Source organism: Colius striatus, chromosome 13 (genome assembly GCF_028858725.1).
Source record: "Colius striatus isolate bColStr4 chromosome 13, bColStr4.1.hap1, whole genome shotgun sequence".
In the NCBI taxonomy this organism is placed as follows: domain Eukaryota; kingdom Metazoa; phylum Chordata; class Aves; order Coliiformes; family Coliidae; genus Colius; species Colius striatus.
This window is the reverse complement of record NC_084771.1, coordinates 10,119,579-10,189,497: the sequence shown is the minus strand read 5'-3', so window position 1 is coordinate 10,189,497 and position 69,919 is coordinate 10,119,579. Positions and strand designations below refer to the sequence as shown.

Here is a 69,919-nt window from a genome sequence, read left to right as displayed (position 1 = left end):
AAATTAATGCTTTTGTGGTGGTTGTTGCCCTTGTTTGCAGAGTCAAAGGAACAGAGTTGGGCTTGCTTGCTTGCAAGGACTACATAGTAGTTCCACAGCTTAGTTCTGGAGGTTTTTTCCTTCAATATGATGGTAAGTTAGGAAGCTTTGGGTTTTTTTTTTTTTTTTAGTTGTGCCTGACTGACCAGGTCTATTGAAGTTGGATCTGATTATTCTGCTTTGTATGTGCAAATGCTGAAGTGTGTTAGAGTTAAGTGCTATCTTGGAGTCAAGACCATGAATCCACATTTCACTTGTCAGATAGGAGTTATTTAGATTTTACAGAGAGATGAGGGATTTGGGGTATTGAAATAGGTAAGTGCTCTCGCTGTTTTGGTAAGAAACATGCTGCTGTCAGAGAAGGGAGCTTATTTCTGATAGAAATGTGGTTTTTCCACTGTGGCTCTGCAGCAGCAATATATAGAAAATATTATTTTGAGTGAGCTCTGCTGAATATTCCATATTGTAAGTTTGTTCCTTTTCAACAGCTAAGCTTTATTCATAACTCTGTACAAAATGTATTTGTTTGCTTTGAGTATAACCTAGAATGTATCTCTCCAGGCTTCTCTGTTTTAAGAAGCAGCGACAAGTGAAGCTGTGGCCTCACGTTGATATGGACCACTTGAAATTATTTTGGATGAAATTATGCTTTTTCCTGTGTGACACACAAGTGCTTTTAACGTGAAGCTGCCCCACATTCTCTTGGAAACCAGCTAGCTGTCATTCTTCCTTCTTCTTGGTCAGGGTAGCCAGGGCATATGTTGCACAGCTGTGTTCTATTTCTAGTTTTGTCTGGGGCCACTATATTAACAGGACAATTGATTTATTAATGATGCACTAAATGAGGATGAGGCTATTCATCTAGATGTTGTTTAGCTTTTTAGTGCAAGTTTTTGCAAAGCAAGCAGCATAAATGAATTTGTTACAGGAAAATGACTTTTCATGCTCACTGGGTGACTGATGGAGATGGTGCCATATTGTTGAATGGTTTTGTTTCATTTACATTTTAGCCTCTAGGGCCAAATATTGAGAAAATACACCTGTAATGACTTTCCACTGAAGTTTAGCACTTGCATTGCAGGTTGCCCCAGAAGAATTCAAGACCAGCATCAGTCGTGTGAACGCCTGTTTAAGAAAGAATCTCCCTGTCAATGTCAAATGGCTGCTATGTGGCTGTCTGTGCTGCTGCTGCACGCTAGGCTGTAGCCTGTGGCCTGTAGTCTGTCTTAACAAAAGAGTAAGTACATGTTTCATTTTCCTTATTCTATTCATTTTGCAATTATTGACAGCAGTAGAGAATGTTTAGTGGTATCATCCCCATTTCAAACCCCCTTTTTTGTCTCACTTGCATTCAAAACATTATTCTGTTTTCCTTTCCTTAGAAAATAGGAAAATTATGTTTGTTAACAAAGTAAATGATACCAAATTAACAATTCCATTAATAGTCTTGGGAATAACTAATTCCATCTCAGTTGGAAGAACAGGATGGAGTATGTGATAACTTAAATTTCCAGCATTTGTAGGTTTAAGAATTGAATTAAATGAGTATAGAACTGGACATTGACCTTCAAAGACTGCCTGAACTGGAGTGAAAATTACTTATCCTCTTCACATGCTCCTTCTCATACCCCAGAGTATATCTTTTTATAAATGAAAAATCACTTTTTTGTATGCAGTAGATACCATAACATTTCAGACCTCTGGTTTAGTCAACATATTTTATTGTGCTGTTTCTATGAAGAACAAACACAAATTTGTTTTCTATTCAGTAAGTTTAAAGACTTCAGCTTGGCAGTTGACAACTCTTGTAATCACAGAATCGTAGAATGGTAGGGTTGGAAGGGACCTTTAGAGATCATCCAGTCTAACCCCTCCACTTAAGCAAATCCCACCTAGATCAGGTCACTCAGGAATGTGCCCAGTTGGGTTTTGAAAACCTCCAGAGCAGGAGCCTCCACACCCTCCCTGGGCAGCCGGGGCCAGAGCTCCCTCACCTCACACTCAAAATTTTTTCTTATGTTTAAGAGAAACTTTTTGTGTCTCAGCATTTTTCCATCAGCCCTTGTCCTGTCACTGGATACAACAGAAAAAAGTGCTGCCCCAACCTCCTGACACCCACCATTGAGATATCTGTAAATATTAATGAGTTCCCCCTGCAGTCTCCAAGCAAAAACAAGGAATAGAATTGCTTTTCAGAGAAAATAAACCAGAAGTGTTTTGCCAAACTTTCCAGCTTGCTTAAGAAGATAACAGTTGCACTGACTGGCATTTAATTAAAGTGAAAATAACTAAGGCATAACATGTTAACTTGTTGAACTGCTAATTGCTGAAGCAAATTTCACTAAAAAGTTACAGGACTTATTTGAGCTCATTCTTATTGCAGGGGAATATGCTTGAGATACACAAATGGAATATTTGCAGTTTTAAAACCATATTTAATATTCTTGTTCTAGTGGAAATTAAACAAATGCCCATGTGATGTTGTGGTGTTAATGTAATCCTGAAGGGTACAAATAATATGTACCAAGTAAGAGTAGGGAAGATCATGTTACTTCTGTGGGAGTGTGTGTGTATTAGAGCTATTTGATCACTCTAATAACCACAAGTATAAGATGGTTCTCAATTATCTCTTGTGGTGGGTTGAACCCAGCCAGTAACTAAGCACCCACCAGCCACTTCTTTACTGATACACACATCACACCCCCAACCCCCCAAGCAGGATGGGGAAGAGAATCAGAAGAGCAAAACACTGGAATATGAAACTAAGAGAGTTGAAAAAGGAAACAACATGTACTTTTTAATTCTAAGGGTAGCTTTGTCACTGGAGGAACTTAAAAGAAGTGGTGGGTTCTCTACCATGAAGTCTTTGACTCAGGATCAAATAACTTTGGATAGCTTTGTATCTTTTTTTTTTAACGAGATGGTGTAGCTCACCTACCATTATTAGCTTCAGTAAAGAAATCACTGGATGGAATTCAGTAGCATATCATGCAGGTAGTAGAGCAGATCATTACAGTGGTCTTTTTGTGACCTTAAAAATCACTGGACCTCCAAAAATGTCACAGAACAGGAAGGTCACATGCACTTTGGTACTGAAGAGTTGAAATTGCAGGCACTGTTTGTTGTGAGCTGGAGTTCTGTGGTGCTGAGATGATTTTCAGGATTCAGATAACATCAGCAGAATCTGGAAATCACATGTATGTAAATTATGTATTGTCAGCAGACCACCTCGAGTGTGTGCAGTATTTGGCCAAGAGAATGGGGGAAGATACTGTTTTGTTGGTTTGGCTATAGTAGATAAAAATATTAAATCCAAAAGGATCTCTTACTAGGTAAATGGGTTCTGGAACAGTTGATGTCCTCAATTATCAATAAAACCCATGAGTGGTTTCTTTTTTTTTTTTCTCAAGAGGCCTGATGTTGAGGAATGGGAAGTTCAAGGGGTAGGACTTCTATTTATCTCTCTTTTGCTTGGTTCTACTTCTACAGAACTAACTTATTTAAAATTAATTTTAAGCCAGAAATGCAATAGTAATATTCTTCTGGATGAGGCTGGCTACTGAACCATTTATAATACAGTCTTGGCTTACTTTTTAGACTAGAAGATCAATTCAGAAGTTATTAGAATGGGAAAATAACAGACTATATCATAAGGTAAGAAAAGCTAGAGTGCTTGGTTTTTTCAGCTTTAAGAATAGTTGTTTTTGCATAATTGGCATGTAGGAATTTACAGTCTTGTTGTAATTCCACACTTGTACTGATCTTAAACCTGTGTCTGAAGTAGTCCAGATTCTAATAATTTGATCTTGCTGGTATGCTTGTTACATTGCTCACCAAAACAAAGCTGTGCTATGCATTAACCCTTTGGTAATTATTTTCTTAGCTTGGTTTGCACTGGAAGCTCAGTAAAAGGAAATGTGAAACTAGCAATATGATGGAATATGTAAGTACTATTTCTATTCAACATAACTATGATTCTTTAGAGCAAATCCTTAGCTTACTAGACCATCACCCATCTGAAAAGCTCTCAGAAAAACATGCAGTTGCATTTGACACACATGTGACAGCCACTGCTAAGAAGAGCAGCCATGGCATATATTGAAGCTTAGAAATTGTCACCACTAAACATGTTTTCTCATCAGAACAGTTCTGCAGATACACTTGTGTTGGTCTGTCGTTTGTGATGGGGGAGACCCACTGGGACTTTGGGCAGTGCTATAATTCCCACACCAGCCCATAGCTCTTTAACACTTACCCACCTTTTCCATTGGTGCTCATCAATTCTTTGTGCAGAAATACTGCATTTTTATAGTAGTGTGGGGGTTTGGCTGGATCTTTTCTATGACAGCTCTGAATTTCATCAACTTTTAACCAAGACAGTCCATTTAGGAAAGCAGAATTTGAAATATTTCTGTGGCCCTTCTACTCCCCCATCCACTTGCATGGATATGCGTGAAGATTGTGTAGGCTTGAAGAAAAGAGGTAGTCACTCCACAAAAATCAAGCACCTAGAAGCCCTGTGCTCCAAAATGACTAAAATCTCTACTTTGTTACTCTGGGAAACATTCCCTCCTTACAGAATATCTCAGATAGGTTTAGTCTTATGTACTAGATGTTTTGCATGAAAATTGTGCTGAAAGTTTGAACTTTTTGGTTACTGTGTTCTGTTCTTCTCTTTTTCCCTTCTTCAACAGGTAATATTAATAGAATTCTTACCAAAATATCCCATATTTCGACCTGACTGAGGAACCACATTTGGTCTTTCATGTTACCTGTCATTTTCTACCCTTAGTGCCTTGTAGATGATTTTGGAAAGAAGATGGTCTACTTTGCTGTGACTTAAAAATGTTCTTCAGTAGAATATCTTCCTTGCTATGTTACTTTCTTTTGTTAAGAAGAGAACAATTTGCACATTTTTTTATGTTAAACGAGGCTTCTATGTTGCACTCTGAATTTTTAACATTAACAATAACTGATATAGTTGCCACTAGGGATCTAACATCAGTGCTGCTTCAACTTGTTCTGAGCATGCTGCCTTATTAATTTCAATATTTGCTGTCCTCAAACATACAACCTAAGGCTGTGTCATAATATATTTCATTCTAAATGTTGCAGTCCTCTAAACCCTCAGTAGAAATGTCCAGGTAAGCGTCTAGTAGTAATGAGTTTAATACAACTTGCTTGCATAGGACTTGCATTCAACAGCACTGGTTTTGTCCTGCACTTTGCAAAATCATCAATTACATTAGGGGGTTAATTATTTTACCCACTATGGATTTGTAAATATTGACTCTTTGCATAATGTAAAGTGTGGTATGCCAAGGTTTACAGAATGTAATATAGCTCTTATTCTATTGCCAACAGTCTGACATGGTTTTATTCTGACATTTGCTAGTATCCCTCTGATTGTATTAAACCCCTTCACATGCTGTTTTTATGGTAAAGCCATAATGAGTTTGTACATACTATCAGATGTGTAGGGCTCAGTTGCACTTTGTTTAGTAAATGGATGAAAAATTGGATAGCATTTCTGTTGTCTTTATTTTAAAGTCTTTCAGGTGGTGTTTGTAACCCCTGAAATAGGAAGCTGAAATATTGTTCACCTTGGAAAAGTGGTGTCTGTGGGGTAGATGGGGGCTGCTATTCACAAAATACCCTAAAGCCTTTTTTAAAGTTAGGAATCTGTGGATGTCAGGTTTTGTTTCTAAAGTATGGGAAAAAAATATTGTTTTGGAATTGGAGACCTTCATTTCTAAGGAGAAAAACTTGGAACAGCCAAATCAAAACTGAAGTAACACTTTCATTACTTTTCTGCAGTGTGCTAGTACTTCCACATTTTAACAGCTAAGTGACACAGCATCCTATCCAGTGGAAATAAATGGTATTTAAATAACAGTAGTGTTTCAAAATATGCTGCTGAGGGGAAGAGGATCAGTCTAAAGGGTTCGTGCATACATTTTGGTTGTCAGGCGTAGCCTAAAGAGCCACAGATGCCTTGTGGAATTCAGATATTTTTGGATTCTTCTCTGTTTGCTGGATCTCATGAAGAGAACTAATTGTAGAAAACCTTCCTGTAAGGGCTGGCCTAAGCAAGACCACTTGGTAACAGTAGGCAAATAAAAATTGGAAATAAAAAATCAGATTAAAACCAGCAGATGACTAAGCATCTCCAAGGGAGTACCATCATAAGCATCCAGGTGTTTCTTTGCAGCCATTTGACTCCATGCACCATTATCCCAAGTTGCTTTTCAGTTTCAGGGTGACTTGGGATTTCCTCTGAATGCATTTGCATCTTTTCAGTATGCAATGTTGTATGAAAACATGGCATTTGTTAGACCATTGCGTTCTAGTAACTATAATAGGCCAGATTGCTTGTACCCAGTGTTTACAGAAAGCCAGTTTTATGTAAGTTGTTACTTTGAATCAAATTTGCTGCTATTCCTGTAGTTTCCAGTCCCAGACTGATGCTGCAGATTCTGAAACCTGCATGTTTAGTGCAGAGGTTTCATTTGACTGGTAGACTGGCAACACTTAACTGTGTAATTGCATTTGTAACATGATGAATTAAAAACCTACTGTGTGGTTTGGGTTTTAACATTAGCTACACCTTACAGCTCAGATTTCTGTCACAGAAGCAAGCAAAGTGTTCTATCCAATTAATTTTTTTAGGATGAGTGTTAAGTGGAAGCAGAGAAATACTTCTTGGCAGAAAAATGCAGTGTAAAGCAAAACTGAAACAGCACACCCAATTCTCTGTGTTTCTCTTACAAATAAGTTTCTGGAGTAAATGAAGCTCAATCTTAGCTCAATTACAGAACAACAGAAGTTTCTTACTGTTATACCAGAACTTTGTTAGTCATTTCCTGGTTTTGTGGAAGAAACGCAAGAAATCTCAACAGGTTCTTGTCTTCTTTATGTGATATATTTTCAAAATGTTCTTTTCCAACCAAGAGAATAGGCAAAACTTGAATGAGGGTTTGAGTAACTGTCAGCAGTGAATGCTGAGCAGTCTTCAGGATTGCTGTTAGCAGAAACCCACTTCACTTCATGCTGACTTAATCATATTCAATTCAGGACTTCTCAGCTTGATTTGTCTTGTTTCTGTGAGGTGCTGTGTCAAGCTGAGAGATCACCCTGAGTGAGGTACAGGAGCCCCCAGTCTCCCTGGGCAGCTCCTGGGCTGCACTAGGACCAGAAGATGATCTCTGCTTTCTTTTCCCACCCTTATCCCTTTGTCCTCTGTGCCTGGCCACGCTCTGCCCACAGCAGATTGTCTGCCTCTGGGTCTCTTCCACACACCATGAGGCACTTAATCACAGAATATTAAAGTTTACATTTTAAGTATGTGAATTCTACACATTTTGCTTTTTACAGTCTTATATTGTATAGTCTTCAAACTATGAAAAGGTCTCTACTTTTTGTGTTATAATAGACATTTAAATGTGTGGCCATAAAGCAACTAGTAAAAGAGTGAGAGCCACAACTGACATTTACATAAGCTCCATATTGTAATAAGTAGGTAAATTTGCATTAAAATGCAAAACCACAGTATTATATTTGCATCTGAAAGACAAAGGTTCTGTATCTCAGTTAAAGGTGAAGGGAGCTCTAAGTACTGCTGTGAACTCTGTGCACTTCTCCCAACAGGTTCTTTATTGCCCGGGCTATGCTTTAATACACAGACATTCATCAGGTAATTATATCTCACAAGACTCCAAAATCTCACTTCTGACAATAAGTAGTCAGGTAAACCTATTTATGGAGGATATTTGTTAATTGGAGAAAGAATTTGTAGCAATGTAACAGATTAATGTTAGCAAAGTGTAGTGGAAGTGATAAAGTGCCTTGACTGGTTCCAACAAAAGAGAGTAAGGAGAAAAGACTATGTAGAGAGGCAACAGGGACCATCAGTAGTGTGAGTTTGCAGCAGGTTTTTAAAAGCAATTACTGTCTAACAAATCTGTTTAATCTTTCATATAAACATGTTGGTGCTTTCTAGTTTATTTAGGAAATGTTTGGGTTTAGATCCTAAGTTTTGTTTCTAAGGAGTACTACAGTACTAAAGTAGTACTACAGTATTAAACAAGAGTACTAAGGAGTACTCTTAAGGAGTACTACAGTATTAAATAAGATTGGCATAGCATCAAAGCTCTTACCTACTGATTCCTCACCTGCATCTGTCAAGTTGTTTTAACCATAAGATGGGAGAAAAAGTGTTTTGGGACATGCTCAGACAAGTCTAGGAGGTGTGGATTCAGTTGTAGATGGGTGACTTGAAAACCAAAAACATTTTTGCTGAATCTGGTGTGGTCTTGGTAAATAAAAAAAGTTCCTATGTTTTCCTTGATAGGTACAAAAGTCCATATGCAAACCCACACAGCATCTGTTTATTATTGTCCCACTGTGACAGTTTACTGCATTTATTTGTCAATATGCTACCATTGCAGCAATAAAAATGTCAAGCTATTAATATTCACTGTAAATAATTTATTATTTTAGTAAGTCATGTGATGTGATTCTTCTGCCTTTTTTTGGGTTTGTTTTTTCTGCTTTTGGTGTTCTGACAGTGTTGTAACATTACTTGTACTGCTTAAGAAAAGCGAGTTTCTTTAAGCTGTTTGAAACATTCTGGTTTTACCATTTTTATTCTGTTTACAAGTGAACAGCCACTTTTTTAATAGCACCTCACATCTTGAGAGAGTTGGTTTTTTTAACTAGAATTCTAACTGAGCTCACTTTCTACAGTTTACTGCACTGGCTTGTGCCATTAAAAGAAGCTGGAAGTCAGACATGCATAATCATTTGAAGACAGTTTTCTTTAATTAAATTTGAAGATGAAAACCTTTGAGTAGTGCAATGTGTTTATGGAAAAACAGCTCTTGTGCGTCTCTGCCTGTAGCAGTGTGCTGATGCTGCGAAGGGAATGGCAATAGGGGTGGGTTTTCTTTAAACAAGACACTTTTCTGATAGAGCCAGAGTGGGTGCTCATGTTGGGACTTTACATAAGGTTTGTTTGGTTCAAAGAACAGGACTTGGAAATGTCTCATTTATTTAGTGTTCCAGATCATTTGTTGGGTTGGCTGACAGATAGTCTGTTGTAAAGACTCCTTGTCAGTCTTTCTCTACAGAATTCCTCTCAGAAACACAGAGGGTTTTCGCTGTGCTGTTGAAGTGGCACCTCTGAGAGAGCCTATCTCTGAGCATGGATAGCATCTGTTGGGGAAGTAAATCATGGGCTTACAGAGAGGATGGGGAATGTAGGACAGGGACGCCTTTTGTGTGGGTTAGCAGGCCAGCTTTGTAGCTGTGAAAGCAGGACTTAAAATTAAACCCTTTGCATCATCCCTGAGGGGAAAATACTGCATTCCTGAAATGGGCAGTAGCAATGTCTTTGTTAAGAACTGGTGTCCTCAGCTGTTTTAGACAACTACTGTGGTGTCTGGGTTGACAAGCTGGTTAAGCATGGAACTGCTGCTGATCCTGTAGAGAACGTGACTGTGGTGTGGTGTTTGGGCATATATACAGGGACCCTGGGCTGCCATGAAGCTAATCCCATTAGGGTTTGAGATGCAATTGCTAGACTACAATCAAAGGTCTGGTTCAAGTATTTGGGGTTTATCCCAGACTTCAGAACTGATCAGTAGTGAAGCTTACTGTAATGTCTGTGCCAGTGTTTTGATAAAGCTACATGGCTGTCTTGTCAGTATTGTTCTTCTGCATAAACAGTTAAAGTGTTCAGCTGAGTTTATTTTTCTAGTTGAGCTTATAGAAGCTTGAAACCTTTTAGTCTTCATTTCCTAGAGAAAATGAGTCTCCTCTCAAAAGCAAAGTTCTCTGTTTCTGATCATCCTGCTTGTATTTATTCCAGATTTAATTAATTTTCCTTGAATAGGAGTGACCAGAAACAATCAGATGTTCCAGATAACAGTTGATGGCTGAGGCACCAGGTATTTTTATGTACATGGTTCCTTTTCTTCTATGAAAATAATGTCATGCATTACATTCAGTGGAGCACTGGAAGGGGCTTCCCAGAAGGGTTGTTTAGTCTCCTTTCCTGGAGACATTCCAAACCTACCTGGATGAGTTCCTGTGTGACCTACTCTAGGTAGTCCTGCTCTGGCAGGGGGGTTGAACTGGATGAGCTTTCGAGGTCCCTTCCAGCCCTTGAGATTCTGTGATCACATCTGTCTCCTTAATGGCTGTATTGTATTTCTGATTCATAGCCACTTTGTGATAAAGTTGGGTTTTTTTCTCCTCATTCACTTCTAGTTTATACCAGTTCCCAACACTAATTACTGGTCCCATCAGTCCAGACTCACCATTTGACACTTTTTACTGCTGAATTTCACAATACCTGTATTAACATTGGTCCTGCCAGTCCTCCAGCTCTTCTTATATATGTGCTCCTGTTCCTTCTGTAAATAATCTTTGTCACTGAGTGATTCCATCTGCAAAATTAACAAGTGTTGTTACTTAAAAAGATTAGCTCTGAGATTGATTGATGCCTGAATTCAGCTTGTAGCTTCCTAGAAGCCCTTTTACTTAGCCCCTTACCTGATTTAACTGAACCAGTAAGTTGTATTGTATCTGGTAGCTCTAACCTATTTGGACTTTGTTGATTTATACCTCTTTATTTTGTAAAGGAGAACAGGGCAGATTCGGGGTCTAGGCTAAATCACTGAACTCTCTGCATTTTCTCTGTATCTCTTTAGAGGATTATCCTTTTAATATAGTCACGTTTTATTTCACATTCTTTACATAAATCACATGATCCCTAGTAGCCTTCTTTTGAACAGCACATTAAAACTTCTGCAGGAAATTGTTTTATGTATCTAAGTTCACTGATAACAAATATGACCTCCAGGTCACACGGGATATCCAAAATGGTAATAAAATTAGGAGGAAGAATTACAGGAGCTCTCAGATTAAAAATCATTGGAATTAAAAGGTATATATTAAACAAAAGATAATGACTGTTCTGTATTTAGAACAAATTATGTGGTGCACAAGCCTAAATGAGTAATTGGAAATTACTGGTTCTCCAAACAACATCTACAGGGATATCCTTGGACATTGGTGACAAGGAAGTGTCTGAATAGAGCACCAGAAAGACTTCTTGTTTTGGCAGTGTTGTAGACTGTGCACTGACATGCCTTGCAGTGGTGATGGGTACCTAGTGTGAGATGCTTTGAAGCTGTATGACTTGCAGAACATGCTCTGGTAGGACCTTCTGTAAAGCATAGCCCTAAGGTCGGGTGTATAAAATGGCTCATAGTGCCCAAATAATGAGTAGCTAGGAGAAACCACAGCCATTGGGACAGCTCAGCAGCATAGGGCAGCTCATGAACTTAATTCCACACTAGTTTCCTGCATACCTGAACATTTCATCCTTCATCAAAGGCTAATTTATCTTTAAACTGACAGTCTGTGTGAATGATGAAATCCATAGCCACAGAGTCAGTTCACATTTTAGTCTCAGCTAGGTGGTGAAGCGCAACGTTGAAAACTAAGCAGCCAATTGTCCTAACTCCTGCTTCCATCAAAGTGCAAATAAATTCCTTTCCAATCTAATTCCATTCCTATTGAGGTTTACTTTGCTTTAGATAATTCTCAAGTGTTTGTAAGATTCAGGTGCTGCTTTGGGACCATCTAGGAAAAAAACAACAAAACAAAACCACAACTATTGTAAATGTGTTAATAGGCAGCAAGAGTTGTTGGTCTGTTGCTGAGATGCTTCATATGAGTGGCAGGTTCTTGCCTCTGTGTAAGTTAGTCTGAAACCATAGGTAGTGTATGACTAGGGGATCTCAGAGATCAACTCTCAGTATACTTAGAGGTTTCTCTGAAACAGGTGTCTAATTCCTATCCCAAATGCTACAGTAAGCATTTGTTCAGCCTTTCTTTCCACCTGTAGCAGAAAGCAGGGGATGAGGACAAGTGAATCCCAGCCACACTTGAACCACAAGAAGACACTTCCAAGGTAACTTTTTTTACATGGTAGTCTGTCATTGGTGAGTACATGGAAAAGATAACTTGCTTTATGATTCTTCATAATTTTTGGTAGCATTAAGTAGTGCTGAAACATCACACTGCTCTAAGTTTCCATGTAGTACTGATGGAATCAAGAGCTTTGAAACTCAGGGTAATACTAACTGGTACAGCTAAAGCAGAAACTACCAGACAGTTTTAAATTGCAGAAGAATAAGCATCAGGCACTACATCTTTAGGGTGTAAATTGTGAAATTCACTTAAAACCTGCCAAGCCATAAACAGGTCCTGTAAATCCCACCCAAAAAGTACCAAGTTATCATAGTGTCACCACCTGTTTTGTGACTACCTCTGCGTTGACAGAACATCTACTGGGACTTGTGAAATGAACACAAAGAGCAGCATTGTTTGCCTCTAGTCACTTCCAAAAAACCTCTTCAGAAGTTCTGCTGGACTCCTCCGCCCCTTGGGCACAAGAGCCACAACGGCTGTATAAACTTCATTAATTCAGCTGGTGTTCTTCTGCTCTCCACGTTGAGCTAACCTCAGTAGCTGAAACTTACTGGAGCCGCAGTCTTACCAGACCCCGTGTGAAAGGCTGAAGATTTTGCCGTTTCAGAAAAGTCTGAGTGTGACATCCACGTTGGGAGGCAGGGCTCTTGGCGCTTGGCTCGGCTGGGGAATCAGCTGTTGAACCAAACCTGTGGTGTGTGTCAAGTCCTCCTAAGGGCTACGGCTGCACAGCACCACACGCGAGCTTGCCGGTAACATTTATGAGGTGAAGATGAGAGACTTACTGCTTTGGCTGGTGGGGACAGGGAAACCCAGCGTGCTTCACCCGCCGTCGGGCGCTCGGGCCAGGCCTCGGCTCTGACGGGAGCTTGTTCAGCTGCCAAGCGTCTAGCGAGGCTGCGAGGCAGCGACCACCGTACCCTGCCGGCTGCCCTGCTCCGCCTCTCCCGCCGGGGCTGGGACGGCGCGGGCGGCCCTTCCCGCCAGCCGCAGCCTGAGGGCGGCCCGGGCCGAGCCCGCTCCCTCCCGCCTTCCCTTCCCGCGCGTCGGAGGCGCCGGCGCCGCTCGCTTGTGCGCATGCGCCGCGGCGCCGCGCATGCGGGCCCGTCCTGCGCCGCGGCGGCTGCCCGGGGCCCGGCGCCTTTTGTAACGGCGGAGCGGGCGGCGTTAAGGCCCGGCGGCGGCCTCGGCGCCTACGCCGGGGGGTCTCGCCCTCCTCCGCGCCTCCCGCCCAACGGCGCCCAAAGAAAGGGCGATGGCGGCGCGTTAGCCGAGGCGTCCTCGGCGCGGCCCGGCGGCTGCGGACCTCCCGCTCTGTGCCGACCGCAGCGGATGCGCGCCGCGCCTCAGGCCCCGCCGGGAGCCTAGCGGGGCCCCGGCCGCCGCCGCCGCCGCCGCTTCTCCTCTGCCTCCTGCTCCTGGTGCGGGAGGGCGGGCAGCTCGGGGCGCCCCGCTCCCCCTCAGCCCTGAGGCGCCGTGGCCATGGCCACCGAGCTGGAACCGCCGGCGGCTGGCGCCGTGCCGGGCGCGGCAGCGCTGGAGGCGGAGGAGGACGAGGAGCACTGGCTCTACGGGGGTAGGTACCGGCGGCCGCGCAGCCGGGCCCGGCCTCCCGCCGGGGGATGGCGGGCAGCGCGAAGCACCCGGCCGCCCCCCAGCATCCCCCGGCCCCGCCTTACGGGCTGCCCCCGGGCTGGGGCGGGAAGGGAAGGGGGGTGTCTCCACCGGGCCTCGGTGTGCTGGGCCGGGGGTGTCACCCGCCGGCATTGCCCGGCTCCTGGCCGAGCCCCCCACCCCTCCCCGCGGAAGGCAGGCGGTTCGGCCGCTTGTTTGGGGATGTGTGAGCATGTGTTATTGTCCTAGCGATAACACCGTGATGCACGTTGACTGTGATGCTTTGTTGCACTTTCAGTTTCCTAAACATCGAAATCTGGTTAACCTTGCTGATGCAGATGAGTCCCTGGGCTAGCAGGGGGCTGGGGTGCCTGTGTGTTGGAGAAAAAGTGTAGGACGTTGGTAAACGTCTTTGTCCTTCTCGTAGACTTTTCAGCAGAATGGTTTTGTTTCTTTTTCCCTGGCATTTAAAAATCTCAATAAAGACCTTTGCTGCTGATTTCAGTTCCTTATATGATGCTTTTCCTCTTGCTCTGAGCATTTGAATTTTGTTCTGGATCAGTGGTGTGAGACTTCAATTCTGCAGACAAGTTGTGTTTGTTGGGTGGTTTGTGTTGAAATCTGCAGAGGAGAGAACATTGGGGCTGCAATGCTTAAATTTAGCTTTTTTTGGTCTCAAGCGGTTTTTTTGTTACTGTTTTTTTTGCAGATGACACCGCTGGTAAGCAAGAAGATGGACCAATTTCTGGGTAAGTCCAGAGATTGTTTATGTATCCTAATAGTATATGCTGCAAAGAAGATCAGGCCATGTTCAGCCCTGCTTGGTAAATGCTTTAGACCAACACTGTTGCCAGGATGAGCATCCTGTCCTTTCTCATCCCATGGGCTCATCCCCAGCTGCCACACTGGGGCTGGCACAGCATTTATGGATTTGGAAGGTGAACTGGATCAGCCAACTGATTTGACTTTAAAGTAACTTTTAACCCCATTTCTTTCCCCCCCCTCCCCAATTAGTTTAAATTGGACCCCTTTTCCAGTTTAATTCCTGGACGAGAATGGTGCCTGAGGATTGGCTGTTGTGCTGACCTGGCATTGGTAAAACTGGCCTGTGCTTTAGCTTTGACAAGCTAAAAACTTTGAGCCGACATTAAAGTCTTGACAGGATCAAATCAACGAATTAGATGAGACCTATGAATATGTGGTTTGGGTAAGACTTTCAGATAAAAGTGAAAAAACCCAGCTAGATGAGTTCCTGTGTGTAACCCTACTCTAGGTGGTCCTGCTCTGGCAGGGGGATGCACTGGATGAGCTTTCCAGGTCTCTTCCAGCCCTTGAGGTTCTGTGACAACTCAATGATCAGTTTTGCTCTCTGTATATGGAAAGTATTGTCAGTCCTTGATCACAGCTCCTCTGTATTTGTGACAGCCTGCTTTGCTCCAGCAGAGTTTTCTCTTAGCAGAAATATTATCTGATTGCCATTTTTAAATGTAACAGTTTTCAGAAGACTTGAGCTTCACTGGACTTTTGCATGCTTGGCACCTTCAAAAGTTCAGGTTAATTTATTGTCCTTTAAGGTGATGGTGAATTCAGTAACTGGAATTTCTGAGACTCGTTACAGATGCTATCCTACTTCTGTGCTTAGGGAATACAGCAAATCCTTCAGTACATAGTTTTAGTCAGACTTGGTAAATTGCTACCTAAAAAACATCAAATGATGTTTGGTGAGAAGGAGCAATGTTTAGTTTAGATAGATCTATACAAGTTAATGATAAATGTCTATTGTCCCTTACCACTTTCATCTGCAGTCAATTTTACTTTACAAGCAGGGTTGTAAATCTGAATTCCCAGGAACTGCCTCCAACAACAGGAAGATGTGTGAAGGAGAAATACCAGTGGTCATGCTAGGTCTCCTTTTCTTTTTTGTCTCTTTTTTTTCCCCTCTTTTTCTTTTGTTTTATTCTTTTTTCCCTTTGTTGCACAATGAGAATCTTCGTAAATGAAGAGCTGTGTGGTGTTTTAAGAAAAATGACTGTTTGCTACATTGTTGACGGCTGCAACTCCAGGGATATATCACCAGCTTATCTGGAGTATTTGCCTCTACCCGTGCAGAAGAAATCAGCACAGTGCAGGCTGGAGTCTCTGTTGACATTCCTGAAGGATGGATTAAATACCAGCAGTCTGTGCAGGATGCTGTTATGTCAGCAACATACAGGGTTATGGTGGCAATCTGGTGGCAAGCTGCAATCTTTTTTTGCATGCAGATGATGGCTGTGGACCTGCCAGATTGTTCATTCCTGGGAAGCCAACAGGTTAGGGAATGACTGTTAGCACATGTCTGTTTGAACTCCGGTTCATAAATTTTAATGCACACCCACAGATATTTCTTGTGACTTGAAGGTAATGCTTGTCACTCTTCATTGATTCACTCATCTTGGATTCTGAAGAAAATTCTGTGGTTGAGGTTACAAGCTGTTTGGATTTGGCAAACAAAATGCAACAGGTTTTGGAGCTGTCTGAGATTTTCTGCAGTGGTACATCTTTTGGTCCTTAAATTCTTAGTCTACATCTTCAGCTTTCAAATACTTTAGAGACTGAGTTTCCCTGAGATGTCTGGGCTGCTTTTTATAACTGAAAATGTCTTCAACTGTCACCTCAGGAACTTGGTAAAAACAGGACCTGTGCTTCCTTGGTTAGCTGATGAGCCCTCATCCCTTCTTTTTGATCTTTGCTGTGTTGAATTTCTTTGTATACTGGTCTTTTCTCATATGGGAGCTCAGTAACTGCTCACATTGTTCTGTATGCTCATTAACTGATTTCCCAGTTGGCTTAGGGTGATCCTTTGCATCACTTGTTTAGTGTGTCCTTTCCTGCTGCATCTGAAATGGCTTTAATCTGACCAGTGTTTGCATTGTCAGGTGTTCTGTATGCTTCTTTTCGAAGAAAATCTTGTGTATGTATATTATCTTCCATGGGGTTTTAAATGAATAGCATCATCTCCACAAAGTACTGGTGGAGAACTGGGTTGCTTGGGCTATTCTGCTTGTCCTTCTTGAAAAGCCAGAATTTTCTCTGAAGTTCTACTAGGTGTCACCTGTGACTTTAGAGGAAAAACAATTTCTCTTTGAATTGTATTTATGTAACCTTTAGCATACTCTTTTCTAGCATCTGTATACTACCTTGACTTTCCTGCTTGACTAATGCAATAAACAACATTCACTTTTGTATGAAGCCTTTAATTGGAGGTAAATCTGAACCTGACCGTTCTTGCATTAGAACTAATTTGGAATGAATGAGAAGTTTGGGTGGATAATTATCTGTCTTCTGTGATTTTTTTTAACTCATTGTTGCTCATTGTTGTAAGCTGTTTGTAGAAACACATTTTTTAAACAAATTTCTATGGGACAGATGGCCTTGGTGCTTACTGAATAGATGTATAATGAATTATTCCCATCCTTAAGGATAAGGTGAAGCTTTACTCATTATAATCTCCTTCCTAATGGTTGTGATTGTGCCAGACCTGAAAGCTGAAAGGTCTTTCAGCTGTACCTTAGCTGTTGAGCAGCATTTGGCAAGGCAGCCCTGCTGCCTGACAGCACTAAACTGATTCTTTCCAACAAAAGCAAAGCCAAGCAAGGATGATGAATTTTTTTTGTTGTATGATTGAGCTAACTGCCAGCAGAATAAACACACTAAAATGGGTAAAGCCATTATGTGAAAGTCACCTGGGTGAATGCTTTAGGAATGTTTGTAGGTGAACTTCTAGATTGGACTTGTCCACTTGTTTTTTATCTGTTGCCTTTACTAGACATGCAGAATCTTCTCATCCTTTGCAAGATGCTCCTCAGGAGAACCGTCCCGTCAGCAATGAAGACCGAGAGATGTCACAGCACGTATGTGTTCCACTGCAAATGGTAGACATAGTTATTGTGGTGCTTCCCAGTACCCCTGGATAAAAAGATGTAAGGAGATGCTGGTGCTGCCTCGTATGTTACATTTGTGCTGTAGGAGTGAACTGATAGTCAGTTCCAAGTGCTAACCACTGCATCAGGCTTCTCTTCTCAGCCTGCCTTAGGTAGTGAACCCTGAGCTAAGTATTGCATGTGGCCACCAAAGAGGCCAAGGAGGGCTTCTGATGCTGCAGTGGGCAGGAGAAGCAGAACATGATGTTACTTCCAGCTCAATATTCAGCATGATTCCTTGAGGGTCAGTAAAATGCAGGAAACACAGAGACAGCCCAAAGTGCTGGGAATCAGTTTTGATTGCGGCTCAGACCTCTCAGAACACAATCTGATGGCTCAGTGCTGAAAAAACAGGAGGAGGCTGGCTTGTCCACTTCCTCTGGTCTAGTTGATAGGTGCATTTTCTGCCACTGTGGTCTGTCAAAAGGGTGCACATGGAGTTCTGACAAAGCCATGTGCTATGGAGAAGGAGGGAGATTCAGGAACACTTTCCTCATACCCTTTCTGTAGTGGCAAGGTGTGTTAATTCAGCTCATGCATCTTGCAAGAGTGCACTGATGGATATCTGGGAGACTTCCCTTGCTTTTGTGCCCCAACAGTGCTGCTGCACTGGAGGCAAATCAGCAGCTGTAAAGTTGTTGTGTAAAGTTAATGACTTGGCTACTGATTGTGCTAAATAAGCCAAGCCAAGCCCATCAGCTTCCTACCACAAAAGCTGTGGTGAGAGAATATTTGCTCCCAGGTTCTTAGGTGGAGCCTGGTAAATTTATTCTGGTGGTTTTTTTGTTTGTGATTGTGTCTTTTCCCCATGGACCTGTGAAGGAGATGTGTCAGAAAAGCCTTAGTTCTTTGGAAAAGAGGAAAGGATCTGGGACATGAGGAAATTCTTAGAACTGAGTTAAATCTCCCTCACCTTCAGAAATCTTACTCTGATTCTCATGGAGGGTCACTTCAAAGGATAGAGCAGTTTATTTGTGAGCATCTATCCATTTATATTGAAGGCTGGTTACTTCCATGTTTTGTGCCCCCAGAGACAGCCTTGGAGTGCAGTGGGAAGTTATGTTTTACATCAGGATCGTTCTTTCTGATAGTTCTCCATCATACAAGCTCTCTCAGATTTGGCTTACCGTCCTGGGGAGTTTGTGTTATGTATTAATGAGCTCCTGTGTGCTTTTCCTGTTGCCAGGCCCTTCCAAGTGGTGAAGATGATGAAGATGACAGTGACAGCGACAGTGATGATGATGATGTGAAAGTTACAATTGGCAACATTAAAACAGGAGCACCGTCCTACATGTATGTACTGCTGCTGATGGTGTGGGGTTCTGATTGGAGGCAGCTCTGGTATGCTGATTGGGATTAGAAGTGGGGATGGGAGCTGAGCTGCCTTCTCAGAGACGTGGCAGTCACGGCTCGAGCACCAAATGATGTTAGAGGCTATATCCTGCAATTGCTTGTTGGAGAATCCATCTATATAATAGGAGTAACAATTCATGGGTCTGCTCTTGGAAAATTAACCAAATCATTACTGTGCTTTATCAGGCAAAATCAAAGGTGAGAAGTTCCTTTTAACTTGTCATCTTTGAAAAGTTGAAGAACCAAAATCTGTGTGGATAACAATTTGCATAAGCTGTGAATTTACTAATTTTCAGCTGGCTGATTTTTTTTCATGACTCTGGAGTGATGAGGCTGGCTTTGTGAACCAGGAAATGATGTCACTGACTTAAAACTCTGCCTGATTTGCATTGAATAAAAACAATAAGACAGCTTTTATTGCTTGCTGCTAGCAGCCTTCCTCTTAAAGAAATGACTTGCATGGGCTTTGCAGCATATTCTAATTTTTCCACTGTACAGGTAATCTCCTTCTCTGCTGTAGAGGTGGTTTTAGTCTGATGGATTACCCTGCCTAGCAATCCTCCCTCCCTCAGCACCTGCCTAGGTTTTGCAGACATACTTTTTGAAATCTGCATCTCCTCCCTTTCTCTCCCCACACTGTAATCTATACCCAGCTACGATTTCCACATCATTCATGTCCTTTTAAATACTCCCCCTCACTAATACAACCTTTCCCTTCCTGTTCAAGACTCTCCTCTTATTTCCTATTGTTGGTCAGTGAGTATATTTGCTGACTTTCTGGAGGGTTAGGGAAACTTTAACCTAGCAAATGAATCTCACTTTTGTGAGGTGTTGAGACTTAGTACTAAAAATCGTAGACACGAATAAGCCCAAGCAAACTAAAGCATCTTCTGAAGGACATCAGGGCTCAAATAGATTTTGCATGAAAATCTTCAACCAAATAATTTGTTCAAATACCAATGTAGTGATTCTTTTCCATATAGGGGAACTCCTATGAATCTAAACTTAAAAACGGGTAGAGGCTATGGAGCATCTGCTTCAGGTATTGCTGTTGTTTTTATCCTTCACCTTTTGCAGTGTTTCATTTATTTCAGCATTTCACTGACAGCTGGAGCAGCTGCAAATCTTGGTCTCTGTTTGGAAGGATATAAAATTAGCACATCTGATTTAAACTAGGAGTAGGAGGGGAGTTTCCTAAGTGCTCCTAGGACAGTCTGAGGGTCCAGGGTGCAATGGAATGGTTTAATTACCCATCACTGAACATGCTGATTATAATTCTATTTAAACTAGGAAAAAAACCCACCACATTGATTACTACTTTTATAGTAAGAAGCTAGAATTTTTCTAAGCTGTGTCATTGCAGTGGGGCCAAACACTCTAAATTGTCTGGAGAAAAACTAAACTCTGTGGTGAGTGCACTGAGCTGCTTGCAGTGTAAGATACTGAAAGAAACAACCTCTGGCCTGGAGTAGCAGCTCTGGGTATTTCTGTAGGTGAGGTTTTTCCCACCATTCAGTTTAGTTTATACTGTGTATTGAGACTTGGGTTCTGTCTTTCCTCACAAGTGAGTGTCCTTTCGCGGGCTTCAGATACTTCCTTCCGTTAATTTCTTTATGCAAATGACTTATCTTCTGATTGAGCCAATCAAGAACAACTTCCCCTTGAAGATGCTGTACCCAACTGATTTCTGCTGACTCCAGTTAGTACACAGCCCACTTCAGACTAATCCTGAGAAAGTCTCTTGTTGTGCGAAAACGTGTGTGGATCCTGGGAGGGAAAAAGAACTATTTTTGGCTGGGGAGAAAAAGGACTTTTTTTGGGTAAATTTCATGCATGCTCTAATAATTTACTCTGTTTGTCTGTAGTACCAATCTAGGTTGAATTTGCTTCTCTGCTGTTCATCTGCAAATGCTGTATTCACTGGCTACTTATCTATAGAGTGACCAAAGTAATTTTGATTAAAAAGTTGATTGTGCTTACTTAAGTGCTATAAAGTCAGCAATGAATTCACAGTAGTGCTTTATTTTTTGACTGGAGTAACTTGCTGAGCAAATCAGTGAATGAAAGGTGTTAACATTCAAAGCAATAACAGTTTCTCTCTCTCCAAAGCCAAGTTGCAGCCCAAAGGTATTGACTTAGATGCTGCAGGGAATATAAATGGATTGCCTGTTATAGAAGTGGATTTAGATTCATTTGAAGACAAACCATGGAGGAAACCAGGTGAGGCCTCACAGTTTCTTGTGGTAAATATTTTCTGCAGTTTTAGCTTTCATTTCACCTGTAATTTCTGCCTGTTTGCTGCTGCCAGGGGATAGGGAAGTCTGAACAACGTGTCTTGCTCAGCCTCTGATGCCCATCTGGACAATCAGTGACATTTACTGATTGATCAAGCCATGCTTCTGATTGAAACTGGCTTGCACTTACACCGTTAATTTAACTTCTCTATAGACAACAACTATATATTTTTTGTAATGCTCTATTTTATGAAATCCCTGGTTCCAGAAAATAACTGCACTGGGGTTGAGCTGGATGATCTCTAAAGGTCCCTTCCAACCCCTGCCATTCTATGATTCTATGATAATGTTCGTTGGCCTTAAAGCCGATTGAGTAGGATGATGATTTGGTTGTTGCTGATGTGTGGTCCCTTCTTGGGCAGCAGTTTGCTTATTCTGTCCCTCAGTGGCTGAGCTCAGAGTCATCCCCACACTCCCATCTCCTCTGAGTCCTGGGACTACCCACCCTGATGCAGCAAGGTTTCCCTTGCAGAGGGCAGCAATGAGGGCAGTTACCACCTGAGCACATGTCACCATCCAAAAGCCTTTTGTATTGAATTCTCCTGGCAGATAACTGAATAAAAGGCAGGAAAGCACAGTCTAGTCTGACAAGAAAGGCTGGATTGTCAGCCTTTGGCTACATTCTGCCCCTAGGTGCATAGCTGGGAGTGAGCAGTCCCCACGTATTTCCTGTGGACAGTATTACCTAGGCTGTGGCCAGAGAGTTGCAGCAGAATTTTGCACAGTGGGTTTTAATATTGTACATGGTCTCTTTTTGTCTTCCTGATTAGTGCTGGGGAGATTTCTTCTTGGAAACAACTTTTGCATGACCACTGTAGGATGCTACAAGTAAACTTTTTTCATCTGAATTTGATACAAAAGCAAATGAAGGAGCCAAAGAGACACAAACCTTTTGCTGTGCTGCTCTCATGAAATGTGCTGTGATCAAAGGGTACTTGAAACAAAAAATCCACTTGCCTCTTCTCAGAAATAATCCCTCTCCCCACCAGCCCACATACTTTCTTTGTCTTTCAGAAATATTCCTATGCTAAGGAAGCAGTGCTTTTATAAAGTTGTCTGTGGCGTGATTTTGGTGTCTTCTCTCTAAATAGAGGGAAGATGTCTGCAGAGGTGTGTGACCTGTAAGTTTATTTTAGCTGACAAGTAGCTTGTTACCCAATGGCCCTTACAATTAATTGTTCAGCAAGTTGGTATCTCTGTGAGGGAGAGGAAGAAGAAATATGGTGCAGAAGAACTGACAGCTGAAATATAAAATAGATGTGTAACTCATATTGCTGTCAGGGCAATTTGCACATCTGTACTCTCTAGAAGATTTTTGTTTTCTTAACTCTTCATTTAAGCAGTTGAAGGACAATTTTGAGGTCTGTTAGATTGCCTCTGTTAACTTGTATTCCCTTTGTCAGGTGCTGATCTTTCTGATTACTTCAATTATGGGTTCAATGAAGAAACATGGAAAGCTTATTGTGAAAAGCAGCGTCGGCTTCAGCTTGGGCTGGACCCTGCTCCTCCCATCAGCACAGAGAACAAGATCACAGTAAGTGATCCCTTGCTCCTGTACAGGGCTACAGTAAAACTGAGACTTGCTTCTGTAATTGCAGAGATGAGAATGTAAGAGCAGATGATACCTTGATACCCAAGTGCTCTGTGTTCTTTTCAGTGATGAGAAATATAAAGCTGTATTTTTAAAGATGAAATCTCTCTGCTAAGAATCTCTTGTCTCTGGAAGGCACAGTTCCAGCTGCCTGGCAGGTTTGAACCACTACAGTAGCGAGGCTTGAGTGAACTTTCAGTTGGCATTCAGGCTACCCAGCTATAGGAGTGTCTGATTGGAAGATCCTGTGGATGAGAGGTGTGGAGAAGCGACCTGGCTGGCTGTGGCTGTTGGTCTTGTTGCAGTTGACTGCTGAGATTGTGTGGCTGCTGTTTGCATTTGGAGACTGCTTTGGCCATCAGCCTTTGCAGAAATCCATCAGATGGCCAACAGCTCTTGATGGGAACTTCAGCAAAGAGGCAATGCAGCAAGTACTGCTGTTTCTAATTTTGACTTGAGGACTACATGAAAAAGGATATGAGACTATTAAACTTTTGGAGTTCTAAAGGGAGGGCTGTGGACAGCTGGAATAACCAACTGCTTTACAGAAATGCCTGCTGCCTTGACTGAAGAATGGGTTACTTGTTTACAAGACCCCTGTTCCTCTAGGGAGCCCTTTTCCTTTGCTAGAGGTTAGTCTCTGATGCTTCAGTGCAAAGGGCATTAAACCTGTGTGTTATGTCTTGCCTTCTGTAGGTTCAGCAAGGAAGAACAGGAAATGCTGAAAAGGAAGTGGAAAACAACATCATCAAGACAGAATTCAAAACAGACTTCTTGTCTCTGGTGGGAGGACGCATGAAGGCTGGGCCCCCTCCTAACAGGTGAGACAGGATGCAGGCACAAAGCTTGGGTGCAGTGTTCTTCACAGGGGTGGCTGGGATCCACCTGGGTTGGATCTGAATCTCCTCAGGCCACAAGCAGAACAAGCTTTTAAACTTTACAGGAAGTGAAGGGAGGTGGGCTAGAAAGTGGCTGCCAATCTGATGTGTAAATGACTTCAGTGGTATCAGCAACACTTGGAAGACTGGACAGGAAAAAATTGGGCTGATAACATGAAAGGCTTCTCCTAGTAAAGGCTCTCCACTTTCTTTAAGCCTGATTTGAGAATCATCATTCTAGTATGGGAGCATGAGTAAAGGCTCGTGTCTCTGAATCAGAGTGTGCAGCCTGTGCTGTTGGTGATGCTTTGAATCATGTTTTTGGGTGTTCAGAGAAATCCAACTCACCCCTACTGGCAGAGCTCAGAGCTGAAAAAGGGCTTCTCAGTTGCCTCTTGTCCAATTTAAGTGCTGCCTCTAGAGAACCTTTTCCTGGGTGGAAAAGAATGTACAAGAGAAGTCTGTGTGATAGTGGGGAAGTCTACTCCTTCTAACATCTTTCAGCCTAAAAAGCTGCATCTGCTTTGTACCAGGAAGCTGGGTGGGACAATTGATGTGATCGGTGGCCAGGCAGGCACCATCAGGAGAGTGGAAGGAAGGCGCCGTGACAAGCACGCCTCTGAGGAAAACCCAATCCAGGTGAGTGTCTCATGCCATGGTGACACATTTCTGATTTGATGGTAGTGAGCCCTGAGCAAACAGTTCACAGTTTCTATCTGCAAAGCCACAGGTAGTAAGGTTACAAAGAAACAAAAGGAAAAGCTTCTTCCCTGTTGAGGTGAGGGAGCACTGGCAGGGGCTGCCCAGATGGGCTGTGGAGTCTCCTTCTCTGGAGACATTCCAACCCACCTGGACGAGTTCCTGTGTGACCTACTCTAGGTGGTGCTGCTCTGGCAGGGGGGTTGCACTGGATGAGCTTTCCAGGTCACTTCCATCCCTTAATATTCTGTGATTCTGTGACCCTATCAAGCTGTGAGCATGTTGACTTGGCTTCTGTGTTAAAAGCTTTGTTTTCCCCCCAAGACAGGGAGTGCCCTCTAAAGACCAGCCTTCCTGTCTGAACAGTAATGCCTGAGCTCCTTCCCCTACTAGCTCTCCCAAAGCATTGCATTCCTTGGGGTGTGTGTCTGGAGGGCTCTTCAGGGATTCTTCCCTTCCTCTCTGTGCTGGGATGGACTCTGCAGTGGAGAACTTCTACCTGGGGCTTATGTTGCTTTTTCCTTCACTGTAACATCTAGTCTAAGCATTGTTAGATGGAGCCCACACTTCAGGCTTAGACTGGGCCTGGCTACTGCATCTTGGCTCTCATCAAAAAGAAATGCCTGGGCTTTAAAATTGAGCTCAGTTCTGATCTCACACAACCAGTGTGTGACTGTAATGTTCTGGTTGGCTTCTAGGTAGGAGGGGTTGATGTGTAGGGTTTGAGGACAATCTGCTGAGAACTCTTCCACCTTCTTCCTACTCACAAAAAACCCCACAGATATGGAACCTTTCCCTTGTCCTGACACAATTCCTGGCCTTGCTTTTATGTATGTTTTTTGTGGTCTGTTTATGGTTTGGTAGTGGTCAGTTTTCCAAATTTGGCAACAATGGCCCAAAAAACACTTTGCCTGAGAGAATGTGCTGGAAGATGTTTGTTCTTCCCTCATTTCAAGTGATGATGCTCCTCCTTCCAGCTCATTCTTATAGCTCTATTGATCATTCCTTCAGCAATAGTGGGTGTGTCACCTGCTTTTGTCAGATGTTAATCCAGTCTTCCTTTGACCTGTGTGGGCCCAATCCAGACAGGAAAGAAAAAATGGGTTTAATTCAAAAAGGAAGCACTCTATCACCCTCAGAAAGGGCAGCAGGTAATCTTTTTGTTCCTGTGAACAACCCCTGGTCTTGTTGCTGAGCACCACAGAAAAAAGTGCCACCCACCCTTTAGGGACTTGTTAGTGTTCATAACTGAAATGTGAGTTGTTTTGCACAGTTGTGTGTACAGCCAGAAACCAGTCAGCTGTCCTGAGCAGGAGATACCTTGCTAATCATATTGGTGGCTCCCATGCCCCTCCCTTCCTCCCCAAAAGCTGTTCCCCCTGGCCATGGCACAGCCTGCTCCTTCCAGCTGTCCCAGTGCTGCCTATTTGTGATGTGCTGCCTCTGTGCCAGCACAGTTGATCCCAGCTGTAGGAGCAGAGATGAAAACACTCTCTTTCTCATTCCTCTGCCTTCAAAGGTTCTTGGGGACCACGGAAGTAAACCACAGCCCCCCCAGCAGCCCCAGCAGCCATCACAGCCCCAGCAGCCACCTCAGCAGCAGCCGTTTGCACCACCAACAGGCCCGCCGCCCCCGCCGCTCGCTGGGCCGCCTCCACCACACTTCCTCCACCCTCCTCCACCAGTTACTTCTGTTCCACCTCCCCTGCATCCTCCAGGTATGTGTTCAAACTGCTGTATACGTCCCTCAGAGGCTGCAGCTGAGGATGTGCCAAGCTTGGAGCAAATCAAAGGTTGAACGCTGAATGCGACGGGACAGTGGAGCCATCAGGGAGCAGCTCCTCGGCCCTGCCTGAGCTGTGTTCAGTGTCTCCATCAGCCTCCTGAACACCTGCCCTTGAATACTTAAACAATGGCAGCTGCTCCTTGCCAAAACCCTTTAGGCTTTGTTTCTGTGAGAGAGCTTTTGGATGCTACTGAGCTATTTGCTTTATTGGTAAAAGTAAAGAGATGGGTTCCCAGTGATGTGAGGAGGAAGCAAAGAGCCATAGGAATTGCTGTGCTGTGTGAGCTCAGCAGGCTGCTTACTTCAGGGTCCTGTCTGGCTGTGACTGATTCTGAATGTTCCAAGGGGGATGCTGCAGTTCTGCAACAGCAGCTCTAACAAATGACTTTCCTCCTACTCCAGGTCAGTTTTTGGTTGGATTATGCCTTGAAATACCAAGATTTGCATATTTCTGGGGTTTTTTCCTGTGCTTTATTGTACCAGCTGCCACTGCAGGGTGATTCTTGTGCTCTTAGAAGAGTCTAGTGCCCCATGCAGACAGTAAAGCAGTGCTTCAGTTTAAAAGCAGAGTGTAAGTAATAGGAATGAGGTCCTTCCCCTGGGTTTCTAGCAGTCAGTCCTCAGCACTGGCAGGTTTCTGTGCTCTGGTCAGTAACCAGCTGGATTTGTCTGTTGCTCAGAGCACTCAGCACTTGAGCAGGTGCTGTTGGGATAAGTCCTGTGTTTGCAGGGCCACCCATTGCCCCTGCAGTTACAGACTGAGTCCTGACACCATTGAGCTAAACCTGCTGTCCTCTGCTGCCCTCACTCCATTTGCTCTTCTCTTTCCACAGGTCTACCACCACCAGGACCCATTCCAGGTAGGTGTTACCTCACTCTTCACAGCAGCAGTGATGCTGAACACAGGCAGCCCTGAGTGTTTGGATTAGGAAACAAGAGACAGGATGACACCAAGATCCATTTTAGAGGACAGTTAATTTGAGGCTAATCAACTCCAGTGCAGCATTGAACTCTAGCTGCTTATCTTATATTCTGGACCTAAATAGGGCTTCTTAGCTTGTTTTGTTTCTGAAGACCAGTCTAGAAAATGAAATCACAGACTCTCAAGGGGAAGCTGGAAGGGACGTGGAAAGCTCAGCCAGGGCAACCCCCCTGCCAGAGCAGGACCTCCTAGAGAGGGCATATGGAAACTCATCCAGGTGGGTTTGGAATGTATCCAGAGGAGACTCCATCCATGGCTTGCAAACACTCTGCACCCAAAGCACTCGGGACTTGATGTGCTTGTCTTCACTTTTGTGTCAGATTTGATTGACAGCTTTAGTGTCTGTGCTTTTGTTCATGCTCTGCCCTCAAGCTTCCCAAATGGAAGTATGGAATAGCTGCACCAGCTGGGCTGTCCTTCACACTGAGAGAGTCCCCAGCTGTACTAAAATGGCCCTTTCCATACTCCTCTCAGCCTACAATAACATTGCAGAGCTGATTCTCATTGTGCCAGAAGGGACCTGCTCATAGTAAGCTTGGATTTAGGAGAACTGTGTTGCAGTGAAACTGGCTGCAGCCATTGCAGTGCCTGGTTGTGATTTAGATTGCAGTGGTCTGGGAGGTGCAGGAAATCACCAGGCTGCTGCAGAGAATTTCCTGGTAACTGGTTGGAAAGGGAGATGAGGAGAATGGCTGCCAATTATGATAATAATGATGTTCCATAACCATTAGTTAGGTGCTTGTTCTTGTGCTTGGTGAGGAAGTGTGGTTGAAATGCTGTAGGCATCACATTTTATTGGAAGGTCTGGGGAAAAGGAGGGGAGAACAAAGCATCACAAGTGCTGCAAACCAGTTGGAGACATAGATCTCCACTAGCTGAGCTGGAGACTTCAGGCCACCTCTCTTTGCAGTGTGAGGCTTCTAGAGAGAGTTCTCCTGCCCCATTTTAGGTGTTCACAGTAAGCAGTGATGAATTGTTCCCAGGGTTTCACTGTGCTGGCTCAGTCACCACTGAGCTGCTGGCTTCAGCCTGAGGGGCTGCAGTCAGCTGATGGCTCCTGTCCTTTGTATCCATATCATTTGCTCCTTTTGTTGTCATTTTCTTTTTACTAATAACAACCACAGGGATTTTTCTGCAGTGTCAAGCCAATGGGTGCTGAGTCTCTTCCTATTGGCATTGGTGGCTGCCTGTAGAAACACTGCTTATAGCATGGCTACAAGTTTAGGAAGGTCCCTCAGCAGCAAGCAGCACGTCCATCTTGCTTTCAGGTTCACTGGGGGTGAGGACTTTGGCTTCCAAGGCCAAATATCACTTCTGGAAGTGGCCTTTATAAACCTCTGCTTGATTCTGCTTCCCTAAAGATACCACCTTGTGGGTTTTGGTATAGAAGCTCTTCATGTGTTGAACATTTAGGCCCTTTCAGCCAACTCTTCTCATGGTTTTTAGGTGTATGTGTTGTCAGGAAGCTGGCCTTCTTTAAAAACAAACGAAACCAGGTGAATTCTCTGTCACTTGCTTTGTAAGAGACAAAGTTGATCACTGTAATCAATGGAACAATAAAACCTTGGAGGATTGCAGCATGTCTGCATCCCAAGAAGCAGACCTTTGTCTTCCATGAGGCTGTAAGGGTTAATGTTTACTTCTTAACAAACCTTATGTTTAAGGTGAATAAGCCAAGAGAGAGGGTAGTTCTTCCTTGGTTCTTTTCTTTCCATACCCTTACAGAACTAACACAGCTGCAGGGGTTTAGTTTTGGTAGGAGATACAGCCCTGAAGGAGAATCACTCCCTTCCAACCAGAGCCTTGGGTAGAGTAAAAAGATGCTTTAACTGGTTTTAACTGTAAACAGAAAGAAGCTTTGTGGTGACTCCCACTTCTGTGTTTAGGGCTGTTCCCACCGCCTCTGGCACCGCCACCAGCTCTCCTCATCCCAACCTTGGATGGGTAAGACCACACCTGGGCTGAGCCTTGGCTGCAGCTCCTGCCTCTTCAGAAGGGGAGGAGGACAAAGCTAAAATCAGTGCTAGTAGTCAGCTCCTGGGCTGGGGTGGGGGATGAGAGCAGAGTCTGTAGGGAATCTTGGGTTCATTTACCATGATTTGTCATGTTGGTGGCAGGGAGTGAGTCAGTGACACCTGGGTGTGTGCTTGGGTCTGGCATGGAGCAGTTGATAGCTCATTATGTTTCTCCAGAGAGTTCCTCTAGGCACTGCTCATGTGCCCAGGAGGGAGGGTAAAGCAGGGCAAGCACTCCTGTCCCAGCAGTTCCAGAAGCCTCACAAAGCCCCTGTGCCTGTCTGTGCCTGGTAGTGTGCAGTGGACAGTGAGACAGTCACTGTGGGTTTCCCTGGGGAGGTTCCACAGACCTTCAGGATGAAATGGGGTAAACTTGCAAGGAGTCACTGGTGTGATAATGTGTGTCCTTGTGTCTCTCTCTCCAAAGGCAGCCAGCCAGCTACAACAACAGGCAGCCTCCTCCCTTTGGCTACAACTCTGCAGGTAAGCACCAAGGATAACAAAGGGTCAAACTACTCAGATCTCTGGTCTCTGGTATTTGGTAACTGAGGCTTTTCTTCAGAGGTAGACATCACCTTTGCTTTAACTTGAGGGTCCAGCTTGTGCCCCAGTCTATCCCAGTCTCTAGACACACATACTGAGGCTGATCACACCATGAAGTGTCTGGGGAGCTGAATGTTCTGCAGCAATGGTGAACAAAGTTTTGTAGCCAAGTGCTGAGCCTCAGATCCCTGTGTTCAGTGCAGATACCCAGCAACAGAAGAGCTGCCCCATGTGCCTCAGCTTGTGTGCTCACCTCACACTCCCTTCCAGTTCCCCCACCCTCAGCTTCACGTCTCCCTGAGCTGTTTGAATGCCCTCCCCCCCACTCATGCAATGTACATGTCGTGGCAGAGGCAGTGCCACAGTTTCAGATTTACCTTCTGTGATGCAGCCCTGCAGCAATGCCCCTGTCCTCTTCCACTTCCGTAGTGACCAGCACTGGCACCTTCCCCCTGTGCTGAGCAGAGCCACAGGCAGCTCCTACTGTCCCCTAAGCAGGAGCCTCGAGGGCTGTGACACGTGGGGCTTTCCAGCAGCTGGTACTGCTTTGGGCTGTGACCTTGCCGTGCAGGCCCCAGCAGGACGTGCAAGTGGCTCTTAGCTCATCAGGTGGCATCCTGCACTTACAGCTGGTGGCGCTGGCCCTCCCCAGCCTTCAGCTTGGGCCAGAAGATATCTGGTGAGAAGTGAGACCCTGTAAGGGTGGCCAAGAGCCGTGGGCTACCTAAACTCAGTGGGGGAGGGATGCCTCGGCATTGCTGGCAGCTTTGCCCTCAGCCAGGATGTCGGGGAAGGATGAATTGAAACTTTTCTCGGTGAAGACTTTATAGAGGAAGAGCTGGAGGAGTGCATAAGCCCTGTGGCAGTGTGCTGCAAGGTCTGTAAATGTTTGGTTTTGCTTGCATCTCCTCAGGGAAAAGCAGAAAGGCAGAGTGAGGGCAGGAGGGAGCGGGGCCATTGCTGTCTCAGCTGTACCTCCAGAGGGGAGCTTAGGAAAGGGAAGGGTTGGGAGGGTGCTGTCGGTGCTTGAGATGAACAAGGATTCTGCTCTCTTGCTGCAGATTCGGGTTTCATCAGCTACCCACCCATCTCCACGTCCCACACGCCCTGGGTGACGTCGGTGGACAAAGGCACAAGCGGCTCCAGCAGCAGCCACTGGGAGTACTCGGGCTCCAGGCGCGAGAGGGAACGGGAGCGGGAGCGCGAGCGGGAGCGAGACCGCGACCGCACCCCCACCACCAGCGAGTACAACAAGTGAGTGCTGCTGCTCTGGCCTCGGCCTGCACCTCAGGAAGGGCCTGGGGCCAGGGAGGGGATTGTAGATGACACCAGCTGAAATGTCTGGGGAAGAGAGACTTTGGATAAGTCCCTAAAGAGTGGGTGTCAGCAGGATGGGGGGACACTTTCGTGTGTTGTCTGCAGTGACAGCACAAGGGGTGAGGGACATCAGCTGGAACACAGAGTTCCACGGGAACACAAGGAGAAACTCCTTTGGTGCTGAGGTGAGGGAGCCCTGGCCCAGGCTGCCCAGGGAGAGTGTGGAGGCTCCTTCTCAGGAGGTTTCCAAACCCACCTGGACGTGTTCCTGTGCCCGCTGAGCGAGGGGAACCTGCTGGAGCAGGAGCTGGGGCTGGAGCAGCTCTGGAGGTAAATGAAATACTACCAGTAGAGGAAATAGCCCCTCTGTGTGTATTTCACAGCTCAGTGTGACACACTGGCCATAGGAGCTGCTGCTTCTCCTCTCTAAATGCAGCTGCCAGGTGAAAGGCATCCCAGCCTGGCTTTGTCCAGCCCCTGTGGGAGCGTGCAGGGCATGGAGCACCCTGTGCCAGGCAGCCCTGGAACATGAATCCTTCACCAGGTGTGTGGGAGCAGTGCTGGAGGCAGCCTCTTAGATGGGAACCTGGGTCATCCTGGGTTACAGCGGTGCTGGGAGTCCTGGGGGAAGGGTTTCTACCTCTCCATGTTGATCTCAGGAGCTGAATTGAAGGCCAGGCTGCAGAGACTCTGCCTAAACCCATCCCCTTGGTATCCTGCCACAGGCAGTGTTGGTGTTTGTCCTGGTTTCAGCTGGGAGAGAGTGAATTTTCATCCCAGTAGCTGCTCCAGGGCTGTATTTTGGGTTTATGCTGAGAAGAGTGTTGATAACAGAGGGACGTTTTGGCTATTGCTGAGCAGTGCTGCACAGCATCAAGGCCCTTTGAGCTTCTCACCCTGTCCCAACAGCGAGTGGACTGGGTGAAGGGCTGGTGTGTGCACAAGGAGCTGAGAGGGAACATGGCCAGGAGAGCTGACTCCAACGAGCCACAGGGCTACTCCTGGGGCTTGTGAGCTCTGTGATAGGCAAACAGAGGAAGTTATTTCACTTCCAGTGCTTCAGAACAGGGATTGGGCTGCAGCTTGGCATCAACAAGCAGCAGCAGCTTAACGCTCGTGCAGCAGCACCGCAGGTGCCTCGCGCAGCCTGTCGGCAGAGCAGGAGCGGCCGGGTGGGTGAGGACGGGGCTCTGCCGGCCTGCGCTCGAGGCTCCTGACCCTCAGCTCTGCCTCCCCGCGCCTCACTTCCCTCCCCCCGCAGCGAGGACGAGCGCTACCGCTACTACAGCCGCGAGCGCAGCTACGACTTCGAGCGCGACTATCGGCGCAGCCGCGACCGCAGCCGCGAGCGGGAGGATCGGCACCGCGAGCGCCGGCACCGTGACAAGGACGACGGCAGCAAACACAAGTCCTCGCGACGGTGAGAGCTGCCCGCGGGGCTCGGGGCGGGACCCAGCGGCTCATGCTCCGGCATCCTCTTCTTTAGCCTGGAGGAGGCTGAGGGGAGACAGCAGCACTCACTGACGCTCCCTCACAGGAGGCTGCAGGGAGCTGGGGGTGTCTCTGCTCCCAAGCAATGAATGACAGGGCAAGAGGAAACGGGCTCAGGTTGCCCCAGGGGAGGTTGAGGTTGGAGCTGAGGCAGAACTGTTTCCCTGAGAGAGTTGTCAGCCCCTGTACCAGGCTGCCCAGGGAGCTGGGGGAGTGCCCAGCCCTGGAGGGATCCCAAAGCCGTGGAGCTGAGGGGCTGAGGGCTGTGGGTCAGTGCTGGGCTGGGCAGGGTGAGGGGAGGGCTGGGACTGCAGCAGCTTAAAGGGCTTTTCCAACCCAAACGATTCTGTGATTCTATGGAAGCTGCAGCATGAGCTGGCAGAGCAGACATTAACCTGTGCTGGCCATTGCTCCAGAACAGCATCACTCCCACTGTTAACTACACACAAAGTAAAATGCAAACCCATGTCAGAAGCATCAGCTTCAGTGTTCTGGATCCTGGTGCAGAAATGAACATCTTCTACCTGAGGCTGAAATGCCCTCTGGGAGCCGGAGGCTGAGCTCTGCCCAGTGCTTCTGACACTGAGGCTGCTGGTGATCTGAACAAAGCTGAAATGCTTTTAGAGCAGAGCAGGATGTCCTAAAATCCCAGCTTTTCTGGAGAAAATGCTTTTGCTGCTGCTGATGTCCCTGTGAGAGCATTCTTCTGGCAGTCACAGGTCTGGTCCCTGGTACCAGGCACTGCTGAGTCAGTTCCCAGCCTGGTGATGATGAGCAGACTTGCTCTTCTTCTTTTGGTCCTTCAGCGTCCTTCCTTGAGATGAACTTCATGCCAGCTCTGCTGGTCATTGCCCTTATTTTGAAATGAGTGTCAGGAAAACTCCTACATTGTGACTGGAGGTAAAGGCTGCTCTTATCCTTGAGGAGATGAAGCAGTTTTCAAGAACAAACTGCCTGCTGAAGGGTGGAAACAAAAAGATGGGAAGAAAAGGCCAGGACCATAACCAAAACTGAATCCATACCAGCTGGATGCTGAGCTGATAGCAGCCTACAGCTTTAAGGGTTCTTTCTCAGCTTCCCCTACTCAGAACTGAAGTCTGCTGTTAGATCCCCGACTGCACAGACAGGAGGAATTCAGCAAAGCAGCAGCAGAGTCTCTGAGAGCTCCATGTAGGGGTGGGGATGGGGTGACTTGTCCTCTGCTCCTCAAACCACACACAGCTGCAGTCGTGCTCACAGCAGTGGGATGGGAAGTGTTTGTTGGCTGAAGCAAATGGAGGAATACTCTTTGTTTAAGGCCCTTTGGAGCATGTGTCAGAGTCTCTGCCTGAGGCACTCTGAGATCTCAGCCTGTTGGAGGCATTTGCAGGCAGATGAAAGGGCTTTGTGGCCTTTCCAGTTGGTTGCAAACACTCCAGTCTGACAGAAGTCACTGACAGTTGGTTTAAATATTGAAGGCCAGTGGCAGTGCTGAGGCAGAAGCCACGGCTGCCTTGGTGGCCACGAGGTGGCTGAGGGTGCTCTGAGGAGGCAGCAGCATTGTTGATTCTCTGTTTTTTTCCCTTTGATGACTGTGAAACCATTCATTAGACAAGTCAGAAAATGCCCTGAAGCCAGGCACTTCAGCCAGAGCTGCAGTGGCTCAGCCAGGTCTCTGCTGCTGAACTGGTATTCCAGCTGCGGTGAGAATTTGTCTCCACACCTGACTCTGTCCCCACGTGTGGCGTTGGGTGTCAGCCCCATGTGCTAAAGGTACCTGCTTTATCCTCCTCTGTGCTGGTTTTAATTCTGCCACCTCTGGAGACCTCGCTTGGTTTCAGCCTCCGAGAAGAAATACTTTTATGTTGGAGAAGCAGCAGAAAATCCCTTCCCAGGAGGGGCCAAGAGGCTGAGTGGGCAAAACCAGAGCTCCCTCCCTCCCTCCTTCCCCCCTGGCCTGAGGGGAGGCAGAGGCTGTCCCTGTGGCACAGGGCTCGGGCACCTGCACAGCCCTGGCAACTACTGCTGCCTGGGATTTCCCCCACATCACAGAAATCCCGTGTGAGCAGCTGCAGCTCTCCAGCTGCATCTGGCAACCAGTTCTGAGCGAGAGGGAGTTTGAAACCAGACAGCTTAGAGAAGTGCCGGGTCACTTACAAGTGAGCAGAAGCAGCACACTTTTCTGTGTGTCCAGCGACAGGACAAGGGGTGATGGACTTACATGTGAGGAGAAACTCCTTTGGTGCTGAGGTGAGGGAGCCCTGGCCCAGGCTGCCCAGGGAGGGTGTGGAGGCTCCTGCTCAGGAGGTTTCCAACCCCACCTGGACACGTTCCTGTGCCCTCTGAGCGAGGGGAAGCTGCTGTAGCAGGGGCTGGGGCTGGAGCAGCTCTGCAGGGCCCTGCCAACCCCCACCAGTCTGGAATTCTGTGATCTGCCTCCCATTTAGGAAACTCAGATTTCTCCAGCCACATGGATCCTGTTCCTGCCTCTAGCCCAGGGACTTCCCCAGGATGTTCAGAGCAGGGAAAGTTTCAAACCCCTCTCAGATTGAGGCCCCTTCCTTCTCTCAGCAGCGTCGGCGCTTCACATTGAAGCTTGAGACGTGTCAGAATTGTTACAGTTCCCTCAGGAGTGGGGAGGACCCAAAGTGTGTGTGAGAGCAGCCTGTCTCAGGCACGGTCAGCCTGTGCCCTGTGGTTGTGTAACCTGCCCTTGCTTCAGCTCTTGGGTTGTGCCGAATCGCCACCGTGGCTGAAGGAGCTGGCTCACGAGCGCGCTGTTCCCCCGCGGGCCGCGGTCGGCGCGTGTGGGCTCTGATGCAGCAGAGCCCTGGGCTGCAGGCCTGCTGGAACGTCTCCCCTTTCTCCCCACTGCAGGAAGCAGCACGAGAGCGAGGAGGGGGAGAGCCACCGGCGCCACAAGCACAAAAAGAACAAGCGCAGCAAAGAGGAGAAAGAGGCGAGCGAGGACGGGGCCCAGGAGGGAGAGGAGCAGGACGCCAAGGAGTAGCCGCGGCGCCGCAGCCTCGGGGCACACGCTCCTGCCCCAGCGCCGCTGCCTCATGTTCGCTTGGGGGTCGCTTTCTGTTCGCCCCGGAGGAGCAGCTGCCTCGGGGGGGCGCGGGGGAGCCTGGGGCAGTGGGCTCAGAGCTGGGGCAGCACGTGCAGTCCAACTTTGGGGGTCCTTTTGGTTTTGATACGAGACAAAACCCCGGCGCAGAGCACGGAGCTGCTCTGCCCCCGAGCATCCCTGGGGAGAACTCTGGCGAGTCAGATCCTATGGTTTCTGATGGAAGGTGGCTGCAGCTGAAACTAACACGTGTAGGTAATAGTTTTTGGTTATTTTTTGTCATCATCATTCCTTTTTCAAACCAAACCCAACAGGACAGTAAGTGCAACTTGAGATTTATTGTCCAAAGCCAAGTGTGGTTTAGCTCCCGAGAGGCAGCTTCCAGCCTGGCCTCCAGCACTGCAGCCTCTCAGCCCTACAATAAATCTCTTTCTAGCTACAGGAGTATCCTTCTGCTTTCTCCATGGCCCCTGGGGCGCTGCTGGGTCCCATCCCGCTCTGCACTCCGGGCTTTGAGAAGCCTCTCCTGTGCCTTACAGGGGGTGCGCAGAGCTCAAACACCTTTCTGTTACAGTTGCCAAAATGAATGTGTCACCTGTCACAGCTGCTCCTGGGGGGTCCAGAGCACACCCAGGGGAAAGGCAGGAGTCGCCCTCTAAATGGATCTTCTTCTCCCTCAGAGCTGAGCTGGACATGGGCACACAGCAGGGGCAGGGCAGCTCCCACCCAGCCTTTTGCCCTTGGGGGCTTGGCTTCCCTCCAGTCACTTATCAGCACCCCTGTGCAACACAGCCCCTCTGCCTACAGCTGCCCAAAGTCCCCAATCCACCTGGGTTTGTTGGTGGGGAGGGTGGCAAGCCAGGTGTTTGTGGGTGGGGAGAAGAGGGGGAGTTTGAGGGCTCTTGGTACGTCCAGTGCTGAGGATCCTGCGCTCCTGGTGGTGGCAGCCCACAAGTGGCTCGGTTTGGGTTCTCTTCTGCTTCTTTGACTTGATATTTAAAACTATCTTAAATCTTTGCCCTAAAATAATACTGTTCTGCAGTATTATGGGGTTTTTGTGTTCTGATGCTGCCAGCCTGAGTGCCAGGTGAAGCTCACAGCCCTGGAGGCTTGAGCCAGTGGAGCACTGTGCTGACAGTTTGTGTGCTCTGATAGTGCAGCTGGGGAGTCAGGAACTGTGAAACCAGTGGGGAGAAGGAGAAAGGGGGGGGGGGGGTGTTTGTGTTTTGTCTTTAATGTCAGTTTTTAAATGCTTTAAATGAGGAGGGGGGGATGGGAACTAGAGGCAGGAGGGGCTGGTCCGTGCCCCCTGGCACTGTGCTTGGCTGTGGCACAATGGCCAACGTGCTCCCTTCCCCGTGCCAGATGGGAGAGGGGCCAAGTGTCCGTGCCTGTGTCTCTGCAAAGAGCCCAGCTTCTCTCATCATCATATCTGCTGATTTTTTTTCCAGCACATGGCCTCTGCAAGCACAGAGGCAGCTGGTGCCAAGGGAAAGGCCCCCAGAGCTGTGTGAGCTGGTGGCTGCCTGGCTGCAGGCAGGGAAGGTGCTGGCAGCAGAGGTAAGCCCTGGGTTTGGCCCCGAGTCAGGTCTATTCCATCCATTTCTGCAGGCCCAGGGGCTCTGGTGTCTCTCCAGGGCTGGACAGAACCATTCCACATCCAGGTTCTGGCTCTGTGGAGGTGAGAGAGCTGCTGCACCTCTAACCAAGCCCAGTTCATGGTGATGACATCCAGGCTGCTGCCCCTGCCTGGGGCAGCTGGGAGATGTTTTTACTGACAGCAGTAGGCTGATGCAGCTGTGAATTTAGGGGAAACAGCTTGAAATGAGTTTACATGAATGCAACAGTGGTGAAACTTTTGCCTTGAATGTATTGGAGAAGTCTGAAGATGGAGAAGGGCTGAAGGCTTTGGAACTACTCCTTGCTGGCAGCAGGTGACTACTGCAGCGGGCACAGTCGGTGCCTGAGCCTGGGGAGTGGGGGCTCCATCCTTCCCAGGCAGGAGGCCAGGCCTGGGACTGGGTGATGCCAAGGGCAGGAGGCCCCAGGAATGAGGTCAGCCTCCTAAAATCCATCTTTATTTATTCCCTGAGTGAGCTTTGGAGTTCAGGCACTTCTGAGCTCCCCAGGCCCCTTCCCTCGTGGGCTGGGATGGGAAAGGAAGGGGGGGATTTACTTTTGCAGAAGACAATTCCACTATTTCCTGCCTCCCAAGGTCAGTTTCTTGGCAAATGTCTGTTGCTGAGGTGACCTGTTCCAGGGGCAGGAGCTGATACTGGAGAGAAAAGGTTAAAAAACCACCTCTGATACTTTTTTTTTCAGTGATATTACAATAATTTATGAGGCATTAAAACATTCAACATCTATGAACAAGCTGATCATGAAACAACATTTCAAGTGGTAGGACAGTGTGGTGGAGTTGAAGGCACCTTGAGATGGAGTAAGAATGAAATGGTGCTGCCTTCTGCAGCAGCCCCTTCCCTTACAGCACCTGCCGGGCTTTGTCCTGCTGAGCTTTACACAAGTGACACTGGGGAACACACAGCAGGAGTTGCCCTCTCCCTGCAGAAATAGTTACTGTTTGTACCAAGCCCAGACTCTGCACATTGACTGGAAAGAGGAGACAGAAACTGCTTCAGGTTTTTCTGCTCCTTTGTTTCAGTGGCTACTTTTCTGCAAGGCACCTTCCTGACGAGTATAACAGGAAACAGAAGCTCCCAGAGCCCAGCTGGCCAAAGTCCACAGCACTGTTTGTGAGCCAAACAAAGGGAGGCTCCTGACAGAACTGAGGCTCCTGAGCTCTTCTGCCCTCAGCTAAAGGAGTGAAGTCCCTCCATGCAGGGGCAGTTGTGCTCTGCAGGAACAGCTAATGCCAAAGCAGCCAGCCCTAAGAAAATGCTGCTGGAGACACTGACAGGCACTTACTGCAATAAGAAGTTGACCACTCAGCAGTCTGACAGGGGAAACTCCTTTGATTCTTATCTTTGGAGGTGGCCCCATAAAAGGTACTTGGAAAGGGCAGAAGGGGAAAGATCTCTCCCTGCAGGCTGGTTGGAGAATGATCCATCATTTCTCCTGCTGATGAGCAACCTTCTAAAAGAGGAGGGAACTCCTTCATGGGGTGTGGCAGGTGGGAACTCAGCAGTGTCACAGGTCAGAACAACCTGTCTTGGCTTTAGCTCTTTTCTTTTACCTACCCAGGGTAGCCTGGCCTGGAGGCAGCTGGTTCCTAGAGCTGGTTCAGCCACCAACCCTTGAGCTCAGCCCCAGGCAGGGATTTGGCTCCAGCTGCAGGAGGGACGTGGCCAGAACTGTGGGAGCTCCTCTCACGTGCCTGACAGGAGAAGTGCTCTCGGGTCCCTCCTCCTCCTGCCTCTGAGCACTGGGAAACTGATACAAGTGGGACAGTTTCTTACAACAAACTGTTTACTTCATCATCTCCCTTCTGCGGGAAAAGCTCATTTTATCAAGTCACAAAAGCAGGGAAACCCAGCTGAGGTCAGGGATGGACACTAAACAAATGCCTTATGTCTGGTTAGTGGCACAGATGAACTCAGCTCCTTAACCAAACGAGCAGGAGTTTGGTTCAGGCTCCAAAGGAGGTAAAGGCTTAAGCCATAGCCAGGCCAAGAGGACTGTGGTTCCACTCTGTTCTCAGAAACCCCAGAAGAGAGCAGTGACCTGATGAGCAGCAGTGCCTGAGAGCCTGGAACACCCATCCCATGCTCACACAGGGGGCAATGACCTGTTTCTCAAGGAGCAAAGCTGCAGGCACAAGGCTGCTGCAAACCTTCCATCACACAGCATCTGACTGCCAGCCAGCTGCTTTACACCATGAATATGACAGGCCCCCTGAGCCCCCACTGCCACACAGCTCCTGCCCTGGGGCTGGGTCACCTCTGGAGGTGGCTCCTGAAAGCCAGGAGCCCTTTCACCAGGGGCAGATCTGTGGGAAGCGACTGACATCATGTGTCCCTTTGTATTCCAGTGACTTTGTCTGGGGTCTTTTGAATCAGTGCTGGGTCCTTTGTGCAGGAAGTGAACCTCACCATCCAACTTTGGGTTTCCAACCTCATCTGTCAGTGACGCCACTTGTGCTTTAAGCAGTTGAAGTCGCCCCTTCATGACAGACTGGCACAGTGGGCAGGATCCTAAATGAGGATGGGACCTTCCCCAGGTGAGCACAGCTCTCCCCTGCTGCCCAGCAGCTTTCCTGCCATCACCTATGGGACTTAACCATCCCTTTTTAAGTGGAGAAACACATTCATTATGTTCCAGTAGCCTAAAATTACCCAAGACTGGAGCTGTAAGAACTGCTTCATTGGGTCCTCATCCTTAGAGTTTCACTCGTGGCTTTTACAAGCACCTATGAAATAAGTCAATGTCCAAGAAGGGCAGTGGGAGCAGCAGCACTGTATGAATGAGCAGGGGAGATGGGACAGCCAGGCCTGGGTTCACCTGTGCCAGTCAGTAAGTGGGAAGCAGAGCTGTAGGATGGAGGAGAGCACCTCAAAGGGGGCAAGTTGTACAGAAGCAGTGGAAAGAGCTTTCTCTGCACCACCAATCCTAGAGAGCTTTAATGAGCCCAGGAAGCTACAACAACCGCTGGGATTAACTGTTACTTTGAATCCACCAACCAGATCCCTCCATGAACCTCAGCACAGGGAAGAAATGTTTTCTGCAAGAAGGAAGCTCCAAGTCTCCCCTGGCAATGCAGGGTGTAGCAGGAGCTCAGCCTCACCCCAGTTCATCTGCACGTGCTGGGCTCTGGGGGATGGTCACCCCATACCTGGAAGTGCTGTGGGGCTGGTGGGAGCTGTCTCACACGAGGCTGCCTGGCCACGACACCACTGTCAGTGTGACTTTGTTCCTCTGCTCCTTCAGCATTGGGATGAGTTCTGAGTTGCTCATCCCTATTGCTGGCACTCCATTCACTGCCACGATTTCATCTCCACACCTAAGAGAAGACAGAAGAGATGCTGGTCAGGACTGAGGTACCAACTGGCCAGGCCCTTGGGCCCACTCTGAGCAGAGCTCAGCAGCTCCTCGTTGAAGCAGCTGTTTCACTTCTGGGACAGAGGACAAGGGAAAAGGTCGCTGCTGGTGCCTGAAGGCAGCAGTGCAGGTCAGTGGGAGGGTGAGCAGCTGGCCAGGCAGCAGAGGGAAGTGATTTGGAAAACATTTGTGCTGCTAAACACACTCATCCCCAGTGTCCCTCCTGCAGCTACTGGAGTCGCACTCAGAGGGGAAGCGCTCACCAGGCTGGAGGCTGTTGGCACCCTGTAGTCACTGCAGGAGTGGTCTGAGAGTCCTGTGGCACACCCAGCTCTGTTCTGTGTGGCTGTGCTGTCCAGCTGGGATGGTGTGAAGTGCTGGAGCCAGCCAGACACCTTCCTGGGTCTTAGGGGCAGTGCTGTCCCAGCACTCAAGATCCCACCTGCCCCACTCCTCACACCCTTTTCAGGGGAGCAAAGCCCAGCCTCTTACACCACAACTGTGTCTCCTCCAAGACAGCAGCCTTGCTTCCATTTGCTACAGCAGTGCACTTGCAGCCTGCTGCATGTTGCTGAGGAGACAGCACTGTAAGATGGCTGTGGGGTCCTCAGGCTCCACTCCTCACTCCTCCACAGTCCATGTGGTAACTTGAAAGCAAAGCTCCAGTGAAGTTTCCAGCACAGGAGGGTTTCTGTTGTTTCCACTGGGATACTTTCCCTAATCCAGGAGATTTCATACTCTGGAACCTCCAAGATCCAAAAATCCCCTTTCTACTTTTACCTAATTACCCAATTAAAACCTTTACAGCCTTTTCAAATCTGTTAATTCCATTTAGCTGCACCTTCATAGAGAAAGCAAAATGCTCATTCACATGGGACTTGGTTTGTTACAACTCTGGTAACTGCACCAATGAGCATCTCTGAATTAGAAGTCATTAACTTGTAGCTCTTTAACTTGTAGCTCAGGTGGTTTAAAAGGGTGAGACCCCCCCCCCAGAGAACTCCCAGTGCCCACAGCTCCATTCACACCCCTGGGGCAGCTCACACCTACTTTAGCTTCCTGTCTCTGTAGGCAGGGGTCCCAGGCACGATGGTTTTGATGAAGAAGGGCTGGTTTCCTTTGCTTTCCTCAAAGCCTCCAACAATGCTGAAGCCCCAGCTCTCCAGGTTACCTTTAGTCAGGACAATGTCTTGGCAGAAATGAAGGTAGCTGTGAAGACAGGAACAGTCAAAACCAGAGGAAGCCTTGGAGTGTGTTTGAAGCAGAACTGCCTGAGCAGAAATGTGTGTTTCCCCTTCTGGAAAACACAGCTGTGTAAGAGCCTCATTTTGCAGGATTTGAGGCAACCCCTTTGCAGGGCATGTTACAGGGATAATTCTCAAATCTGGAGGTGCCAGTCCATTACAAAATCTCTCCTGAGTCGTGTCAGTGCTGGTCCAAGAGTTAACAGAAGATTACACCGTTCTCTAGAGTTTGGGACTTGAAAGATTCATTAATAACCTCAGGAATCCAACTAATGAACACATACAGTGCTAGTGACAAAAACAAGTTAATGGTGAGCAGCAGTTACACCCAGGCAATTAATGAGAAGGGAGCTTTTTTGGTACAGCTGGTACAATGCAGACATTCAGCAGCTGGAAAGCAAACACAGGAGGGCTGGCAGCCTTCCTTCTGCCTCCCAAGTGGGAATGCCAAGGGGGAATGCCTACACCCAGGATTGCTGTGGACAGTTAAGACACTGCACTCCTCAGAGAGAGATCACAGGATGCTGTTTCTGAGCGCCTGGGGTACTTGCACAGCTGGGGCTGCCTTGGAGAACGTGCTATGGAAGTGCCAACAGCACTTGCTCCCTGAGTTTGTGGCACAGACACGTGGGGAGGTGTTGGCAGAGGTGCAGCAGGAGCCCCGGCAGCACCTCGCCTGCTCTGGCTCCCAGGCAGGTTCCACCCTGGCACTCGGGCTCTGTGAAACTCCCCCTCATCACCCCACTGAGGCATTCCAGCAGCTAAACTTTTCCTAACAAACGTTTTTGCCCCAAGGGCTTCGCTTGAGCATTTTGCTGATGAGTTTCAGATTTCAAAAGCCTTCTGCTAGGAGCAGGAGCCAATTACCTACTTGCAGACTGTAATTTACATCAACCTTGGAAGCCCCGGTGCCTCCCTGGTTTTGCTTCTGCTGTTTGCTCTGTCACACGAGTGTGAAAACACAGCTATGAGCAATGGACAGGACAGCTTGTGCAAATAAACAGCCCAGAGAGCTAGAGGGGCAAGGTCTACATGAGCTGAGAACAAACGCAATCACATTTAATATTAAATCATATCAAATACAAACCAAATACAAGCATTAGACACATTGTCCAAGAGCTGCAAGGGGCTGTTTGCTAGCAATCACTTTTCCATACCAAAAGGGGGTTTGCAAATATTAATTTATTATAGTGGAAAACGACTGTGGGAAAAAGAATTGTGAATTTCCAGACAGTGGAGGGGTGAGTTTCATTGTGCCAAACACCCTGCTGAGTCTGCAGTTCTGCATCCCTCTGGGAGCCTGTGCAGTGCTGCTGCAGTGGGGCTGCTGCAAGGGAGCACAGAAGCATTGCTGCAGGGCTCGGGCTCCACAGAGACTGGCTGCAGAGAGGCCTCAGGGAAGAAGGCAGGAGCAAAACTGCTTTGCCACCCCCTGAGGATTTAGCCTTAAGACACACTGTGCAGAGTTCAGCTCTCAAGAGTCAAAGCTTTTAGAAAGAGAAAGATAATCTTTAGGATTCAGCAACAAGTGGGGGGTCACACTCCCTCCAAAGCAGCACTTGGAGCTGGTATTTTCTGCTCTCAGGAGCACAGGTGACCCTATGAAGAAATCAGGCAAGGTCCCTGTGCTGTCTTCTCTGTCATATACAGTGATGGTGATAAACAGCAGCAGTAAGATATTAACGTGGATCATTCACTGCCACCATCCATAACAAAGGAGAGAATGGAGAAAGGAAGTTCACAAGGGCAGTGGAGGTGCCTCAAGTTGTAGCACCAGACAAATCCAAGAAAGAGACCAGCCACCCAGGTCAGTACAGCCAATACCAGTTGCCTGAGGTTAGATGGAAAGGCATGACCACACTGTCCCTCTTAGGGGGTTGTTGGTAACATCAGTGGCCATGGTCAGTGTGTGAAGGGAGCCTTGGGAACACAGAGTGCTTCTCAAGAATTGCAGCCATTTGTGTTACTGGAAACAAGAAGGACTTTCTTTTGGTCAGATCCCAAGATGAAACAACCTTGCTTTGTGCCTCCTGACCACCCTCACACCCATGGGAGAAGGGCAGGCAAATTCAGATGCCTGAAATCTGGCTGGAGAAAGAAAGGAGATGGAAAAGCAGAAAGAGCATCTGAAAGCATTGCTCCTTGCTTCAGCACCAAGGTACAGAAACAGTGAAATGAAGGCGGACAACATTAAATCCAGAAGCAAAAGAACTTTGAGCAATGGCTCAAGTAGGAGGTAATGACACCGGGCTCTTGAAATGATTGGAAAAGGAAGAAGGGAGAAAGTATGGCCAGGTTTTTCCTTGCTATACCTCACTGCAGGTGCAAACAGCAGCCAGCATCTGAGGGTTTGTGCTCAGGTCTGGGCTACCCAGGTGCAGCTCAGGGCTAGTTCAGCCTCAGCCTGCACAGAACAGAGGAAAGTGATGATGGTGCCAACCACAAGCTGAGCTGGAGACAGAAAAGCTGCCTTCCTTGGGCTGTTGTGTTTAATATTTACAGGCTGGTAAGTAACACAAGGGTAAGGTAACAAAGGCTTTGGTAAGATTTCTTCGTTCAGGTGCCTCAAGAAAGAGGCTATAAATAATTTGGGCTTCCCACAGAAGGGTTTGGCTTTACTGTTCCATGTGCATTTCCCAGTCAGCTGGAATGCCAACAGTGCCTTTCACAGCCAAATGTGTTTAGATGAAACTGCGAAAGTGAGCAAACCAGAGGCTCAGCTCTCCAGGAAGGAGACTGAAACAAGCTTTTAGAGCCCCAATCCTGTCATCTGGGATTTCACACGTTGATGCTAAAAGCTGTGCTAAGTCTGTGGTCCAAAGCTTTGCAGCAGGAAAACTCAGCCATTCAGAATCTTTGTGTGCTAAGAGATGACACAATCACAACAGCCAAGAATAATCAGACAGAAAGAATGTCTGCCCTTAGCTGGGATGATCAGGTTAGAATCTGTAAGCCAGCACAGGTATCTGCTGGATTCTGTTACGTGATCCAGAAAGAGCCACAGAGGGATTGCAGCTGATATTAACTGATGATATATCAAGGGATCATATCTACATTGACTATACGTCAACTCAAAATTATTCAACTCAAACTGATTGTCAACTCAGGACTCTGCCTCGAATTTCAGAATCTGTACTTCTCATCTTCTGTGTCAGTTCTCTCAGAAAAAAAGAGCTTTTCAGGAACTTGTGACATGGCATTACTTTCCAACATAAGTGGAGCAACGAGGGGCCACACTATAAAAAAGCAGTGGAAGGTTCTTACACATTCATTATACCATGATCTCATTGACAAATAAGGCCTTAGAGCTAAATGGAAATGCCAGTTATGCTTCCAAGTCCACCATCAAGGCAATTAATTTCTAATGATTGAGTGAATATCAGCTCTGTGTTTGACCAGAGCTCTGTACAGTCACTGACCAACCATACCTGGGCAATCCGAGCCACGTGATCCAGAGGGGAGCCCAGCTGAACCCTTGCTCCTTGATGTCCAGAGATGGCTCTGAGGAGTTCAGGGAGAGGACTTCCAAGGCTTTCAGTATGACTGAGTGGGAAGCTGCGTTTGATTTCAGTGCTGAGACAGCTTCGTAGTAGTTCAGGTGAGTCAAATCAATGCCATTTATGCTCAAAAGTACATCTCCTGTTGATTAAATAATCTTATTTCAGACCTTTGCTATGAAGCCCGTTTCTGTCTCATGTGGAACCCTGTTTCCAAGCTCACTAGAGAGTGTCCAAGTCCAGCTTGCACTGACAAACCCACCAGCTCCTGAAGGACAGAGGGTCTGAGAGGCTCCTTACCTCGCTTGATTCTGCCATCCCTGAAGAGGCACCCAATGGGCTGCACGCTCGTTACGTATATAGGGAGCTTGTTTTTGTTATCCCTTCCTCCTCCAATCGTTATTCCTAAAGATTCCTTCGGTTCCTTCTTTATGGCAACTGTCTTTTCATGACTTGCATATCCCTGAGGTAAATCCTACAGAGGAATGACAGTACCAAATGCAGTTTAGTTAGTGCAATTAAGATGAGAAGCTCAGATCTGGAACAGGACCCCCAGGTCCTTTTCCCCTACACCACTCTGCCAGTTCATTCCCCAGCCTGTGCTGGTACAAGGAGTTATTCTTTCCCAGATGCAAGACTCTGCATCAACATCAGAGACACTTGAAGAAACGTTGACACACTTTTAGGGAAAAGATGACAAGCGTGATTCTCTAGTCCCACAAGCCACAAAACAGCTGCTTTTCAACAGCTCATGAAGAAACAGAGCTCCTAATCAGTCTTCTATGATAAAGCACCATCACAGAGCAAACATAACAGGTCTGCACTTGTGCCACTGCTTCCAAACTCACCTTCTGGTAGTTGGATTTTCGTCTGTAGTGATTCTGGTCACCCCGTCTCCGATGGTGCACTGGGCTCCCTCCATTGCTGCTGCTGCTGCTGCTGTTATTTGATGTGCTGCCATCTTCTACTGGGTCTGACAGCTGTACACCTGCCTGCCTCAGGATGACAAAGTTCACTCTTGACTCAGTGTTCTGCCAGGAGAAATAAAGAGAGTGTCAATAGCAGAGAGAGAACAAGAGATTAGAGGCAGACTCGTTTTTGGGAGGAGAGAGAGAGAAGGTTGGCAGCAGTTTCTACAAAAGGTGGGTTTTGTGGAGAGCCACAGAACGCTGTGGTGACAAGGAAAAAGGATTCACAGATGTTAGTTGGAACAGCAGTAGGTCAGAGTTTGCTCAGGCCTTGCTCTCCCACAAATGCCAAGATGAGAAAGTGGGAGCAGATGATTAATTCCTCCATTTCAGTAAGAATAACCAAATCAGCACCTTGTATTGTGACACAAGGTGAACAGAGTGAGAACCCTGACTGCTCCACAGGGCTGATGACCACAATGGAAGTACTGGATGCTTTTGTTCTATTGTAAAGAAACTTATTAAAGCTCTTTCCCTCTCAGCTTATGCACCACTCCTTTTGTTCAACATCTCCCACCTGGTTTGTTCTTTCCCAGAGTACCTGAAGACACAACCTTTTGTCTAAGATTGCTGCCAATTAAACACTTAACCAGCTGTATGTCTGGCCTTGGCAGAGCTACAGGGAAAGCATTCACCATTGTTATTACTCTTCTCATTTGGTTTGTTCCTCCAGATCATTTGACAAAGTGAAGGACTTCACCATGGGAAGGTGCACGTGCTTGCTCGGGGCAGTGGATGAGAACAGTGTGTTTGCTGCTCTCGCCCCAGGCCCCTGTTTCCCTGGTGCCACAGCACCCTGGCAGCAGTGAATTCCCTGCCTTGGGTCTACAGCAGCTGTTTGTTTGGGTTTGGGGGTTTCTTTTTTCCTTTTTAAACTAATCCAGGAGAGATTTGCTTTCTGAAACAGTATGTAAAAGCCTCTTGCCTCCAAAGCAGCTTCAGACAGAGCAAGTTCTTTCCAGACAAGCTGGCACACATCCATGTCTTCATAAAGCACATTGTTCATGTGGTAAGGTGGGGATTTGCTCTCCCATCCAACCAGGAGGGGAGACTACCAGACTACCTACAGTATGCATGTGCATATGGAGAGAGAGCTGTGAAGGGTATTTAAGATAAAGGTAGAAGTATTCTCTTCTGCAAATGGTTTGCAATCAGAACTTAAGCTACATTTAAGCAAGAATTGTAATTAGCCCTCACAAGAGCAGATAACTCTGGAAGGCTGTCACAGTCTTACACAAATGTCACTCCAAAAGGGATTCAGTCTCCAAACCTGATGAAGCTGCTTCCGAGGCTTTGGTTACTGTGGGATCAAGAAAAAGTCCCTCACACAGGAGAGGTTGGTTTGCACACTACAACAGAAATACAGCAGCACTCGTGGGATGCAAATGAAACTGAGAGGCCATGGAATGGAGTCACAAATGTAACACCAAACAAAAAAAGGGATCTCAGTACTGAAACTCTGCTCTTTCTCTTCTCCCAGGCTGCTGCACTCCTCTGCTGATTACCAGGAAGAGAGCTGGCTCTCCCTCACTACTGACCTCAGATCCTTTCCTGGATATAAACAGTATGTGATGAGATGTGTCAGGATCTTTAGATAAGAACAGAAACTGGAGGTCATTGCCTAGGGAGGTAAAGAATTTAAACTTATCTACACGATATCTGCTGCACATGTAGCAATCCTTAAGCCTTAACCACAATTCCTTGCCCACTCCTCTCACCAAAACCTTTGGCATGCTGCAACAGGAGTGCTGCTACTGCACAGGGAAAGGCCACCCGTCTTCTACCCATTTCCTCACTGTTGAGGTGAGGGAGCACTGGAAGGGGCTGCCCAGATGGGCTGTGGAGTCTCTTTCTCTGGAGACATTCAGATCCACCTGGATGAGCTCCTGTGTGACCTGCTCTAGGTGGTGCTGCTCTGGCAGGGGAGTTGCACTGGATGATCTTCCTTCCAACCCTTAAGAGTCTGTGCTTCTGTGGTTTAGTATTTTCAAATGTTTCAAGCCTGAGGTGCCTCTTGTTGTTTTCTACACTCCCTTCCCAAATACAGGTAAAAGGGGGAGAGAGGTTCTGTTAAACGGGTTCTGTTTTGTGCTGCAGCCCTTTTACATCTCTCAACACACACCCTCAGTGTGTGTCTGAAGCACAAGAGGCTGTCCTAATCTCTCCTTGGCCTCTGCTGCACGCATCTACACAGTGTCTAGGAATATTCATTCTGCAAGGAAGGCTCCAAACACCACACCACAGAGATCCAACTGCCTCAGCTGAACTCAAGTGCCATAAGCAACTGCCTGGCTTCAGGCTTGTCAGAGATGACTCATGATGGATTCCCACTCTTGGTGTTTATCTTCCTTTGGAAGCAGTGCTTCCCACACACCCACAGGGGAGTCACTTTCCCAAAGACATATTTCAGGGAATGCAGTTTGCCCTAGTGTGTTCTGTTAGCCCTTGGGTCAAAAGAGGAGCCCTGCCATCAGCACAGACAGCTGCAGTCATTAGCCAGACAGCCTCCCCATGTCACAAATTACCTGGATTATCTGTGCAGCGGCCTCAGGTGTTCCTTGCCTCAAATCCTGGCCATTTATTGACAGGACTCTGTCATTCCGACTCAGCTTCCCATTTTTGGCTGCCAAACCTCCCTCTAACAGATCCAGAATAAAAATCCCTGCCTCATCTGTCTTCCTGATGAGTTTGATCCCCAAGGGTTCGGATCGCTCTCTCTTGATCAAGGTAACGTGGATCACTTCCCGGCTTGGGGCACAAGTGGGATCCTGCTGTGCACTTTTATTGGAAAACCCCTTCTCCTGCAGGACCATGAGGTGGAGAACAGGCCCTGGGTGGCGCAGGAAGGAGACAGCTTGGCAATGAGTCACGCTGCTGATGTTGACGCCATTCACCTAGAAAGGCAAACAAAGCAGAGGCACTAATCAGAACCTACACAATTCCGGCACTGTCCTCAGTGAGCAACAGCAGAGAGCTGGAGCCAGGATGCCCAACTCCCTGGCAATGAAGCAGCTGCACAGCAGAGCTTTCTAACAAAAAAAAATCATGCAGAAGCAAGCAGATGAAATTAGACCATAGAATCATAGAATGGAAGGGGTTGGAAGGGAACTTTACAGATCATCCAGTCCAACCCCGCTGCCATAGCAGGTCCCACCTAGATCAGGTCACACAGGAATGTGTCCAGGGGGGTTCTGAAGATCTCCAGAGGCGCCTCCACACCCTCCCTGGGCAGCCTGGGCCAGGGCTCCTTCACTCTCACAGTGAAATAGTTTTTCCTTATGTTTAAATGGAACTTTGTGTTCCAGCTTTTCCATCACCCCTTGTTCTGTCACTGGATACAACAGAAAAGAGTGCTGCCCCAACCTGCTGACACCCACCAGTGAGATATTTGTCAATATCAATGAGCTCTCCCCTCAGTCTTCTCCAGACTAAACAGCCCCAGGTCCCACAGTCTTTCCTCAGAAAGAAGATGCTCCAGTCCCCTCAGCATCTTGGTGGCCCTGCACTGGACTCTCTCCAGCAGTTCCTTGTCCCTCTTGAGCTGGGGAGCCCAAAACTGGATACAGTACATAACTGATGGGGAATAGCTGAGGACAGGGACATGACAGGACAATTCAAATAACTAACAGACCTGAAACTGTGAAACAGCAAATTGTTACAAGCATCCCATGGCAATGCAGAACTGCTTGAACTTCCAGCACTCAACACACACGTTGAGAAAACTCAAATTGGAGACTACCCATCCTCACTTTTAAGTTGAGGAGCTTCTTGAATCATCAGTCTAACCATGCTTTTGCCAAGTTAACTGCAAGAAGCTGCTTTTCACTTTGTCTATTGTCACATAAGACTGTTCAGGCTTCTTTTAGAATGTTAATAGGGCTACTAAGTGTGGGGAACTGCCCTGTTTACATCCAAGGCCAAGACATGTGCAATTCAACTATTGGTCTAATAAACCATCTGGGAGATTGTATCAGCCCCTCGTGCATGTGGGGCTGCCAGACCTCACAGAGGTCCAGAGTACAACAGATAATTAGGCCTTTAAGGTTTGTCAAATGATTGGGCAGCAATAGCCAGGAGCTGCTAACAGTTCTTGCTGTGTGAAGGCTTTACTGCTGCTTACAAGCATCTGTCACCATGATCAGCCCACTGCCATGCAGCATGAGTAATCTGGACACCAAACCTGTGTGTGGGTCAGGATGGTATGAGGCTGGTGCTCTCTATTACTCACGTTGCATAGCTGATACTTACTTCAAGTCGTAAGGTCTTAAAATATGGACCTGCCCATTGAGAATATGCAGCTTAAGCAACATAGTAGAGCAATGATAAGACTTCCTAACATGAGCAGAGTCCTCTGGAGAGAAATGGTGCTACTGGGGGAAATTCCTCAGGTAGAAATCTTCTTCCTTTCTCTAAAATGGTCTAAATTTCAAAAAGCTATCAAATATGCAAGGTAAATAAGAGTATGACTGGAAGGAACCTCAAGCATCTACTTCTCAGCCCCAAAAGACACACAATGCTACTGACGTACAAGTCTGATCAGTGGTTTTAAACCCTCTGATGTAAAGACTTCACAGCTTTTCTAGGCAACTCTCCTCCCCCAGCCCTTCATCTCAAGTGAAAAGCCATGGTACTACCAGTGGGGTTTTACCTACCTCCAGAATATGATCCCCAGGTGCTATTCTTCCATCTGCAGCAATGACAGAATCGTGCAAGACTTCCTGAACGACAATGTTTCCTAGTGGGGTGTCTTTACCCCCAACTATCCTCATCCCCAGCTCTTCCTCCGGGTCTTCCCGGTGAATGTCAATTGTAGTTGTTTCAGCCACAAGACTCGTTCTCTGAGGGAGGTCTGATGGTGGAAGTTGAAAAAAAACCAACACATTAATAGACTTTTCCTTCACAGAGAACCACAAGACTTGTGGGACTGGCAGGCTGTGTTCAAAGTAGTCTGGAGGGAAAGCAGCTATCAGGAGAGCAAAGAATAGGTCAGGTTAAGAGCTTAAAAAGTCCCTGTTCCTTTAAAGATTTTCCAGCTTGTTTCCCATCTCCTTCTAGCTAATGGCAAAGTTAAAGGTTTTCATTATTGTTTCTTGTGTTTTATGAAAGGGCATTCAGTATGTGTCACTTAAGGATTTCTTTCCCCACTGGGACAGCTGGCTAACTAGAAGCACATAGCAAATGCTCATTTCCACGATGCCCATTAGCAAAGGGGACTACTGAGCTCTAATTACTGGTCTGCAGTTACAGTGACTTTACCACAAGCAGCTCACTGCAACTTCCCTCCTCTAATTTCCTTTCCTCCTCTTTTCCCATCCTCCCTGTAGAACAGCAGTAATGTTTACCTATTTACAGTATGCTGAAGACTTAAGCAATGCTTCTCAGCCACTTTGAAGATGAAAGTTGTTGTTAGCAAGTTGTATTAAATGTACCAGCACTGCAACATTTAGGCAGGCCCAAGACTCTTAAGGAAGCCAAGCCCACTGCCTGTCAGGATGATCTGCAGTTGTCACACAAGAGATGCAAAACTTGCCCCAAGTGTTACTTCAGGGAAGAAAAACAAGAGAAAAGTAAACTGACCTGAGTTTTAACTCTGACACAGGCACAGCAGTGGCCAGCTCCAGCACCTGCACACTTGGAAACTGAGACTAACTTTGAAACAAGGCACAGAGACTTCCACGCTGCTGCCTTCTAACAGGGGGTTGAGACAAGAGGTTCTACACTGGAGATGGTTACTTTTATCTGCAAGGGTTTCATAACTGAGTATTAATCCAAAACCTAAGCTATGCTAAATAAAACCCCACAGTTGCTGCACACCATTAGGGAGGTACTGACCACTCCAGGAAACTAACTGTATATTTAACTTTCTTAACAAGATTAAAAAGCATCTGGAACACTTCCCAATTACTAATTATTTGGCTTCTGCAAGCACTTTAAGTGCTGCATGTTCCCATTGACAAGGACTGCCTTTGTTTCTGCAAAGAGTACTCCAAATGCTCACTTGCAGTCTGAGATTCTCCAAATTGTTCTGCACAGACAGTTTTATGCTTGCAAGTAGCTCCTGCCACACCTGACACAGATGAACACCTCTGAGATGAACACAAGCTGAGAAGAGGGATTACTTCAGTGGCTACTAATAGCCAAACAGCATTGGGCATATCCAAGAATGTTTGGGATGCTTTAAAAACTGAACTAATTACTTCATTTTTATGTCAGAAAAGGTAACTACATAGTTACACTTCTGTATCAAACTCTCACCTTCTTCAGTCTCTTCAAAAGCTGGATTAACCAGTCCTGGCTCTGCAGTCCCCAGCGATACCACAGCAGCTGCAGAGCTTTCTGCCACAAGCGAGGATCCTCCGCTTGGTACCTCTGGATCCTTGGGCGTGTTTGTGTGTGTCTCCACCTTGGCAGAGGGATTTTCCTTCCCTTTGGAAATGGGATTCTTTTTCCTTTGCAGTTCAGATTTGTATTTCTTGAAACCAGGACACCTAGAGAGAGATTGTGAGTGAGTGTTAAGTGGGTGCATGGTTAACCCAGCCCAGGCCAACTCTGACTGACAAAAGTATGAAGTATGCTCATGAAGAAGCACGTTCAAAAAACTCTCATCAGCTGCAAAGCTTGTATCACAGATGCTGAAATTCTCATTTGACCTTCAGCTTCTGCTTGTACTAGCATCATCTCCAAAGCAGGCTTGTTATTTTGTTACTTTCCAAATTATTATGCAAATTACTTTAAAAAGGAGAATGTAATAGGAACAGGAGTCTCCCTTGCTAAATATTTACCTGGCAAACACTCAGTGAGGAAAGCAATACCTCTTAAGATACATGCAAATACTCAGCTCTGACCTTTGAGAGATGACTATGAACTGCATCTTTATGCAAAGAAAGTGGCTCAAGTTTCAAAAGCTCAGCCTTGAATTAGGCTTTGTTTTCAACAAACCAGTAATCTGCAAAAGCAGAAAGCAAGGCTTGCTCATGAGTTTTTTTGCCCCTCAGCTGGCACTGCACCTCCAGACCATACAGGTGATGGCTCTACTTGAACAGGAGCAATTTAGAATTGATAATCCCACTGACTGCTCTCCACACAGAGGTTCAAGAAGTAATTCCACACTCTACAACATACACTCTGCAGTCTGGTGTAGCTGTGTATCTCAGCGGAAATGAGGAAGGAAAAACAAGCTCTTTTATCAGGAGTACTTAGAAAAAAGGGTGGCAGGTGAAGAGGGTGATGAATGCAAAAACATCACTTTCAGAGACATGATTAGTATTGGGTGTTTACCAGAGTCACTTTTCAAATTAAACTTGGCTATTTACATTCTGGCTAAACAAGTCTCATCCCAGTGTTATTTCCTCTGGTTTGTTCCCAGTCATTCATGCTCCAAGCAGTAAGACAACGCTGAAACTTACAGACAGAAGCTGATTGAGCCTCTTGTGCACATGACTCAAGACACTGCAAAGCAAATGCATTTTGCAAAGGGCAGTGATTTCCCTCATGAAAAAAATAACACTGCTGGGTGCTTCTTAAGTCTCCTGCTATCAGTTAATCTCACTTCAAACTAAAAACCATGAACACTCCAATCACTGTATAATGTTCTTTCTCTCTTTTTCTGTTTTTCAGTCTAACTATGCTCGTGGCCCACAAGAAATTGCCTGGAGTTTCAGAATACACCCTTTCCTAGGAGAATACAAAGAACTAGGAAAGGTATACGAGAATGATACAGTTTCCAGACAAATATCTAAGGTAAACATTTAAGGGTGCCTCCCTCTTCTATGTTTAACTCCTGTGCCTCAGGGATTAATGAGTGACAGAAGTTTACTGATACCAGGGTAGATTTATAGAGCAGAGAGGAAGGCCCAGCCCTGGCATGGGCCACGGCCCCAGCTACACCACAGCTGCTCAGCTGGGCAGTTTGAGCACTTAGCCCAGCCTGACAAGAATGCAGTGCAAAGAGTTAGTTCAAAAAAAAAGGGATTATAAGCTTTCACAGGCTGAGGAAAAAGAAGCACACAGGCATCTTCCATCACTTCCCCTTACTCTAACGCAAGCTCTCAGCTCATGGGTACCAAAGATGAGCAAGGATCCATCCTTGGCTGGAGCTGCAAAGGTACCCTCAGTGCAACTGTTCCCTGCATGCTCCTGTAAACTATTTAACACCTATTGTTAAAATACGGCATTATCACAAAAAGCTACAACATGGCTGCAGGGAAACCATGCCTGTTGCATTTCTCATTGCCCACTGACAAAACACACACTGCTTCAGCCTGCAGTAGGGCTGTACTTCGATCCCTTTCCTGCAATCATTAACCAGGCAGGGACAAATAAATGTTCTTCAAGCACTGTGGCAAGAGCTCTTTGAGCACCTGCACTTCTTTTAAAGCTAAAATAATCTGCCTGCCACCAGCTCAACCAGCAGTGACAACACCAAAACACATTTTTGCTGACAAATGTGAGAAAAAACAAGTCTCCTTTCCTCTGCACAAGGAGGAGAAAAGGCAAAAAAAAAGGTATTTTTCACTTGCTCCTTTGTCAGCAACAGAATGAGAGAGGAGATAATGGAATTATAAGTAGGTGATTCAGCAGCTGCATAATGTGCAGCTTGGAGGGACTTACATTATTTGGATCAAAGCCTTACGTATTGCACATCTTAATTGGACCAATTAAACTGGCAACACTGCACAATCCCTCTCTTCCAGAGTGTTGACTTTGTGTCTGACTGTCTTCTCTGCACAGTGAAACAAGAATAAGCACGTTTAGAGTAATTTGCGGAGTCTGGTGCTCCAGATTAGGACACAAATTGATACACAATTGATAGGTTTTGTGTCTGTGGACAACCTGTATGGAGGCAGGCAAGCACCTCGCCCTTTGCTCTGTAGGGCATGTGAGCTGGCCTCCCTAATACACACACAATTATGCTTTCTTCACCCACCCACTTCTCTGGCCTCACCCTCTGTCATCTCTGGTGTCCCATCTTGCCCCAGTTTAAGGACAGTTTTGAGAATGGGTCTTTCTGGTCAGAAGCACAACAGATGGATGGCATTTACACAAGGAGCAATAATAGAATGTAAATGGGAATACACCTGTTCTGCAGATGAGCTTCAAGTTCACACCGCTGCATTGTCTGCTGACACTCTGCTTTGAAGGGACAGAAGACAATGAGTTTATCCAACAGGTTTCGTACGAGGAGGCTGGACTTGTGGCACTGCTGGAAAGAGAGCTTCTTCCGATCCATAGGACAGAAGTTATACTCCTGCATGAAGTTTTCAAGGCACTTGAAACAGTACGTGTGTCCACAGGGTGTGTCCATAGGTTGGAGCAGGGGCTGAAGGCAGATATGGCAGGTGAGTTCATCATCCACTTCATCCTGGAAGTTGTAGAGATGATTGTCCAGCAAGAGGTGGAACTGACCACATTCACAGCAGAGTTCACTAACTTGGGACGCGTGTTCTTCTGCCGTGGGGTCAGCCATGACAGCCAGCAGCAGGCACCCTCAGCCCAGCAGCAGGAACACTTGGCACGTAGCAGCTGTCTGACAGAGGGCCTCTAATGAAAGGGGGAAAAAAAAGGGGAGATTTCTAGTCAGCTGTCCACCCCAGATCTAGCCAATGAAAACTTAAATCATATTCCTGCCTTAAGTCCCCCCAGTATCTTCACCCCCACCTGCCTGCTTAGGGTTCTCACTTTCAGAGCAACCCTGAGAACAATCAGCTTGGGTAATCAGAGCTCAGGGACCTCTTCAGCAAAATGTTTAAGCACATGGATAAACTGAAGCTCAAATTACTTTACACATACCAGTAACACAGACTAGATAAAACTCAATGATGTCCCATGATAGGACAAAGGGCAATGGGTACAAGCTGGAACAGAAGAGGTTCCAAAGAAACAAAAGGACAAACTTCTTCCCTGTTGAGGTGAGGGAGCACTGGAAGGGGCTGCCAGGATGGACTGTGGAGTGCCCTTCTCTGGAGTTCCTGTGTGACCTACTCTAGGTGGTGCTGCTCTGGCAGGGAGCGGACTGGACGATCTTTTGAGGTCCCTTCCAACCCTTAAGAGTCTGTGATTCTGTGGAAACCCCATCAAACACAGGAACTAGAAAAGCTGAGACAAAAACTGCACATTCTGGAGGGAGAACCCAAAGAGTGGAGGGAAAGAAAGAAGAACCAAGACAGCAATTTTCAAACCGGCAATTCCTCTCTCTGGCTTTTCAGATTATACCAAATATTTTCAAGATATTTATAGTGAAACATCAGTTTGGGGACTTGTAGTTGTTTGGATCTTTGTTTTGGGGGAGGATGAGGAAAAAGAAGAGGAGGAAATTTCAAAAGAAACTTAAATCTAAACCACACTTCCTTCCTTTAAGCCTACTCCCCTCAAAAAAGCTCATTTTAATGAACAATGCATTGTTCCCCACTCATCCATGGAAACTCATTCCCTATAAAAAGACTAAAGCTTCCTAAGTGGAAAATCATAAAGAATTGTGCACACCACAGTCTGCTTTAACGTTACAAAAGGCCTGAGCTTCAACTTCTTACACTTAGGGAGAATAAGTGGAAAACCAAGTTCTTTGTAGCTGCCACTGTGCTGATTCCAACAGAGATGTCTCCAGTCACATCCATTTTGAATCTTGCCTATTATAGTTAAGTAAAAAATCCACTTGACTTTGGTAGCAGATTACACACAGAGAGACTACTGCAGGAAGGATTTAACGTGCTCATTGTTTGAATGAAGTAGGAAACGTGGTACTAGATGGAGCTGGCATTGTGTATCACACTCTAAGGGGTTTTATCGTGCTGGTGAAGTTTTGAGGTGATTACTTTGGAAAGATCTCAAAATCTTTCAAAACAAAGGGAAAAAAACCCAGAACTGTGATGAAATGGAAAATGTCTGCAAGACAACACAGAGCATATCTGAAAACAATTGCTTTATCTGGACCAGGCAAAAGCCTAAGCAAGAGTGAACACTGGTCTGCACCAGTGCCTGGAGGACATGGCTGGCACACAGCAGCAGCTTTGGAGGAGGGTAGGCAGGAACAGTAAGATCGCAAGAACGGCAAGAAAAAATTAGTCATGGGTTTCTAATAAAAACCATACATCACTCCAATTAATCGTCAAGTGTAAGTCAGCTATTTAATTAAAGGGATAATGTATCACCAACAAAATCAACCTATTTTACAGGCGAATTTTTACCTAGCCATAGAAACTTATTCACTTCAAAAGATTAAAACATTACTGTCATGGTTCCAGGTGGGTACAGGGCATGAGTTGTTTGCTTCGCCTCCTGCTGCTGCAGTGCCAAAAAGCATCTTCCCCTTGAGGAAAGCACTCGAGGCTGGATGTACCGACCTGGCGCTTCTGTTTGCATTTGCTCCTTAACTCTTGAGTGCCTGACTCGGTGCTCCTCAAAAGAGAAAGCACAGTTCACAGGCAGCACACAAGCAAAACAAAGCAGAGTATCCGCACCTTCCTCTCTTAGAAATACCCTTTTCTTTGATACTCTGAAACACACATTCCTACTGTTTGCCTTACAAAAAGCCTTCTTCTGTTTTGAAATTATTTTACAAGGGAAAAGGAAACATTTCAACATCGGGCAATCACTTAACATCACCTACCAATTCTAATCAATCAGCTCAGCACCAGCATTAAATGAAACGGCGAGTTTCCAAGGCAAACATCCACCGCTAGGAAATACTTGTGCTTCGGGTTGTGGCGTTTGCATAAAACGTTGGCAGGTGATGAAACAAATTTACTTTCTCAGTGAAAACAAACCCTATGGTAATTTTGCTGATAAACTACTTTTATATGGGGGTTTTTCGGATTATTTACCAAATTAATTCTCTGCTCTCTGTGTTTAAAGGTTATACAAGATTATTCCCATTTATGAGTCATTCCAAAACTCTTGGATGAGACAACTATCACCACAATCTTGCTGCTTTTTTTTCCCCTTCCCTGTAACTCTTAAGCTGTTCTGTTCCCTCAATTCTAGATCCTCGAAAACAAGGTGTGAAGTTTTCATTCAGAAGTGCCAAGACGAATTTCACTGTCCTTTCAATAAGGAGGACACTCCTGCAGACACCAGGGAACCAAAGTCTGACACCTCCGTGATGAAACCCAGCCCACACCCTTCGGCAAGGCAGGAGCCTGTGAGCAGCACAGGGAGGGCAGCAGGCTCAAACAAGCCTGCCACTTGTTGGGTGATTCAGTAAGAAAGCAGATGTTCTGTAAGAGGAAAATTGCTAACATCTTATTCAGCAAAGATGACTACTTCAGCAGAAGACAGACTTTATGTATCTAAAAAAAACCCCACTGTTTCAACACAGCAGGCCTGGTTCCCCTCAGCTTAAATTGTGCAGCTTCAAGAGGACTCGTCTGGAGTCCCTAGAATTCCATCTTTGGAGGTGAAGTTTGATGCATACTCAATCTTTTGCAGTTTCCATCAAATTTCAGATACTCATTCTAACCTCCAAAGGTCAGACAACCCCCAAGAAGCCCTTTGTTCTTGAGCTTCTCTTTTTATTATACCATTCCCCCTCCCCAGCTTCCTTCCAACAATGCCACCTTGAGTGGCACAGTCTCTACTCCTGTCTTTCTCTGCAGTACTGGGACTTCTCCCTAAGCCTCACTTGTGTTTTAGCTTATACATAAATGAAGGAATTGTAAAATAAGGATCTAGCTTGGTCCCAAGCTTCTACTTCTTGACTATATACAAATCCTCTAACCCATACGTACAAGAATGAATTGAAGAATTGAAACTAGCAGAAATCTCTGGATGTTTCCTCAACTCTTACCCTGCCTGGGCTCGAGAAAACATTTCTTTGAGATCACTTTTATCTCTACTGTAGGTTTGTTAACAATCACTGTTGGCTTTCCCTTTTTTTTTAAGGCAAAGTGGGAATTCTTGTATTGTAACACTGACTCAAAGAATAGACTTTTTTAAATGAAGACTTATCGGGTTGTCTAATCTATTCCTCTGCCAAAGCAAGACTATATTGTCAGGGACAATATTAGCACATTGTCTGTTCTTGTTTCAACTCTGCTAGAGCACAGAGCCTCAGATATACATTCCCTATGCACATCTACAATGCTGTTAATAGCTCTAGTAGGGAGTATGCCAACAACCACACCACTTAGTACCATTTCTGAGGGACAGATTCGGTTCAGTTCTCCAAGTCACCCTGGACACAACACAACTGATGAATTACTTATAAAGGAGTTTCTTAAGTAATAAGATTCTTTTAAAGCATAATTATATAAGAAATCTTTCCAATATCATGCCTCCACTTGTGCCACAGGGACTGAAAAAGAACTGTGGCTGTGGTACTTGGCTACCCAAAGAGCAAAATCCCTGCTTCCAATCTTACCATCTGAAGTCTCAGCATTTGCAAACAAAGTTCTTGCTCCTTGTTTTTAAGGCAGTTCACTCTGTCATTGTCAGCATGGAGTACAAATTGTGGCACAATTCAGTCCAGGCCTGTCTGCTCATGTGATACAAGTCACTTTCATTCACAAACATTTACCTTAATGACATCTCAGAGTAGAACAGTGTTGCTATTCCCATTTAAAGACTGAGATACAACATCACCAGAGGCTAAAACACAGACCCACAGAGGCATCAACTCAGGGGAACTCAATGATTAATATGTCTCTGAATATGATCTCAAGTGACCTACCTTAGACCACAGAGGAAGCTCCTGGGGGGGAAAAAAAACAACCACAAACAAAAAAGAGAAATCAAGACTGTTTCTATTAACTAAGAGATTTATGAAGCCACAGGTGTGGTGAGACAGAGTACATTCCATGTTGGAAAATGCAGAAACATGCAGCCAGCCTGCAGTCAGGATACAAAGCAGAAGTGTAAAATTTTTCCCAGCAGATTAGGATGATGAGAGGAATCTCTCCTACTGCTTGAGCTGAAAAATCATTTCTAAAAAATAAATAACTAGGTCTCAATAATAAAATAATACTTGTAGCATGGGATTTAGTTTGGAAATACAGTGAGTTTGTGCTTTTATGCACCTGTAGGTGGACATAGATTTTCATAGGCTATGTTATTGAAAACCCCACTCTAAAAGCTGGCTTTGATGCATGTCCCACATAAACTGCTATGTCACAGCTGACTGGGATCATTATGCCAGTTATTATATTTATAAGGACATCTCCCTGGGAGACTGGAAATGCAACATTCCTACTAAAGGCTAAACAATTAATCAATTTTTTTTTTGGGGGGGTGGACAAAACAAAGCCAGCACATTCTGGATTAACATGATTGAGGGCACACACCAGCAGGGCATTAACCTAAAAACCAGTTGCTTACCTAAAGCAAGTTCAAGATGTTTTCTAACTCGGTGCTCTAGCAATAAACCAAAAGTGGTAGAACTTTTGCTCCACTTTCTTTAAGCAGTTTTCATTCAGTTGAGTTTTCTGTGTCACAGAATTGCATTTTTCTTCTCATCCTAGAGACAGAAGTACCTTGAGAAAGTGTTCTGTGACAGGATTTTTGCTGAATTTCATCTCTATGTTTGAACAAGGAATTCACATACATGAAATGGGACAGGTCTTATATGAAATGCACTGACTGTCCTGACTGAAAACCCAGTGTGCTGCTGCAGTGTTTCATAACCATGAACAGACTGTCCTCACTTTGCAGTAGTGGCACAGAAAAGGTGTTGAAATATCCGAGGACTTTTTACAAGCAATACTTGAAGCACGTCAATTTTGACACAAAACCCACAATACTGAACCCAAGAAGGTTCAGATGGTGATACCACATCCTGCTGTCTTTATTATTTTCTGATATTGCTGAAGGTCATGCCACTCAAAGTAAAAGGAGGAAACCAAAGCATCTATAAATGGTAAATTTACACAGCTAAATAAGAAGCAACCTTTTCACTAACCAACCTTGCCTTCAAGCCAAAGGGTTTCTAATAAGCCACCTCCAAGAGTAACTGCTCAGAACGTTTATGAACACTGTGATTGAGAAACTCTCAATCAAAGCTGCTTTACTGCACTCATTGTAAAGAAAGATTGACAATTTAAAGTTTTCACTGTCTCCATCATTTTTGCCCATTCTGTAACTATAAGTTTGAAAATAAGTTGTATTCTAACTCCCTGGTGTTTCTGGGCTTGTTGGACAATTTGTGTTTAATCTACTTGAACTTCCATTCAAGTATCTGTTTCCTCAGCCAGAAAATAGAAAACCAAGAGTATTTCCATTAGTTATAATCAGAATCATTATCTTGTTAAGACTAGAAAAGACTCAGTATTCCAGGAAACTCTATTTCAAGAGATGTGCTAAAAAACCTTGGTTGACTAGAGTAAGAATATCTCAAGAAGTCTTCTCCTGAGCAACTTTTGCAGTATCATCTCTCCAAAATGGTACATGGATTTCCATTTCTAACTTAACACACTTCAAGACAGAATTTTCTCATTGTTTTAAAACAAACCACCCTGTTTGGGCAGTATATTTAAAAGTTCAACATAAGAAAAGATACCCTTGCTTTGTGTGACGTTTAAAAATAAGTCTTACTTAGCAATCAGTGGCTGAAATTGCAAACATACACTTCATTTTAGGAGGAAGGAACACTGACATGAAAAATTAAGCAGCTGACACTTCAAATTAATTTCTCTCACTGCCTTATGCTATCAACATTTGCTTCTCAGCTCAGTTAACGATACCACAGAACAGTAACTGTCTCACCAGGGACCCAGTATGCTAAAGTAGCACGACCACACAAACGTTACATCTGCAATGAATCCCAATTCTTTCTACAGAGCAGGAGATTCTGGTGTTATTGTTCAATTAATATTAACTGACTAAAAAGAAACAATGAATTTCCTCTCTCCTCTCTTCTTAAGGAATTGAGTAGAGATGTAAAATGTTTTCCACCTACACTTTTCTTCCGAGAGGATTAAACAATGACTACTTTAATATGTTGCTCTGAAAAAAGAGATCAATTAAATGCCATCAAACAGAAGGCAAGTGCTGCAAAGAAAGTTGTTTTATTTATGTTTCTTCCTGCTTTCTCACCTTTGCTGGATGCTTGTGCCAAATCCACCACCCTTTCTACACTGCCTTCCACAGAAAGGTGCAGTTTGCTCATTTCATGCACACATGAGTTCTGTTGTACCATGCACTTAAATCAATTTGCTTCTTTGCAGAATCTGATGCAAAGATTCCTATGGAAGTTTAACCACTTGTTCATTTTTTTTTCTAATGTGTCTAATCATCTCTCTCTAGGAAACTAAAAACCCCTACCTCCACCCTACCTCATATCTGCCCTTTGAATTTGGCAGATATCTGCAATTCCATCCCTAAAAAAAAGTTTGAAGTTTGTGGGAGAAGTTCTCTATAGACAAAGAAAAAAGGAATCCAATGCTATAATTTAAGGATAAAGGACCTAATCTGTAATTAATAACCAAAGCTTCTCTTGCAATTAAAGCAAAGAACCCAAAACCAAAACAAAGAAGGATTAGGTGAAGTGCTGTTAAGATTTAAGTTCATCAAAATAACTTGTAGCACACACACTTTCCAAAGAATTGAGTTTGCTTTTGAGGACAAGAGGTAAAGAACATGAGTAATATTGGCTATATTTGAATACCAGATGCTATTACTATGGTGTTGTCTGTGTGCCTACCTGGAAATTCCTTCTTTATAGAAAGAAAACAGCACTATGGCTCACAGAATCTGAAATAAGCACATAATGTGCAGAGGCTTGTCTTGGGCAGAAGCATTCATAGCTAGCCAGCCCTGATAGCTATTACTCTTGCAGTAGCCTGACAAAAGAAAACCTGTACGTCATCGTCCATTTGTGATCTGGGTGTTGTATTTGTAATATAGCTCAGGAAAAAAAAGCCAACAACAACCCAGATGCTTTCTTATCATAGAATTTCTGAAGCATGCAAGGGAAGCAGACTCTGCAGGATATAGCTGTATGTTTTTAAAAGTCACCATTTGAATAACCTTACCAAGGCAGTCATTACCATGTGTATTTAACAGTAATCTGAGAAGTGGGGAAGGAGGAAGACAGAGACTGTTGCTTTTGGTAGACATATGGTATTTCTATAGCTCTTACCTGTCTTGTGAGGAAGTCTTAACAAAGATTTAATCTCCATTATACTTCTTTTTTATGATACTCTCTTTTAAGTTAAAGAGTTTGGCACAATCAGTCTATGACAGCTTCCTTTATATCATCAGGCAATTAAAATCTAAGGTTTACAGAAAAACTCCTACCATCAGCAACAACTATGCAGCATGGCTGGAAGTGCTGTTCTAGAGGGACCAAATTTCTCTTCTTTTTTTCACCTCAGCAGCTCCAGACTGCCCCAGCCTGTGCTTGGTGCCATCGGTGACACCAGGACATACCACCCTGCCTGGTTGCAATACTCCAGACTTTCTTTCACAGGGTAAGAAGGAATTTTCTCAAAACCAACACAAAGTTCTAGCCCAGGCTTGTTCCCAGTAACTGAAAAAAAAACCCCAAACCTGAATAAAAAGACAATTAAGTCTGTAATTCCCCTTTACATTCCATCTTACCATCAGATCACAGAAAACGGGAAAGAAAACAGAAAAGCCAACAGCTAATTCCCCAGATCCCATCTTCTCAAACTGCAGCTTCTCAGGGTAGCATGAAGCTCAGTTTGAAGTTGGCTTAAACTCCCACCAGTGCTTGTGAGCTGGCAGAGCTGCTGCTGAAACCAGTAGTTGAAATGGCCTTCATCACAGACAGTAGCTCCTAATAAGTACTATCATAGAAGTAAATGAAACCCCAAAACTAAAAACCCTCAAAAAACAGCCATATCTCTAGATTAAGAATTACATTTCCCTAGAGATTTACAGAACAGTATTATGGATCATTTTTAAAAGACTCGAGACACACTGGTCTTTAGGACACCTGTACTTCAGGTTCATGAGCTTGAGTACAGTTGCACATGTAATTTAAGATGCCTTTTCATCATACAGTTTCTCTTGGTGTATCTTGTTGACTTAACCCTCACAGCTAGAGGGAAACAAAACTCCAAGAAGCTTTTTGTTTTCTTCTGTTTTTTGAAATCTGATCCTGATATCTAAGCAGGGTCCAAGCTGGTATGAGAAACAGATTTTTAAGAACCGTTGTTATCTTACCTTATTGGGCACATATTTGCAGTACACATAAATTGATAATTATATTTTCCTTTGACCTAAAAATAATTTTTTAATAGGTGTGACTGACTTACCAGTTAAAGGAGCTCAAACAAGAGGCCAAAGTCCTTCCACTATCCACAAATCAATGCAGCAGCCACATTCTTCCCTACTCACCCGTGAACAACCTTAAATCCCGAATAGGAATGGGGAGGCAATCTCATGCCTCTGTTCAGTTCTCTCAGCTCCTTGAGATAAGGAGTAAAGCAGCCAAGCAGCCCCAGGTGCTAATCTCATAGGGATTTCTTTTTTTTTTTAATCCTAACTACAAAAAGGACTAGAAAACCCATTATGTTTATTTTTATGTATCCTACTTGAAATAATCACATGGCAATTTTTGTTCCCTACCAACTGAGATCGTGTGAAAGAGGATAGCCTTCAGATCCAAGGTTCCCAGAGCAGAGGCTGCTTGCTTTCTTCACTTATCTATCTTCTATTTAGAGACCTGCAATAACATTTACTAGGTGAGAAGAATTTATCTGTCATTTATTAGTCTAGGTGTGGGAGACTAATAAGTCTGAGAACTTTACAAACAAGGCTGATCAAGATTTACTGGACTTTCAACCACTGCAACACAACTGATGTCACGAGTGACCCCTTCAAACTTTCAGAAGAGCAGGTCAAGTTTTATCTCAACCCCTTTTTAACTGTCAGAAAATCAGTTTTTAAAGAGAAAGTCGGCTGCAACTGTTTACAAAACTTCCATGAGTTAAGGCCCAGTCAAGGAATAGACAAAGCTAGGCAACATGTCTTTTTAAATACATAATCCCTTCCAGAACTTCTCCTCCAGAATACTCCAGATAAGGAACATTCCAGTCTTCAAACTTCAAAATTTGCAAAGACAGGAACTACTATATACACATAGAATCAGCCTTTGCCTGCAAGCTGCTTTCTGTCTCTGCAAATTCCTCCAGCTTTATTCCTTGAGGGCTTTTTTTCTGGACCAGCATAGTAAAATTCCTACTACTCAAGTTCATCTAAATTCTAACACTTCAGTTGGTTCATGAGATAGCACTGGATCACAAGCAATTTCTCATACAAAGCAATAAAAAAAAAAGTACCAGAGAGTTTCATATTTTAAAACTCAATTCCTGTCAAGAAATTTTTAAGACAAGAGCAACATTTTATGTGTTATAAATCATGAAACTTAAACTGATGTCAGGAATTGTATTTGTCAGTCCCTCAACTGTATAAGCAGCATCATTTAAGTAAGCTGAGAAGGAAAAGCCAAACAAGAGGGTTTTGTATTAAACCAGCAAAACATACTCAGGACTGTGAGTAAGACAACAGCTGCAACTACTCTGGCAAGATATACACAATCAGAATTAAATGAAGCAGCTTAATTTTCAGGGTGAAATTGATATAGCAGTTGCAGCAGGATTTTATTGTTATTATTTTAATGCATAAAACAAAGACATGACAATGCACAAAGAAAAGTAACAAAACACAGCTTCCTGAAATACAGGTATTTTATTCTGCCATTACACTTATTCTTTTAAGTTTATTTTTATTATATTGTTAAGTCTAAGACTCTACAATCTCATAAACATGGGTAAATTTATCTGTTAATGGTACTTAGCAAAAGTACAGCACTAACATGGTTTATGAAACCATTAATTACAATTTCTAATTGAAGTTACTGGAATGTTATCCAGAATAATCTTCAACTTGTTTCATCAGGTACCTTTGAATCTCATGGGGTTTTTTGGGAGGTCATTTAGCTGCCAGTTCCCTTCTGGGGCTTTATTTTCCACTTTATACAGCTCTTATTCCCCAGACCATATGGTTGGGTTTGTTTCTTAACTCTTGCTCACTACCCTCACTATTCATTTGGTTAGAAACTTTGAAAGAAACCTGTCTTTCAACAGATAAGGTTAATTTCAGCTGCACATCACAGGCCCTTCTCTCCATTTCATTGGGGTTTGATGCTAGTGCATCTCCGTTATTTAAATGAGTTACATCCGCACCAAGCCAGCATACTAGAGCAGACACCATAAAAGGTTGGCCTCGAGTTTTATCATTTCTCTGCTCCATTCTCAGCCATTTGACCCCTTTGTTTTACACTGCACAAGCACTGGTGCTGTTCTGACTTCACAAGCTGGTTCAGAGAGCAAATCCCTTTGGGGGAAGGAATAAACATCACCACTGCTTTAGCCCCTTTCCGCAGTAGACACACTGCATCTTCTTAGTTCCACTGTAAAAGAAGAGTTTGAGTGTGTAACTTTAGAGAAAGAAGTTCTGTTTTGAAGAAGCCATGTGCACAATCTGCTCTCTCTTTGCTGGAGAACTGCCAAAAGAGCTCTGGCCTTCAAGCATCAAGGACAAATGTCAGCGCAGTTGCTCAAAGGCACAGCACACAACTGGCATTGCTGCGGGAAGATAACTACAGTTCTTTAAACTACACCATGCCACCCAAACCTAGGGCTGCTCTGGAGTCTCCAGAGGTTAAAGAATTAGACTGGACAACTCTAGGGTTGTGTGACAGGAACAGTAACTTCCTTGGGCTGTCTACTATCTCCACAGGCTTGTATGTTGTACCCCTGACCCAACATACCCTAACAGACACCTCCCCTAATGCTTATTACCTACACTTGAGCTGGGATAATGTTTCCTTTGGAGCCTTTATACAGTTATGGGCCTTTTGCCTTGGCTAAAAAAAGTGGAATAGAAAGCAAAAACATGACGCTCTTTGGTTTGGTAAGCAAAAGGGAAATTCTCATTTTGCATTCCTTACTTTATCAAGGTGAAGTAGGACTCAAATAAATAAATAAATGGGCCAAGGCATTGAAAGTGCCCTTTCAAGCATGACTTAAAGCAAACTGAGCCTGCACTGCCACCGAAAGGGGCAGTCCCGCTCTCCCTGCCACCTCCTGTGCTGGCATCAGCTGGCTGCTGCCTGGTCTGGTCGTTTTCAATCAGATAACGAGGCTAATGTCAGAAGTAGAGAAGTCAAACACACACAACCAAGCAGTGAAGCAGAGTGGGATCATTCCTGTAGCTGCACACAGCCTCATCTTGCTTTGAACCCCTCATGAAAAACTTCTACATTAACTAAAAAGCATTCTGGTTATAAAGTATCCCTTAAACACTTCTTTCTAAGTCTCTTACAGAGCATTATCTCTTATTTAACATTACCTGTATTTCTTACCTCTAAGGCACTTCCAAAACGTCCACATCGTCACATTGTTCTCCTTTGCCTGTTATCTCAGCTTCTATTTATAGGCTTTTCCTGCATTAATTACCCGCGCAGCACTAGAACCTTGACAGCTTAGTACCTCTCCATCTCCTCAGCAAAGAAATGTTGCCCTACAGCTTCTCTCTGTCCCACACAAGTGGCCAAAACACCGAATGTGGGGTGTCCTTCCCAGGCCCGGGTGCTGCTTGTCTGCAAGACCGACCTCTGAAGAGTTAAACCCTTTGGGCAGGCAGCCAGCCTTCACCTGCGCTGCCCAGCCGCAGCCCTGCTTACCGCCCTGTGTCAACGATAAAGGACTTGTGTTCGCTCTCCCGCCTCGCTCGACCACGGCTACGAAACCCTCGGCTGAAGGAGCTGGAGGCCGAGGCGGGAGCTGCCGCCCTCAGCCGCTTCCACAGCTGATCCGCGACCCCCCTCGGCCTCCCGCCCCTCAGCGCGGCGGCGGCCGCCTCAGCCCTGGCGGGAGCCCCGCGCCCCTCACGCACTCCCGCGCCCCCGACCGCCGCCTCCGCTCACCTGTGCGCGCCGGGGCGCGGCAAAGGGGGTCTGCTCGCCCCCGGGAAGGGGAAGGAGGGAGGATGGGAAGAGGCAGAGGAAGCCCAACACCAACTCGGCCTGCGGCGGCGGCAAACGCGACTCCCCCACTAAGTTTCCGGGCGGGTAAGAAAGTCGAAACCTACGTGAGAGGAGGAGGAGGAGGCAGCGCAGCCGCCCAGGTGTCGCCCGGCACGGCTCAGCCCTCCCCTCAGCCGCGCTGCCCTCCGCCTCCTCCTCCTCGGGCCGGCCCGGGCCGCCCACACCCGCGGCAGACGTGCTCCCGGCCCGCCAGGGGGCGCCGCGGCGGCGCGGGGCACGTCCTGCTGCTTGGCGCGCGCTCCCGCTTCCCGCCTCCCGCTCCCCTCAGGGCCCGCGCGCGCCCGCGTCGCCTCCGGCAGCGGCGGCGGCTCCGGCGGGGCTCACCCCCGTGTCCGGGGCACGGTGAGCGCAGGCGGGGCAGGCGCGGACCTACAGGTGCTGGGAGCTCACCTCCGGGACAGACCCTGGTTGCTCGTCCCGGGTACGTCGGCTCTGTGGGGAACGGTCTTGTTTAGGGTTGTCCTCGCTGGTTATGAGGTGATTCTACTCGCCTCAGGGATGTTTCCTCTCCTACCAGTGCCCTTAGGCCTCCGTCTTACCAAAAAACTCTGTAAAATAGAGCAAGGAGCAAAACCTGCTGCTGTTCTGAGTGCAAGGAGCACATTGTAGTCCAGGCAGCTGAAAAAAACCCCACAACTAGACTTTGAGAGGAAATTATGTTTCGTGCTTACATTCTCTTCTGGGCGATAGAGAGACACAATCCAGGTATTCGGCGTTTAACTTGTTGGCAAGGCAAATTGCAAGTCTAGGAAATTTGTGAGCCATTTGCCAGGTGCCCTCAGCAACTGCAGAGCCAAGAGAGAAGCCCTGGTGCTGTGGGTGCTTCACACTGCTTTGTGGCTGATAAGAGCCAGGGAAGGAAGGAATGGCATGGAAGACAATGGAAAGCTAGTGCCTGTGCTGTTACTATAAGCTGTAAATAGATCCAGTGTTTGTATTTAGGGTGCTTCCTCTCATGCTTCAAACCAGCAAAGTGCCAAACCAAGTGAGGTCCAAAAGTTATCAAGCTATATTAGTAATATGTCCAAACTAGGAAATCCACCCAAAGGAGGAGACCTTCCTGGATGTATATAGTACCTTTCTTTGTGCTAGATTGCATTTGGGTCCACACAGTGAAGTAGAACTGTTTCAGGGCAAAAAACCCTCCAACTATAATCCATAGTATTTTCTGGGATATAATTTCCTTCTCTGGGCCATTGCACAGGCTTCAAAATACTCTTACAGCAGTCAAGAGGGTCATGAGGTAATAAAGATGATGACATTTCTGACAATAAAGACAAAACATATAACATTAAACCTTAGTTTTAGGGGAGGATCTACTAGGAAGGAAACCTTTGTACCTTAATGGAGGCAATATGCAGTGCAGGCAGAACTAGCACACCTCTGCATTTGCTCATGGAGGCATGGCCCATAGTTGCTGAAGTAGACCCAAATAGACAGAGAAGTAAGTGCTTTCAATGCCCTGAAAAAAAACCCCTCTCAGCTTTAGTAAGGCTAGATATCTATGTGATTCAAGTAAGACTGTTCAAGGAATGTTGGCTTTTATTTCAGAGATTGCTCAATTTACCCACCCTGTGTTAAATTTCCTATGTAATCTTTTAT

At 45.8% G+C, this 69,919-nt stretch overlaps 3 protein-coding genes across 6 annotated transcripts in view; 2 read left to right on the top strand and 1 right to left on the bottom strand.

The window, feature by feature from the left end:
• Positions 1-8,850, top strand: part of LOC104552003 (cysteine-rich hydrophobic domain-containing protein 2) — a 20,592-nt gene extending 11,742 nt beyond the window's left edge. The window contains exons 3-7 of one of the 3 annotated variants that reach the window (XM_062006732.1): positions 1,121-1,276; positions 3,637-3,693; positions 3,923-3,982; positions 7,687-7,732; positions 8,785-8,850. In XM_062006732.1, the coding sequence (XP_061862716.1) occupies positions 1,121-1,276; positions 3,637-3,693; positions 3,923-3,982; positions 7,687-7,732; positions 8,785-8,810 (345 nt within the window). In that variant the 3' untranslated portion in view covers positions 8,811-8,850. Of the gene's footprint in view, positions 1-1,120; positions 1,277-3,636; positions 3,694-3,922; positions 3,983-4,733; positions 5,562-7,686 lie in introns of those variants that run through there. The other 2 variants (XM_062006731.1, XM_062006733.1) reach the window with 2 other exon arrangements.
• A 4,334-nt stretch (positions 8,851-13,184) lies between these two features.
• LOC104552311 (pre-mRNA 3'-end-processing factor FIP1) lies at positions 13,185-36,049 on the top strand. Its single transcript, XM_062006648.1, has 16 exons — positions 13,185-13,615; positions 14,363-14,402; positions 17,459-17,543; positions 18,799-18,905; positions 19,949-20,007; positions 21,075-21,185; positions 22,663-22,793; positions 23,547-23,671; positions 24,262-24,367; positions 25,947-26,145; positions 27,047-27,073; positions 29,082-29,139; positions 29,638-29,693; positions 30,815-31,007; positions 32,332-32,490; positions 35,418-36,049. Exons 1-16 carry the CDS (start codon positions 13,522-13,524, stop codon positions 35,548-35,550), a joined length of 1,683 nt encoding a protein of 560 aa, XP_061862632.1. The 5' UTR covers positions 13,185-13,521; the 3' UTR covers positions 35,551-36,049.
• Positions 36,050-36,919: 870 nt separating this feature from the next.
• On the bottom strand, positions 36,920-68,470 carry LOC104563116 (ligand of Numb protein X 2-like). Of its 2 annotated transcripts, none has more exons than XM_062006646.1 (10): positions 68,198-68,470; positions 55,392-55,854; positions 52,570-52,802; positions 50,967-51,163; positions 48,840-49,208; positions 46,195-46,377; positions 45,647-45,821; positions 45,278-45,488; positions 41,656-41,814; positions 36,920-40,567 (listed from the first exon to the last, which is right to left on the bottom strand). In XM_062006646.1, exons 2-10 carry the CDS (start codon positions 55,778-55,780, stop codon positions 40,432-40,434), a joined length of 2,052 nt encoding a protein of 683 aa, XP_061862630.1. In that variant the 5' UTR covers positions 55,781-55,854; positions 68,198-68,470; the 3' UTR covers positions 36,920-40,431. The 2 variants fall into 2 exon arrangements, with proteins under 2 accessions (XP_061862630.1, XP_061862631.1); XM_062006647.1 differs by lacking the exon at positions 68,198-68,470 and adding an exon at positions 67,634-67,698.
• Between the last annotated feature and the right edge of the window lie 1,449 nt (positions 68,471-69,919).

Excerpts from the sequence above, each read along its gene's own strand:
- LOC104563116 (XM_062006646.1), bottom strand. The coding sequence starts at position 55,780 with ATGGCTGACCCCACGGCAGAAGAACACGCGTCCCAAGTTAGTGAACTC. Across the intron at positions 52,803-55,391 it reads GAAGCTCATCTGCAGAACAG|GTGTCCTGGTTTCAAGAAAT; the intron begins GTGTATTCCCAT and ends ATCTCTCTCTAG. Across the intron at positions 45,489-45,646 it reads GGATGGCAGAATCAAGCGAG|GAGATGTACTTTTGAGCATA; the intron begins GTAAGGAGCCTC and ends TTTAATCAACAG.
- LOC104552311 (XM_062006648.1), top strand. The coding sequence starts at position 13,522 with ATGGCCACCGAGCTGGAACCGCCGGCGGCTGGCGCCGTGCCGGGCGCG. Across the intron at positions 20,008-21,074 it reads CTATGGAGCATCTGCTTCAG|CCAAGTTGCAGCCCAAAGGT; the intron begins GTATTGCTGTTG and ends CTCTCTCCAAAG. Across the intron at positions 29,140-29,637 it reads CTCATCCCAACCTTGGATGG|GCAGCCAGCCAGCTACAACA; the intron begins GTAAGACCACAC and ends CTCTCTCCAAAG.